The sequence below is a fragment of the Schistocerca piceifrons genome, chromosome 3, assembly GCF_021461385.2.
Source record: "Schistocerca piceifrons isolate TAMUIC-IGC-003096 chromosome 3, iqSchPice1.1, whole genome shotgun sequence".
Taxonomy (NCBI): domain Eukaryota; kingdom Metazoa; phylum Arthropoda; class Insecta; order Orthoptera; family Acrididae; genus Schistocerca; species Schistocerca piceifrons.
Window position 1 is genome coordinate 126,510,489 of NC_060140.1, and position 72,089 is coordinate 126,582,577.

Sequence of the window (72,089 nt, forward strand, 5' to 3'; positions counted from 1 at the left end):
ACGTAATTTGCCTATTTCTTCAGATTTCTTGATGATACTCTTTAGCCCATTTACTGATATGGGTCCTCTCCGCTACTGTTTCTGTTGGCGGTATTGTTGCACTGCAGCGTTGCAGTTGGTGCAGTTCTTATAAACCAACTTTTCGAGCAGTCTTTCTCCCCAGTAGTCATAGGTTTCCATATGGAAAATTTCAACCTTCTTAATTCATTACACCAACAGACACTTCACAAATAAATCCTCACGTGTCGCCAAATGAGCATACTGACGTCAAAACAAGGGATATTTCGCGCCCTGATGCGTACAGAGCCATATTTTCTCCTGCGCAGCGGAACTACCATTTTTTCTCAGTAAGTCTATGAGCGCACTGATTAATGAATATACCTATGACGTGTCAGCATTCTGTAATGAATACGGCCCACACTGCAGCACTTGGTACATTGTCAGTTAATTTACCCCGTCCATAAACTATACGACGGATGGGGTGAACATCAATGTGCTATCATTTGCCGATGGCTCTGTACTGTATGGGAAAGTGTCCCCGCCGGCCGAAGTGGCCGAGCGGTTCTAGGCACTACAGTCTGGAAGCGTGCGACCGCTAGGTCGCAGGTTCGAATCCTGCCTCGGACATGGATGTGTGTGATATCCTTAGGTTAGCTAGGCTTAAGTAGTTCTACATTCTAGGGGACTGATGACCTCAGATGTTAAGTCCCATAGTGCTCAGAGCCATTTAAAACATTTGAAAGTGTCCCCCTTTAGTTACCGCTAGGGGCTATAAGATGACTTAGACAGAATCTCTACTTGGTGCGATGAATGGCAAGTTATTGCAAATGTAAGTTAATGCAGATGAATAGGAAAAACAATCCTGTAATGTTCGAATACGGTACTAATAGTCCATTGGTTTGGTTGACATACATAGATTATTTATCGTTGCAAAGCGATGAGAAACGGAACGGATAAGTAAGTTCGACAGTAGGGCAGGTGAATGATCAACTTTGGTTTATTGGAAGATTTATAGGAAAGTGTATTTCATGTATAAGGGAGATCGCATAAAGGTACTTGTGCAAACCGTTCTTGAATACTGCTGGAGTGTTTGGGAAGCTCCCAGGTAGTAGTAGAAGATGACATCGAAGTAATTCAGAGACATACTGCTGAATTTGTTAGCGGTAGGTTCGATTAACATGGAAATGCTCCGTGAACTGGCAATCCCTGCAAGTAAGACGAAATCCTTCTAGCGAAACACTATTGGGAAAGTTTAGAGAAAGAGAATTAGTAGTTCAGTATAGAACGATTCTGCAATATCCAACGCTCATTCAACGTAAGGCTCACGAAGATAAGACTAATTAGGGCTCGTACAGAGGTATAGAGACAGTCGTTTTTCCCTCGCTCCATTTGCGAGTGGAACAGCAAAGGAAATGACTAGTAGTGATACCAGCTGCACCATGCAATTCTCCACATGGTGGCTTGGGGAGTATGTACCTTTACTATATATGTATGTATGTACGTAGACAGGTAGGATTACCTTCATCTACTTCTACTTCTTATTCCCCTTTGGCGTGTCTGTCGTATGAGAGGTACCGTTAGGACGTTGTCCACTTTCCTCTCTCCAGCACATCTTCGTAAAATTCTGGTAACATTTTAATGTCGTCCGACACTTCCACTCTTGGTCCTCCCCCCCTTTCCATTAATCTGTCTTCGTATGACTTTTAGTTGCAGATAATTTCTTCGTAGTGTATGTCACCGCGAAGATGTTTTCCTTATTATTATCTTTTCCACTACATTTCTCTTGCGTTTCATTCTCGGGGCTACATTTTCATTCATTGCTCCAGTATTCTATTTCACATTTTGCACATCCCCCACAACGCATTCCGTAGTTATTTAAATATTTTGCTCTTTCTTTTTCACTGTCCATCAGTCGCATCTATATAATACTACACACCTGCAAACCACTTGTAGATTCTTTTTGTTAATTTCTTTGAATTTCATTTTAATGTTCAGTCTCATAGACATTGTACCTCTGATTTCCTCCACTTGGCTTCCCTTCTCTGTCACTTAAGTCCTACATATGTAAAGGATTTTATTTGTCTGAAGATCTTTCAGTCCAATAATATTTTGGTAGAGATTTTTGTGTTTTCACGTCCTCTCGCTATATTTCGGTGGATATGGTTAAATTAAATATAACTGGATAGTATCTGATTGGGAAGAGGGTGTAGCTATAGATTTATTACAGTACACTGCATATATGGTAGTATTTACATGGTTTCTATCCCACCAGTAAACCCCCGATTCCTTAAAGAATCGAATCTCCATGTAGAATGCATCTTCAAGCGTCTGATTCATTTGCAAATAAGTTTACGTGTTATATATATTTCACGTTAAGCATGTACACTTTAGAAAATGTTTGAAACTATGTTAAAGATTTTATAGAATTCGTAAGTGCTATTATTATCATACACTGGATGACTATATTCCATGTGATTTGCACTCCGTTACAAGAAAAGCCAATTTCTTAAGTACATCAAGGTTTCTGAAGTCATTGATCTTGAATTATGTATCGTACAATGATACAATTTTGCAGGTATGTGTGTTGCGAACAGAATTAAATTAAAATGACATGACTGATGCTGAACCTTTATTGCATAAGCAGCGAAAATGTAACAATTTTGTGTGTGTGTGCGTTTGTGTTTGTGTGTGTGTGTGTGTGTGTGTGTGTGTGTGTGTGTGTGTGTGTGTGTGTGTGGAGGAAGGGAAGAGAAAAAGTTTCGTTAAGATTTGAAATTATATGTAAAGTTCATTAGGAGTCGCTAAGTGACCTCATTCTTAAATACTGAACGAATTCAAGGTGAAAAAAAAGAAAAAATGCTACATGTGATTCCTTTTCCCAGTTGAATACAAAACTGTATCTAGAAAAACCTACTCCCACCAATAGGTTTAAACCGAGGCTCTGATACCATTCTAACTGCGTGCTGTATGGCCAAGAAAGGGTAGCATGAACACTGCGCTGTGCTGGATCTTTCTCATTAGCTAAACAAGACTAGGCCATTTTTCTTCAGTTACAGCATCAAATTTTATCCGATTTACAACTCCACAGTGCGGTATCTTGCGTATGTAATTCTGTTAAAGTCACCTGTATTTAAAGACTAATTCATGACATGAAGTTCATCGAGATGTAAGCGACTACTTTCTTTCGTCCACGACACAAATAAAGAAAACAGACAATAATTACAGTTACATCGTCTGTCTCTAATGACGTACAAAAAACGCAATAGGTAGGCTACACAAGATTGCACATCATGCTATGAGCAATAATTCCACTCTGTACGTTTGACGTCCAGGCTTATGTTCACAGAGCCGGTACATACATGTACGAGAAACGTTGCGAAACAAAGCGATCATCATGCATTTGCCAACACTTCGCCCCTTGCTGGATCATATTTTGTTTGACCCTACCCAAAGCACCTGCGTCCACCATTTCTGAAGTGGCATGCACGTGAGCTGTCAGGTCGTGTACATCCATGGGTGAAGTACTGTAAATCTGTTCCTTTAAGGCTCCTCTAAAATAAAAAATCTAGTCATGAAGAACGTTGGAGACCAGAACAATGGACTTCCACGACCAATCCATTTCCCTGGAAACGCTTCTTTTAAATAGTTACGCACATTCATTCCAAAACTTGGCGCTGCACAATCACGGTGAAACCATAGCTCCCGCCGAAGACAAACTGTAAAGTTTTCTAAAGCGTCAGTCAAAGTATTGCAAAGAAACGTATCATACAGAAGCACATTCAATTTGTTCACCAATAGTTAAAGACCCAGAAGGACTCCTCCCACGATTGCGGCCCACAGCTTTATGCCAAAGCGTGCCAGAAAGCCACGTTCACGGGTGACATGTGAGTTGCGCTCCTACCAAGGATGGCTGTTATGGAGGTTGAAATACCTCCACAAATGAAGCTAGACTCGTCAATTCATATCATGTTATTTATAACATGTACGTTATCGTCCACGTGGTTGCGAAAGTCATTTACAAAACTCTGCTTGTTGATCGCAGTCTTCTGGACGCTGGTGTTAACACGTAGTTATATGGATGCAGTTCTTCGTCGTGCAGCAGTTCAACAACCAGACTTTGAGGCATCTGGAACTGCCTCACAATATCAAGGGTGCATAGCCCAGGTGACTGGTGAACGCTTTCAAGAATCGCGTCTTCTGTTTGTGGAGTATATGTAGTCGTTGGACGACCTCTGTCCACTACTAGCGGACGAAGATTACCAGTTTCTCGAAAGCTTTTCTCCAGAAGACGGTAAACCTTCTTATAGAGATTGTTCCTTTGAGGATACAGTGCAGCATACGCACGAGAAGCAGCAATAAATTGGCTATCGGATGCATCCAAAAACCAAAGCATATCGACATATTCATCGTTATCGGGAAGCCACCCGACATGAACTTGACAGCACTAGTTCTGGCTGCGCACGCCGTGGTTAGTACACACAGGCATGCTGTTTAATGGATTTCACTGTCATTGGCAGGCTATTGTAATGTGACAAACTGGTGTCTTGTTTGTAAACGATGAGGATTAAGGAAATAACGTCTAAAAAGTAAAAAAAAGCAAACACGTCGAGAATCTGGACCATAATTCCATTGTTCATGTGGGTTTGAAGTCCCGACAATTACTCAGTGAGCTATGATGACTGATATATTAGGGCAGGGTGATACACGTTCCTCTGTACATTCCGATGCGCTACACGATCAGACAGTGTTGGCAGTTCCTCGTTTTCACACATGTGTTTTGAAAATAAACCCGATCTGATTTTACTAGATAAACTTTTTTCTTTAATCTGGATGAGGAGTCGCATGCCGACCTGAAAGTGTGGCATTTTTTCTTCACCCTTTGTAATCTGGGTATTTTCGTGAGTACTGAGTTATGCTGCTTGAAGACATATACACGGCTTCTAGCTGTAGTATTTCAGTTATTATGTTAAACCTTTAATATATAATAAATACAGCATGGCAGTGTTTAAAATTTTTAAATTTGCTCAATAATTAAAAGATGATGACCAAACTGTTGTTGCTTCTGGTACCCATTAGATCGATATCTACAACTACATACATACTTCGAAAGCCACCGTATGGTGTATGCGGGGGAAGGTACCTTGTACCACTAATAGTAATTTTCTTTTCTATTCTACTCGCAAACAGAGTGAGGGACAAATGACTGTCTGTATGCCTCCATGCGCTCCCTAATTCTCTTATCTTCGTTGTCCTTACTTGTGTTATACGTTGGCGGTAGTTCTCCACTGAACTTTAAATGACTATTCTATAAATTTTGTTAATAGTGTTTGGTGAAAAGAACGTCGTCTTCCCTTCTGTGATTCCCTTTGAGTTCACGAAGCATCTCTGTAATACTAGCGTGTTTATTGAACCTACCAGTAATAAATTTAGCAGCCCTGCTCTGAATTGCTTTGGTGTTTTCTTTTAATCCGACCTGGTGACGGTCCTAAACAGTGGAGCATTACTCCAGAATGGGTCACATTATTGTTCTGTACGCGGTTGCTTTACAGATGAACCACACTTTTCTAATACTCTCGCAAATACCACAAGTCAACCTATTGTCTTCCCTACTACAATCTTCACTCGCTCGTTCCATTTCATACCGCTTTACAACTTTACTCCGAGATATTTAATCACTGTCACTGTAACACCCGTTAACTTACATTTTTCCACATTTAGAGCAACCTGCCATTCATCAAAACAATTATAAATATTGTCGAAGTCATCCTGTATCCTCCCACAATCACTCACAGACACGTTCCCGAACACTACAGCGTCACCAGCAATGGGCCGCAGATTTCTGCTCATCCGATTGGCCAGATCATTTATGTATACAGAGAATAAGAAAGGTCCTGTAACGGTTCCTATCGGCACTCCTGACGATGTCCATGTCTCTGACGAACACTCGCCGGCGAGGAGAATGTATCTTTTCTTCATTGCTACTTCGTCCCCCCTCACCCCATGCGCGAAATATACAATTTGTCCCTCTTTAACCACATGAGAGTACAATTTTGAAAACATAAAAATTAGACATGGTGGTTGACAAAAATGAAATTTTTGCACTATAAAAAGACACATCCTAAATTGCTTAAATTAAAGTCTAAATTTTTAATTAATTATAGTATAGAAACGTATGAGTAGGAAACAAACTTTGCGAACTAGTATACAAAAACAGATGGACAGTTCCATAAGTTAAAAGGTAAATGCCGATGTACGGGCTGCTTAAAATATATCATAGATGAGTGAAGTGAAGAGTGGGTGTAGACTACTAGGGATAAGGGTATCATGGTAACGTAGTGTTCAAGGGTAGGGCGCAAGAGGGCGATAGTGTGGGTGGAGGGATGCGGCTCCAAACCAAGACTTAAGATGTGGGTGAAGAGGAGTGGAAGGAAAGGAGCTCTGACAAAGGGAGGGTGGGATGGCCTTTCTGGATCTGGCAAGATGTGTGTATTACAGGGAGAATTTCTTTGGGACAAGAAGGTATTAAAGTTTCGTTGGGAGAGGACATGGAGATCGTGGAGGTATGGTGCTGGGGAATGTGATAGTACGGTTTGGGAGGGGGGGGTGGACAGTGTCGAGTTTACATGTAAAGTAGGGTATTCAGAAGAAGTGTTAAAGGTGGAAGAGTAGGGTGGGAAATGTTATAAGTTGGTAGAAGATGCGGATGGGGGAGAGTAAGCGGTTCTGAATGGCTGGATGGAATGCATGGCGTTCGAGGATGTGTAGAGCTCATTTGCATAGCAGAGAATGGGGAGAACAGTGTATTAGATTCCATTACTTAAGAAGTCATTGAACGACTCACATACCTTTGAACCTATTACGCATGCTCGGTCCTTCGTTAAGAAAAAGGAGTTGGGAGCGGGAGACAGTGCCCCGGTTTAACCATCCTGCAATGTACATAATTCTGGGGCACACCACATGTAGTTATAGTCTCTTTTGTGCTGTGTTCACGCCGCAAAGTTTAACTACCGCTTCGCTTAGCACACGGTGCCAAGGCTGGAGGTGTTTGCTCACTGTGGCCAGAGGGCACGCGGACCATCGAAGGAGTCGCAGACAGAACCACCAGCGTTAACAGCGGCAACTGTGAAGTAAGCTTGATAGCGAGGAGCGAAGCATGTAGGACTTGAAGCGAGCATCGAAAAAAGAGGATGGGCGGCTGCTGACTGACACTAAATGGATAGCGGCGTCCAGTGGACGAATTTTGTGCTGGCTAGTGCTATCTTCGTCCCCAAGAAGTGTCTTTCTGGAGTGCATGGACAGTGACTACCACTTGTGCTCTGTGTCCTGTATGCAGAACTAACCAAGGAAACTAACACGCTTCACAGCGAGTAATATCCGCTTTATTTCCCCCACACGACTCCTGTATGACCTCATCCCTTCCCCCACCTCCTCCTTTTCCTCCAACATCTCTGCATACTTTACACTGTCCGCAGGCTCGATCCCCGCCATCCCCTGGTTTCCTCCTTTTTCTCCATCCCTCGCCGATTGCTGCGCCTGTATCTCTGTATCCCTCTCTCTCCCCACCTACAGACCATCTTCTTCATCAGGGCAATTTCCAGCACCTCCCCCTCCCAGATGTTGAATTTCACTGTTACATCTACCCTTACCCTTCCTTCCAACTGTAACCTGGCCTTGTGCCTCTGCCTCCCCAGGGCCCTCTTTTTCCTCTCCCCTCCTCCCCCCTGAGCGGATTTCCCTCCTTCCCCCAGGTCTCTGCACCCCTTCCTCCACTGTTTCCCTTTCACATCCTTCCCTCTCCAGCCCTCTTCGGCGCGCCCCCCCCCCCATCTCTCCACTCTCCTCCCCTTCCTCCTTTTTTCCCATCTCCCTCGTCTCCATGCCATTGGCAGATCCTCTCAGTTTGCTCATCGTAATCAGTGTGCCACAACAGTGTTATGTTTGGTGCTGTTCTCCCATGTGTGAAGGGCTGTGATTTTTAATTGTGTGCTGGACTTGTACATAGTGTTAGTGTCAGTGATTGTTATGTGCTACGCTGTCCATCTATATGCTCCAGTCATACTTCGCTTTGTGTTCTTTAATTGGCACAGTGTGTGGTGTCTTTTTTGTGTGCACTACTTTTTTGCGGTTTTTATCTCCATTTTACAGTCGCCCCCCTTTTTGTCTTTTCTCTTCCATACTGTTCCGCATTTTTATATTTATGTACGACATATTTTCTCCTTTCTGTTATTTTAAATGTATTACTTGAATAATTACTATCTTTCAGCTGAAGAGCAGCGCATATGCTGCTGCCAGCCCACCCCGGATGGGGCACTGAAACACAATAACGGAAAAAAGCGACTAATAACAACCCTATACTGCTGTTTAGGCTTTCTTTTGCCGTCTCCCTGCAACCTGGTTAACTTCTGTGAAAGTATAGTTTTGAGTGTGATCATTTTACTGCTGACAGGAAGTAGTGGAGGCGCTAGTCTTGAAAGAGCAACGTAGCTCACATTGAACAGTGCTGTTACAACCTCTGTTTCTGGGGAATTCTGTGGCAATTAAGTCTTTAGTATGTTGGTTTCTATATTTATTGAGCACCTAACGTAATTAAATTGTGAGAATTGATATTAAACTCAAGGAAAATTTGCACAATTTTGGGAATATCTGAAACTGGAGTCAGTTAAAGTTTTTATGATTTCTGTGCTCATTTTAAATAATTTCTTTTGGAACTGATTAACGTTTTGGATTATTGTGTTATAGCTAAAATATATTTGCGTCCCCACAACGTCCATTCACTTCTGCTCGGAGCTTCTGTTCATTCTAGATCCCTCCGATTTCAGTTTATTAGAATAACAACTTCAATATAACAGTACTTATGTTTGCATGTTCGCATGTCACTACTATACAGTACTATTTCAGTCAGGTGAGTGCCATTCAGGAAATTTCTTCATGAAAATTATGGAAGTCTGGATGACACATGGCAGCTGTTAAATGGAAACACTTGATCCACTTACACCCCAATGCAACTTCCTTGCTTGGTTCTTATTACTATACTTCCCTTGCAGTCTTTAATAATATTTTTCTTGTTGTCACACGTTCGTCTGTTATCTCCCGTCGAAATTGTTTCCACTTTTAACGTTCGCTGATATTCCAGACGACAGTTCCCCTCAAAATTGTGTCTACCTCTCCCTTGTAGCGTGAGTCATTGGCTGATACTTCCATAAATCTACTGTAATAAGCCAGAACTTTATGACGACACGCAGTACAGCAACGACTGTACGTGGCATGGATTCGAAAAGTCCTTTGTAGGAGTCCGGATATACGTGGCACGAGATGGCTGAACAAAGTATCCAGATGTGATCCGTCAGCTTCAAATCAGGTATCAACGTGAGTTCAACATCACGCTCCTCAAGCCACTGCAGCACAATCCTCCTTCAATATGACAACGCCGTCGAGATGTCCACAGTTTCCATGGTGACATCTATTACTACCATAGACCTCATGCAATCAGGTCAATGTCTGCCATATCATATTACTACGCTCGTGGTTGACGGCGTATTTGGACCCGACCATCTAGCTGGTACAACAAGAAATGTGATTCATCAGCCCAGGTGACACGTTTCCATTGACCCACGATGCAGTCTCAGTGATCTCGTCCTCTCTGTAGTCGCAACTGACGACGTCACTGATTTAACGTAGGATCAAATAGGGGTCGCCTGCTACGCTGCCCCATGTTCAACAACGCGTGCTGAACGGAGAGCTCCGAAACGTACCTACGCAAGCATTGTACTCTTTCGTCAAGTCTGCCATAGACTTCAGCCTTACCTGCTTTATTGATAAGGGAAAACCCTAGAACTCAACACACTGAGATGAAGTGTGGACGTTAAGACCTCATCGCCTGCTCGTCGTTTCACCGTCCCTCAACCACGAAGTAGCTGGCGAACAGCCGACCAGCTTCGCCGTTTGTGATATGCCCACTCCCAGGCGCCGAGGCACAATATGCTGTCATATGCCAAAGTCGCTTATGCCAATGGATTTCTCTATCTGCCTCCTGTATCGTCGCTGTAATGATTCCTCATTCGTCTCTGCTCCGCTTCTATGCTTTCCTTACAGCGTCACGCGACCACAACGCCACTAGGCAGACTCAATCTCTCGGGGGGCAGCTTTTTCTTTTTTAAACCTTATAACCGTACTTTTACACGCGTACACTGTAAGTCACTGCGAAGTGAATGGCAGAGGACAGTATGAAACGACTTTAGTGTTTCTTCCCTTTCCAGTCGCGTATGGAGCGCGGGAAGAGCGACACATTAAATGATCCTACTTTCTTTCGGGAGAGATACAAAAGAGGCTGCTGAATGTCTCTGTCACCTGTCACAACGCCCTTCCTCACATACGTTAGAGCCGTCTATGTTACGGCTCCCACACACTTGAGGAGCAATTTGGGTAGTGGCGCACGAGTGATATGTAAGCACTCTACTTCGTACACTGATTTCATTTTCTCGCCACCTTGCGAATGAACAAGAGTGTGTGATCTGTCTCACCTAAGCCTGTGCCTGTGTACTTCCATTTCAAATATATAGAAATTGCGAAAGCCAAGTGTGAATTGATGTGATTGATTGGTAATGTACTTTCAGGATAGGTCTACTATGTTTAATCGTTGTACGTAGCACACAGTTTAAATTTTACGACAGGCTCTCAATACGTAATACAACATTCCTTTTCTCGGTCAATTTCGATTAAAGAATTAGGTCTCTTCTTTTTTTGTCATCTGTCTTCTAACTGGTTTGATGAAGTCTGCTACGAATTCCTCTCCATTGCCACCCCCTTCATCTCAGAGTAGCACTTGCTACCAACGTCATCAGTTATTTGCTGGACGTATTTCAATCTGTTTTCCTCTACTGTTTTTACCCTCTACATCTCCCTCCCCCCACCCCCACCCCATAACCACGATGTCTTGTCCCTTCTTCTTGTCAGTGTTTTCCATATACTCCTTTCCTCGTCGATTCTCGAGAAAACCTCTTCTATCCTTACCTTATCAGCCAATGTGATTTTTAACACTCTTCTGAAATGCTTCGATTCTTTTTTTTTCCGGTTTTCCCACAGTCCATGTTTCACTACCATCCAATACTATGCTATACTTTCACGAAGTTCGGATGGTGGTGGCACTATATGTAACTTTCAAAAATGGCATCTGCAAAGCAAAGAGCTGTTATTGAGTTTCTTTTGGCGGAAAACCAGAACTCCGCACGTGTTTGAAGGCGCTTGCAGAATGTCAACGGACACCTGTCAGTGAACAAAACCACGGTGAGTCGTCGGGCGAGGCGTCTGTCATCATCGGCACAAGGACGCGCGGACCTGTCCGATCTTCCGCGCTCCGGCCGGCACAAACAGCTGTCACTCCTGCAATGTTGGTGTGTGCGGACACTCTCATTTGTTTCACAATCAAATACCTCGCTGCACAATTGGACTTATCTGCTAGTAGCGCTAACACACGCGATCTTAAGTTGGTGTACACAAAACTCTGTGTGCCCACTCGGTTCCTCGCCACCTAACAGGAGACCATAATGAACAACGAACGACCATTTGTGTGGAATTGCTTGCACGTTGCGAGGCTAATTGTGACAAATTTTTGTTGGTGGTTCAAATGGCTCTGAGCACTATGGGACTTAACATCTGAGGTCCTCAGTCCCCTAGACTTAGAACTACTTAAACCAAACTAAGGACATCACACACGTCCATGCACGAGGCAGGATTCGAACCTGCGACCGTAGTAGCAGCGCGGTTAGGGACTGAAGCGCCTAGAATCGCTCGGCCACAAAGGCCGGCAAATTCTTGTTGAGCATCATCACATCTGTGTAGACATGATCTCATCACTTCGAAACGGAAATCAAACGGCCATCCGTGGAGTGGTGCCACACCACCCTCCTACGAAGAAAAAGTTCAAAACCACATCCTCAGTCGGCAAAATCAAAGACTCTGAATGTGTTATTCTGTTTCAGGTCCTGCTTCATGGCGCAACGATCTACTCTGAAGTGTAGGGTGCTACCTTCAGAAAACTGAAGAAACGACTTCAGAGTGTACATCGCCAAAGAATTGCAAACAAACTTTTGTTTCTCCATGACAACGCAAGACCTCACCCAAGTCTGCGTACCCGAGAACAACTCACAAAACTTCAGTAGACTGTTCTTCCTCATCCACCGCACAGCCTATTTCTCGCACCTTCCGACTTCCACCTGTTTGGCCGAATGAAGAAAACGACGTCGACCTGTAGAGTGGTACCATACAGATATGCAGGTCCAGCCAGTAAGATGACGTAAGGCCGTCGTAGTGAAAGGAGAAAATGTTGAAAAACGGCCAGAAGAATGGAGAATAACATGGTGAAATAAACCGACCTGCTTCAAGAAAAAAAAATGCGTTGCATACCTTATGGAGGACTCTCCTGTTACCTACATTCTCATTAACACACACAGCAGTCCCAACTCATTCTCCAGAACTGACTTGAAAAGCAAGCAAGCGCTGGGGTCGTAGAACTCGCACTGCGACTACTACAATGTCCAACGAATGTCCCTCTTCGGAAGAACTAGGTCTCCCGGCGGATATGGTGGCCTCACGACCATTTTGGCCAAATATTTTTATCACCTTTATCTTTCCTTCATTTATCGTCAGTCTGTATCCTTTTCCTGCCTAGTAAGGTTATTTACCTTTAACGTTTATTCACTGAAAATTTTCAGATGAATGCCCGCACATTACTTTCGATAAGGCTATGCGGAGTGTCCACCTGCAAATTGTACCTCTACTTCGTCCGACCGCTAACCCCTAACCTTTCCTCCCTGCCACCTTATCAAGGTCAGACCATACCACTAGTGCCGGACCGGCGACCCACAAACAACATTCGCGCCCAGTCGGTTATCGGCTTTCCGCTCGATCAAGGCGGGCGGCCCGTGAAATATTGAGAGCGTTCCTACGTCACCGTGGTCACGTGACCGTATTGGCCAAGCAATCAGACGCCGCACAGAGAGATAACCGGCGCGTAAATTTAGATCGCAGCACTCGTTCATTGATTTTACGGCAAAGAACGAATTCCTCAGCGAAACGAAAGCGAAGAACCACTATCAGATATAATATTGCGTTCATATGTTGTATCTGGGCGCTAGGTGATATAATCTGAACACCTAGCGGACAATATTTCCTATTCGGGAGGAGTTTATCTCCTCTGCAACCGAGAAAACCACGCCAAAGGTGTACCCGAGTGTGCTGAGAAGCAAGCGTAGTGACGTGACTAGCTACCGACACATACAAGTTTGAAGATACGCTCCTTGTTGTCTTGTATTGAGTAACGTCATTTCTGACTTATTATGTAATTTTTATTGAAAAATATTGTAGTCTAACATAATAAATGACAATTACCTATTGTCTCTACACTAAGATGAAACAGTGAATATTTTAAATATTTTGTTTCCAATCTCATGGATAAATAACACGCTTACCATTGGTAGCCATAAAGCCACGAATAAATCAAATTACTTGATCCACGTTTCGTTTATTTATTTTTGGCAGACCCCGAAATCGCCGCACCACAGTACAGCAGTACGCCGGTAGGGGACCCAGGACAAAAATGAAGCAATCCATTGATAAAGTGAGGTATAGTCCGGTATTAGATTTAGACAGCAGAGGATATGATGCAGCTGTGTCAGGCAAATCCATATAACTAAGAATGTCACATGAATTGGCCTGACGCGACCGTGAAAACGTTTTCAGTGCGCGGCGGCATTTTTTCTCGGCTTCTTGCGCTACAGTATTGTGGCTTGGGGATATCAATGTGTACTACAAATGCAGAAATGTGTTCGCGAACAAACGAAAATATTATCTAACCTTCCTTTCGTGACTGACGCCGTGTCGTAGGATCCGTGATTTCAGTTATATTAATAAATAACAGAAAGCCATATGAAACACAGTTTCTTTTACTGACGACTAGTGGTTTCGATCTTCAGGTCCGCCGCTGCAAAGTGGAGTTTGTCAACAGCGGTGCGAATGACCTGATACTGTGCCATTCGTACGATTGCTGACGTAAAACTATGCAATTCGCATCACCGTGTTGACAAACTGCGCACAGCGACTCCAGACCACAAGGAAGATCCAAACTGGTAGTCCTTATTAGAATAGTGATACAGTCGGATTTATTCATAGCTTAAGTTTATTGGAACTGGGAAGAGGTGTAAGACAAGTTTGTTGTTTATCACCAACACTGTTCAATATATATCTGGAGGAAATTATTAGTGAAAGTTTTGATGGAAGGAGAGGTGTTTGTATAAGGGGTCGGAGAGCGGAGTGTGTATGATTTGCAAACGGCAGAGTGTGCAACAGGGAGGGAAAAAATGTTAGATGATCTAAACCCAAAATTAGAAGAATATGGAATGAAGATTAACAAGAAGAAAACGAAAAGCATGGTAACTGGAGGAAAGGCCGTATGAAAATAGGGGGAGAGGAAATAGAGCAAATGAATAACTTCAATTACTTGGGAAGTGTAATAATGGATGATATGTATTGCTCAACAGAAATTAGGAAAAGAATGGCAATGGCAAAAGAAGGATTAAAGAGGAAACAGAAACTACTTTGTGGACCACTAAACAAAGATCTGAGGAAAAGACTTTCCAAATGTTACGTCTGGAGCGTTGCAATGTATGGTGCGGAGACCTGGACATTGAGGAAGGAAGACGAAAGAAGATTGGAGGCACTGGAGATGTTGGTATGGAGAAGAATGGAAAAAGTGAAATGGGAAGACCGAGTAAGGAATGAAGAAGTATTAGGAAGGGTTGGAGAAAAAAGAAACATGCTGAAAGTCATCAGAAAGAGAAAACGGAACTGCATTGGACATTGTTTGAGGTGGGATTGTTTATTGAAGGAAGGATTAGAAGGAATGGTGGAGGGAAAAAGAAGAAGAGGAAAAAAGAAGATATTAAATGCTGGACAATATTAAAGGAGGCAAATATTCAGAAATGAAAAGACTGGCTATGGACAGACAAAAGTGGAAGAGGCTTAACCCATGACAAGACCTGCCGTAAGGCAGAATACTATACTACTACTACAACTACTAATTTTATTTTTTCGAGCTCATTATTAAAACTGTATGACTACCCCGCCTCCAGTATACACTAAGGTTACACAAGTTATGGGTTAGCGATGTCCACAGATACAGACGGTGATAGTATCGCGTACACAAAGTATAAAAGGCCAATGCGTGGGCGGAATAGTCATCTGTACTCAGGTGTTTCATGTGAAAATCACTTAACGACGGAGAGCAGAGGCCTTTACTTACAGTTTTCAGCGCTAGCAGAAAAGCGAGAAAAGCGTGAAATAACCTCGTAAGTCAATGGAGGACGTACGACTCACGTATCCGTTAGGACAGTGCCGCGAAATTTGGCATTAATGGGCTATGTCAACAGACGATTAAAGTGAGTGCTTTTGCTAACAGTACGCAGCGCCTCTTCTGGGGTCGTGACCTTATCGATTAGCCTCTAGACGACTGTAAAACTGTGGCGTTGTCAGATGAGTCCCGATTTCAGCTGATGGTAGGGTTCTAGCGTAGCGCAGACGCCGTGAAGCCATGGGCCCAAGTTGCCTACAAGGCCCCGTACAAGATGGTGGTGGCGCCATAATGGTGTGGACTGGGTCCTTTTGTGAAACTGTAAAGATCACTGATAGGAAATGGTTATGTTCGGCTGCTTGGAGATCATTTCCTGCCATTCATGGATTCCATGTTCACCAATTACGTTAGAAGTTTTATGGATGACAATGCGCCATGTCATCGGGCCACAGTTGTTCGCGATTGGTTTGAAGAGCTAATGATTTGGCCACCCAGATCGCCCGACGTGAATCTCATCGAACATTTATGGGACATAATCGAGAGGTCAGGCTGTGCACAAAATCCTGCACCGGCGACACTTTCGGAATTATGGGCGGCTATAGAGGCAACACTGCTCCGCAGGGAACTTCCACGAGTTCTTGAGTCCATGCCACGTCGAGTTGCTACACTACGCCGAGCTAAAGAAGTCCAACACGATATTAGGAGGTATCCCATGACTTTTGAAATCGTAATGTATGACAGGTACGATAATGTATGTAAAATTCCTGTTATATCTGTATCTATACAGAATGTACCTCTCTTCTTTCTTTTATTCTTGTTTCTTTTCCCACACTCCACATGGGACGGGGTGATCCTTCAGCAGTGCAAACTTCTCGTTCTAAGCATTAATGGTTTTGAATTAAAAGAAAGATGAAATATTTCACCCTTTATTTCAACAACGGCAAATATAATTTTCGTTCATGGCATTAAAATTATACCAATGCTGAATTTGTACCTCGTCTTTAAAAAAAATGACGACACAAAAAGGCGAACATAATCACTGTCCTTTCTCTAGCACTGGAAGCAACTGCACTTGGAGAGGATATAATTAGAAGAGAGAAGAACATAGTTTATGTAGCGTTTACGGTATGAGTGTAAGCGAAATCGTAAGACTGTTTGTAATGAGATGAAGGTTGGTATGGCTGTGGAGGGTGGGATAGAGAAATTGATGTTGAGTGTTGGTGTGTGAAATGGATTACGGTACTTAGAAGAGACAGCAGGGAAAGATAGAGAGGAATGTGGGAAGTGGACAGAATGATTAAATAGACTACTCCATGCGTAACACTGTCACATCATAATTGCTTTGTCTAAACAAAGTAAGTTGGTCACAAATGAACGAAACGTTCAGCAGCGAACCGAGTGAAAACGTCCAGTAAATCTGTAAACACCGTATATCTCACGGGGTTGGCCGGCAATGCTATTTGGCGAATGGTGCTGAGCGAAGGTGGTACACTATTTGTTCACGAACTTCGCGCGCCGGCCGAAGTGGCCGAGCGGTTCTAGGTGCTACAGTCTGGAACCGCGCGACCGCTACGGTCGCAGGTTCGAATCCTGCATTGGGCATGGATGTGTGTGATATCCTTAGGTTAGTTAGGTTTAAGTAGTTCTAAGTTCTAGGGGACTGATGACCTCAGAAGTTAAGTCCCATAGTGCTCAGTGCCATTTGAACCATTTGAACTTCGCGCATTGCTATATTATGGAAAACTCATCCACCGCACGTTGTCAAGACGAACCAGGAAGTCACGCACGCATCTACCCATTCCGAGATCCACGTGCCGTGTGCCGTAGCCTGTTCAAGACAAAAGCGCTTTTCTGTAAACAAAAATACTACGACACTAATACTGACTTTTTATTTATTTAATCGTATGGCTAGGGCCCCCGTCGGACAGGTCGTTCGCCGGGTGCCGGTCTTTCAATTTGACGCCACTCCGGCGACCTGCAGTTGATGAGGATGATAGGATGAGGACAGCACAACACCCAGTCCCTGAGCGGAGAAAATTCCCCGACCCAGGCGGGAATCAAACCTGGGCCCAGGGGATTGATAATCCGTAACACTGACGATTCAGTAACCGGCCGCGGACAATACTGACTAAGTCATTGACAGAAAAGTGGAAGAGGAACTTTCATCTGCAGCTTTTCTGTAGATGACGATTCCGTAAACATCGAAAAGTCATGCTGTAAGTCTTACACCAGATACACCAGTTTCCTCAATTCTACAAATCTATTGTCATCGTGTGGTACTATATTTGACCTCGGTCACACGATGTATTGCCAGCATACGCACTTTTGCTGAATAATAATTTAACTCATGAACCGATTTAGTACTTTTAGGTGCTACATCTTGAATGTGCAACGTCCCCTTTTTAACAAATTATACAAGACTGTGCTTAAACTGACACACAATATTTTTGTTAGCGCAACGCAATCTGACTTTCAAAATTCCCTACAAAAGAATGGCCCTGACTAACATTAAACTATACCTTTCACAAATCACTTACCTCACAAAAATCTTCGCTGCTCAAGCTACTGCAATACAGCGAGCGCCACTACTGCCAGCTAAATAAAAGATTCAAACTATGGAAGGCACTAACTACTGATAGGGATAGTTAGCAAATGAAAGATATTAATAGAGAACGAACAATGTATTTACCTTGATATCATCATATATAAATATAGCAGTTCATGACAAATTACAAACCTCCGCCATCTCTCTGCCCACATCCACCACTGCTGGCGGCTCACCTCCAACTGCGCAACGCTACGCGCTGTTCACAGCCAGCTGCCTAACACTCAATGGCGAGTATTACAACAATGCAAAGCAGCCACAGACTGCACACAGCACAGCCAGTGATTTTCATACAGAGGTGGCGTTACCAATAAAAAAACCTAAACAGCCTACTTACAAATGGTTTTACTTTTGAAATGGTTGTAAATAATTTAAAACAGGAGAACAAAAACGTTATATAAAGTATCGTAACTATGATTTTGTTGCACATTTTTTCATAGTCATAAGTTTTTATAGTATTTTCCTGTTTTTTTTTCGCATTTTCCCTCTTTTGTGACAGTGTTTGTATACTCTATTTTTGAAATCGACGGCTCATTGTTTGTATTTTTGGCATGGAGTACATCTTACCCAGAGTTTGGTTTTTTAGAATACATTAGATTTACTTTCATTTCAATTGATCCGCAGTGAGGAGGTCCTCCAGAATGTAGTACACGTCAGAATAACAATAATATATGACAAATATTTGCAACTGAAACAAATAAGCTAATGTACCTTCCACAGGTCCTCAGTGGAATCAGCGTCAGTTTTTTTAATGAACACTGTATGAAAGAATCGTTTACAAACAGTAATGCACTGCAGAATGAGATTTTCACTCTGCAGCGGAGTGTGCGCTGATATGAAACTTCCTGGCAGATTAAAACTGTGTGCCGGACCGAGACTCGAACTCGGGACCTTTGCCTTTCGTGGGCAAGTGCTCTGCCATCTTAGTTACCCAAGCACGACTCACGCCCCATCCTCACAGGTTTACTTCTGCCAGTACCTCGTCTCCTACCTTCCAAATTTTACAGAAGCTCTCCTGCGAACCTTGCAGAATTTAAAATAAAGAAAAGTTCTTTTTATTTATAAGGTAATAAACATGTAATAGAACTATTATAATACTTATTTACAATGACCACATTAATGCACTGAAATGATGTAGAAGTTAGATTGCACACACACACATACACACACACACACACACACACACACACACACACACACACACACACACACACACACTTATTTACAATGAACACATTAATGCACTGAAATTGAGCAGAAGTTATATCATATATACACAAATCAGTTGGTTCTACTGAGAAATTCATCAATGGAGTAGAAGGAGTTGGCCACCAAAAAATTCCATTTGGCTTCTCTGAAACTGAATTTCATTGGTTGTTAAGCTTTTTATGGCTGCTGGCAAGTTATTGAAAATGTCTGATCCTGAATGATGCACACCTTTTTGTACAAGAATTAGTGACTTTAAATCCTTGTGAAGATTATTCTTATTTCTAGTATTGATTGCATGAATTGAGCTTTTTTTTGAAAAAGTGATATATTTTTAATGACAAATTTCATTAAGGAATTAAAATATTGGGAAGCAGTAATTAGTATCCCTAGTTCCCTAAACAGGCTTCTGTAGGATGTTCTTGAATTCACACCATATATAACTCTTACTGCACGTTTTTGTGCCCGGAAAACTTTAGCTTACCCCAAAAAATAATCCCATATGACATTATGGAATGAAAGTAAGCGTAGTATACCAGCTTTTTCATTTTTATATCCCCTCTGACACAATTAGTACTGCAAATAGACATTTGGTTCAAATGGCTCTGAGCACTATGGGACTTAACATCCTAGGTCATCAGTCCCCTAGAACTTAGAACTACTTAAACCTAACTAACCTAAGGACATCACACACATCCATGCCTGAGGCAGGATTCGATATTGTGACCGTAGCTGTCCCGCGGTTCCGGACTGCAGCGCCTAGAACCGCACTGCCACCGCAGCCGGCAATAGAGATTTGTTAAGACGCTTCAGCGGTTCTGTGGTGTGCTCCTCCCAGTTGAATTTATTATCAAGCTGTAATCCCAAGAATTTAACACTGTCCACTTATTCTATCTGCTTGTCATCATATGCTAGGCATATATTTGTGGGACGCCCCTTACAAGTTCTGAACTGCATGTAGTGTGTTTTTCAAAGTTTAGTGACAAAGAATTGGCTAGGAACCAGTGATTAATGTCCACAAATATTTTATTAGCCGATCTTTCTAAGACTACACTTGATTTGCTATTTACTGCAATGTTTGTATCATTGGCAAACAAAACGAACTTGGTATCTGGTAATGTTACTGATGAAAGGTCATTGATACACAGAAGAAACAGGAAGGGCCCTAAAATGGAACCTTGTGGAACTCCATATGTAATTAGTTCCAAGCTGAATGATGCTTGTTAACTTAATACATGTCTCTTTCGTGATAACACCCTTTCTTTCCTGTCAGAGATACAAAATTTGTACCATTTTGCAGTATTTCCTGTAACACCATAATATTCTAATATACTTAAAAGGAAATTGTGATTTACACAGTCAAATGCCTTTGACAGATCACAAAATATACCATTTGCCTGCAATCTTTTGTTTAATGAGTGAAGCTCATTTTCACTGTAAGTGTAGATAGCCTTCTCAATATCAGAACCGTTAGAAATCCGAACTGCGACTTAGACTGTACGTTATTTGAGATAAGGTGGTTATAAAGTTGATTGTACATTACTTTTTCTAAAATTTTTGAGAATTCTGGCAAAAGTGAAACTGGACGAAAATTTTATGCTATTTCTTTATCTCGCTTCTTAAACAATGGCTTAACTTCACCATATTTCAGCCATTCAGGAAATATTCCACTGATAAACGAGTGGTTACACAGATATCTTAATATGTTACTTAACTCAGAATCACATTCTTTAATTAACTTTGTTGATATGTCACCGTACCCACTAGATGTTTTTGATTTTAAAGATTTTATGATGGACATTATTTCTGCTGGGATAGTGAGGGTCAAATTCATACTATGGAAGTCACTTGAAATGTCTGGTCTGATGTATACTGTAGCAGAATCTACAGAACCTGACAACCCCATTTTTTCAGTGACAGTTATAAAATGTTTGTAACAAAGTTCTGCAACACAATACATGTCTGTCACCAATGTATCATTTACTCTTAATGTTATTTGTCCCTCTTCATGTCTGGGTCTACCGGTCTCCTCCTCCACTATATCTCATACTGTCTTTATTTTGTTATATGATATGACTATCTTTTCCTTGTAATATATTGATGTTCGTATTACCGTCTTTAATAGTTTGCAGTATTTCTTGTAATGTGCTATAGTATGAACATCAGAATTGTTTCGGGTTGACAGATACAGTTTTCTTTCTGTTTTACAAGATACCCATATTCTCTGAGTAATCCATGGCTTCTTTGTAGACTCAGAAGGTAGAAAGTTGTGCCCAGTAGCTCTCAAGCTGAAGAATTATTAAATCTGAGATATCTGATCCAAAATAAATGCTCGCTAATGATCTCTAGTATCAGAGTAGTTTCACTGGTAACCCTTCATGTTTTTCTTTTTGTTTTTTTTTGCGGATTATTGTCATTGTAAGGAGTCTGCATATTGTCTGAGCAATTTCCATTTGAATACGTTCCAAGGTTGTGAGGAGCTGCACAAGGATTCTGAAAATGCTCGTGGCACGCCAGTCAAGTTACGTGATGTCACATTCACCTGCGTGCGCCCCTCGCGGACAGGCAGCTCGGCGGCGCATGCGTGGCGGGTAGCCAACCAATTAGCACAAACCACACGGTGCTCTGTGAGTGGGCGGTGTTTTTGTCTGACTGGCTGCAACAGCATATCAGTTGGCTAACGAATTTGCGTGTGTCACCACTGCAGTCAGAAAACCGCAAAAAATTATCGTTACAACAGAGTACTGGCATGTTAAGTTTTGTAAACTGAATAGACGGTAACCACATTACTGCATCCTACCGTGACATACTAACAAACTGCGCAGTGGGAGTCGCGCAGTATGACGTAACTGATGTGACGTAAATCAAAATACGCGGTCAGAATAAACGCTGACATCACCCACGTACACCAGTCTTATAATGACATGTCTAGTTGCGGAGTGGAAAGTAATTATCCCACTATGAAATACCATAGCAAGCGAGGAGTTTGCAGTGATAAGGTACCAGGTCATAAAATATGTTACACTTCAACAAGAAAGTATAAAACTTATTTTTAAAAAATATACTCCAAGGAGTTATATATTATAACTTTAGCACGTAAGCTCCGAGTTCAAGCAAACCAAAAATACAGATGTCCCTTGGTAATAAATCTAATATCAGTTAGTTAGCAGGTCACAAGACGCAATGCGATACTATGAAAAACAGGTCGAAATAAATGGGCAACAGTAAAGAATGTGCTCAGATAAATGCACGGAATTGTCGGTAAACGTTTATTACAAGAAAATTAAGTTAAAAATAGAAGCGGCGAAATTATATAAACCTTAAACTCCTACGGTTGGCTGCGGCAGTACATACATCCAGTTAAGCATAGTGTAACTTCAGTTACTGCCAGAACACAAGAACACGTTTTAACTCACACATGTTTCCAATATATACAAAAGGTTTAGTTGAAATTTATTTAACCTCTGCAAACACAACAAATCAGAAGAGGCAAGGGACGATCATTAACAGTGTGAAATACACTCCTGGAAATGGAAAAAAGAACACATTGACACCGGTGTGTCAGACCCACCATACTTGCTCCGGACACTGCGAGAGGGCTGTACAAGCAATGATCACACGCACGGCACAGCGGACACACCAGGAACCGCGGTGTTGGCCGTCGAATGGCGCTAGCTGCGCAGCATTTTTGCACCGCCGCCGTCAGTGTCGGCCAGTTTGCCGTGGCATACGGAGCTCCATCGCAGTCTTTAACACTGGTAGCATGCCGCGACAGCGTGGACGTGAACCGTATGTGCAGTTGACGGACTTTGAGCGAGGGCGTATAGTGGGCATGCGGGAGGCCGGGTGGACGTACCGCCGAATTGCTCAACACGTGGGGCGTGAGGTCTCCACAGTACATCGATGTTGTCGCCAGTGGTCGGCGGATGGTGCACGTGCCCGTCGACCTGGGACCGGACCGCAGCGACGCACGGATGCACGCCAAGACCGTAGGATCCTACGCAGTGCCGTAGGGGACCGCACCGCCACTTCCCAGCAAATTAGGGACACTGTTGCTCCTGGGGTATCGGCGAGGACCATTCGCAACCGTCTCCATGAAGCTGGGCTACGGTCCCGCACACCGTTTGGCCGTCTTCCGCTCACGCCCCAACATCGTGCAGCCCGCCTCCAGTGGTGTCGCGACAGGCGTGAATGGAGGGACGAATGGAGACGTGTCGTCTTCAGCGATGAGAGTCGCTTCTGCCTTGGTGCCAATGATGGTCGTATGCGTGTTTGGCGCCGTGCAGGTGAGCGCCACAATCAGGACTGCATACGACCGAGGCACACAGGGCCAACACCCGGCATCATGGTGTGGGGAGCGATCTCCTACACTGGCTGTACACCACTGGTGATCGTCGAGGGGACACTGAATAGTGCACGGTACATCCAAACCGTCAACGAACCCATCGTTCTACCATTCCTAGACAGGCAAGGGAACTTGCTGTTCCAACAGGACAATGCACGTCCGCATGTACCCCGTGCCACCCAACGTGCTCTAGAAGGTGTAAGTCAACTACCCTGGCCAGCAAGATCTCCGGATCTGTCCCCCATGGAGCATGTTTGGGACTGGATGAAGCGTCGTCTCACGCGGTCTGCACGTCCAGCACGAACGCTGGACCAACTGAGGCGCCAGGTGGAAATGGCATGGCAAGCCGTTCCACAGGACTACATCCAGCATCTCTACGATCGTCTCCATGGGAGAATAGCAGCCTGCATTGCTGCGAAAGGTGGATATACACTGTACTAGTGCCGACATTGTGCATGCTCTGTTGCCTGTGGCTATGTGCCTGTGGTTCTGTCAGTGTGATCATGTGATGTATCTGACCCCAGGAATGTGTCAATAAAGTTTCCCCTTCCTGGGACAATGAATTCACGGTGTTCTTATTTCAATTTCCAGGAGTGTATATTATTTCTTTGGTGGTAAATAATCAAGTAAAATGCAAACCTCAACCAAAAAGAAAGGTAGAATTGTGGTTCGCTCGATCTTTAAATTGTGTTATTCATGTTAGTCCCCTAAACGAATGTATAAATAAAACTTTAACAAAACGTCCTCAAGGTTTAACTGAAAACAAAAACCCGTAAAATTAATTCAGAGCACCAAGCCAAGGCATATATATATATATATATATATATATATATATATATATATATATATATATTATAATTCACGAACCGGATAGTCAGACGTAGCAGTGACGTGAACAATTTTACCAATGTAAACCAGACGACTCCTAGCTCATTTAGATAACACCGGGTTTATCTCAACCGTAAAATACAGAATATAAACAAACCTAGGGCACAGTGGATAGCTCCTTTGTTCGTACTGTTTACACACTACTGTGTTAACCAAGCAAGTCTTTCCCCATGGTTTCTAAAGATATTCAACAGCAGACCAGATCCGAGTGACGTGTTTCTCAGGAACGTAAGCTGAAGGATTAGCAACACCCCTGTCGCCAAAGTGGTAATCACTTCCCGGAACTGCCTATAGCGTCCAAGTCCGCCGTTAGTCCCAGAACTTGCCCTCGAATGGCCATCTTCCAGCTACCGGTGGTAAGCGGCTGAGGGTGAGCTCGCGAGTACTGCCGTTCAGTCGGCTCGGTAGAGACAGCACGTAACCCTGGGGGGATGGGAAGAAGGCGGTTGCTTGGGTACGGAGGTAGATGACTCTTTTGATACATACCGAAACGCCGCACGGCTCACACTGCTTAACATATTGCTTATTTAACTGCGTATGATTATTTCAGAAAATACCGTAACTAGTGATGCATATCCCACTAAGCATTACAATTTCAAACAAGTCTATTGTATTCACTACTTTTATTTATTTCCTACTTTCGTATGCTATATATTCTTGTACAAGCAACAATAACACAAGAATTCCGTTTCACATTATCTTCTGACGACGATGTACATATTTTTAAAGTACAGCGTGATCCGGAAAGTCAGTTCACATTTATAAATGAGCTAATTCACAGAATAATGTAGGAAGAGATGTAAAGCTTAACACACATGCATGAAGTAATATGCAGTTTTATTGAAACTACAATCGAATGCAATAACCGCTCAACAGACGGCGCTGAGCAGCAACATGTCAGTGATGTCGCATGAGAAAATTCACAACTGCAGAATCTGTGCTACCGAAAATCCTAGAACTGTCATGGAAAATCAACTACATGACGGGAAAATCACGGTGTAGTGGGGATTTACCATATCAGTCGTGATTGGGCCCACTTTCTTCGAGGAAATACGGGGATGCTGCTTTTGAAATGGACCATTTGACGGGTGAGAAATACGCCGATAAATTACAGAATCGCATCATCCCTAGTCTGCCTAATAAACAGCTGCTGGAAGGTACGACTTTTCTTCAAGATGGCGTTCCATCAGCCCATATTGCTACACGTGTTAGAGGTCTCTTGCGTACATTGTCCGGTGAAGATCGCTTGCTGACCCGCCACTTTTGTCACGCTTGGCCTCCCAGGTCTCCACATCTCAGCCTCTGTGGTTATTGGTTTGGGGTTACATGAAGTCGTAAATCTACCGCGACCGTCGGAACTCATTAGGTATGCTAAAAGACATCAGACGGCAGTTACTCACCATACCTACTGATATACTGTACGGTGATGTTCAGTACATTGTCCCTCGACTACAGGTATTGTTGATGAATGACGGCTGGTAATCGAGAATGTCTTACAAAGAACATCGTCTTTGCTAAATATCAATTGTTATGCTAATTATTGCTTTTTTATGACATGAAGCGCCATCTACCGATTATTTTGTGCACTTTTTTGGCTTCAATAGAACATCATTTCATTTTAAGCATGAGTGTCAATTTTTACCTCTCTGCCTACGTTATTCCGCGAAGTATTAAATTTTCAAATGTTAACGGACTTCTGGGTAGCTCTGTATTTGTGGTAATACTCCTCTGTTTGTGTATTTATCGTTTTAGAATATTTGTATTACTTATGATACACTTTTTATGTGTTTTGCGAAACATGTAGGTATATTGACGGCTGTTATTAGATCGAATAGAATTAGGCAATCAGAGCGTAGTAGATTCGGTTCCATTGATAGAAAGCTTAAACAGGGCAGAAGAGCGTTTACGTTTTAGGGTCTGTTGTGCCTGTTCAGTGATTACTAGTGGTTATTTTGGTTCAAAAGTGAATAATTAATATAAATTCTAGCTGTTTTTATTTTCTATTTACATTTCGTTTTAATTAATTCATGACAATGTATAAGTGGTTTTACAGGAGTTCAGATTTCTCTTTATTTTTTGACGTTGTCGAATTTTCCTCATCTTTGTATGAAACATCGAGGAGGGTTCCTTTATCATTACAATTTCCACGCCGGCCGAAGTGGTCGGGCGGTTCTAGGCGGTACATTCTGGAACCGCTCGACCGCTACGGTCGCAGGTTAGAATTCTGCCTCGGGCATCGATGTCTGTGATACCCTTAGGTTAGTTAGGTTTAAGTAGTTCTAAGTTCTAGGGGACTGATGACCTCAGAAGTTAAGTCCCAAACTGCTCAGAGCCATTTGAACCAACAATTTCCAGATATTACATGTTATGAACATTACGTCAAGTATTAGCGAAATTACAGCAGTGTACTCGGAGAAAAATTGAAGTGATCAGCGTGGCAGGTAAAATCCCGAAGTCAACGAACTGTATTCTCTCCGATCTGAAAAATACTTTTTCTTCTCGTTTTTATATTCACGTATAGTCTAGGGAATTTACAAGTAATGTAACAGAGGACGCTGCATGGGGCTGAAGCAAGTAGCATGTGCAGTCATCTTAGGGGAGAGTCTGAGTCATTTGCTAATATCAATCTCAATCTTAATTTTCAATTACACATTCAGTACCTAAAATTGTTAGTTGCACGTATCAGGTTGCATCGCGTGAGACATAAAACGTTTTAAATGACTGCATGAAATGATGCCTTACTTGGTGAATTGTAGTAGAAACTGCCGGCCGAAGTGGCCGTGCGGTTAAAGGCGCTGCAGTCTGGAACCACAAGACCGCTACGGTCGCAGGTTCGAATCCTGCCTCGGGCATGGATGTTTGTGATGTCCTTAGGTTAGTTAGGTTTAACTAGTTCTAAGTTCTAGGGGACTAATGACCTCAGCAGTTGAGTCCCATAGTGCTCAGAGCCATTTGAACCATTTTTTTGTAGTAGAAACTGTTTTGAGTGAGAGTTCAAATCAGTTAGGAAAGTCACAGGAAGAAACCACTGGCTATAAAACTGCACCAATTGTAGGTGAATGTTATAATAATCCGCTGAAAGTTTTGCAAGAGGGTGAGTAAGCTGTAAGGTTTCTGCGATGATGATGTCTTATCCATTGTTTCATGGAACACAGGAATAGGTAATTGCCTCAAATAATTATCCGTAAAAGAAAAACAAATTGCTAGGGCCCTGGTTGGTACAGATACACTACTGGCCATTAAAATTCTTACACAATGAAGAAATGCAGATGATAAATGGGTATTCATTGGACAAATATATTGTACTAGAACTGACATGTGATTACATTTTCACGCAATTTGGGTGCATAGATCCTGAAAGGTCAGTACCCAGAACAACAACCTCTGGTGGTAATAACGGTCTTGATACGCCTGGGCAAGGACTCAAGCAGAGCTTGGATGGCGTGTACAGATACAGCTCCCCATGCAGCTTCAACACGATACCACAGTTCATCAAGAGTAGTGATTGGCGTATTGTGACGAGCCAGTTGCTCGGCCACCATTGACCAGACGTTTTCAATTGGTGAGAGATCGGGAGAATGTGCTGGCTAGGGCAGCAGTCGAACATTTTCTGTATTCAGAAAGGCCCGTACAGGACCTGCAACATGCGGTGTAGGGCAGCAGTCGAACATTTTCTGTATTCAGAAAGGCCCGTACAGGACCTGCAACATGCGGTCTAGGGCAGCAGTCGAACATTTTCTGTATTCAGAAAGGCCCGTACAGGACCTGCAACATGCGGTCATACATTATCCTGCTGAAATGTAGGGTTTCGCAGGGATCGAATGAAGGGTAGAGCCACGGGTCGCAACACATTGAAATGTAACGTCCACTGTTCAAAGTGCCGTCAATGTGATCAAGAGGTGACCGAGACGTGTAACCAATGGCACCCCATACCATCACGCCGGGTGATACGCCAGTATGGCGATGACGAATACACGCTTCCAATGTGCGTTCACCGTGATGGAGCCAAACACGGATGTGACCATCATGATGCTGTAAACAGAACCTGGATTCAATCGAAAAAATGACGTTTTGCCTATCGTGCTCCCAAGTTCGTCGTTGAGTACACCATTGCAGGCGGTCCTGTCTGTGATGCCGTGTCGAGGGTAACTGCAGCCATGGTCTCCGAGCTGATAGTCTATGCTGCTGCAAACGTTGTCGAACTGTTCGTGCAGATGGTTGTTGTCTTGCAAACGTCCCCATCTGTTGACTCAGGGATCGAGACGTCGATGCAAGATCCGTTACAGCCATGTTGATAAAATGCCTGTCTTCTCGACTGCTAGTGATACGAGGCCGTTGGAATCCAGCACGGCATTCCGTATTACCTTCCTGAACTCACCGATTCCATATTCTGCTAACAGTCATTGGATCCCGACCAACGCGAGCAGCAATGTCGCGATACGGTAAACCGCAATCGCGATAGGCTACAATCCGACCTTCATCAAAGTCGGAAACGTGATGGTACACCTTTCTCCTCCTTACATGAGGCATCACAACAACGTTTCGCCAGACAACGCCGGTCAACTGTTGTTTGTGTATGAGAAATCGCTTTGAAAATTTCCTTATGTCAGCACGTTGTAGGCGTCACCACCGGCGTCAACCTAGTGTGAATACTCTTAAAAGATAATTTTTTGCAGATCACAGCATCTTCTACCTGTCGGTTGAATCTCGTGTCTGTAACACGTTATATTCGTGGTGTAGCAATTTTAATGGCCAGTAGTGTACAACGGCTGCGGGGGGTGCTCCAGCTATCCAAATGCCCTCTTAACAACGTTGTTAACAGGACAGCCGTTAATATTTCCCCATAAAATAAACATCAAAACATAAAATCATAGTCCACAAACGTTCTTCTATATTTGACAAATAGGATGACTTTTTTAACCGAAGGACGATCGAAAACAACTACAACCTTCTTTATCTTTTTGCAGTTGCTTCTAGTGTGAGCAGATATGAGGTATCCTACAAAATCCTGATATGAAACTTTAATGGTCGATTAAGACTGTGTGCCGGACCGAGGCACGAACTCTTGATCTTTGCCTCTTGCGGGCAAGTGCTCTACCAACTGAGCTACCGACGCACGACTCACAGCCCGCCCTCAGAGCTTTACTTCCGCCAGTACCTCGTCTCCTACCTTCCAAACTTTACCGAATCTCTCCTGCGAACCTTGCAGGACTAGCACTCGTGAAAGAAACGATATTGCGGAGAAATGGCTTAGCCACAGCCTAAGGGATGTTTCCAAAATGAAATTTTCACTCTGCAGTGGAGGGTGCGCCGATATCAAACTTTCCTGGCAGATTAAAGCTGTGTGCCGGACCGAGACTCGAACTCGGAAACTTTGCCTTTTGCAGGCAAGTGCTCTACCAGCTGAGCTACCGAAGCAAGACTCACGCCCCCTCCTCACAGCTTTACTTCCGCCAGTACCTCGTCACCTACCTCCCAAACTTTACGAAAGCCCTCCTGCGATCATTGCAGCACTAGCACTCCTGAAAGAAAGGATAATGCGGAGACATGGCAATATTCTTTCTTTCAGGAGTGCTAGTCCTGCAATGATCGCAGGAGGGCTTTCGTAAAGTTTGGGAGGTAGGTGACGAGGTACTGGCGGAAGTAAAGCTGTGAGGAGGGTGCGTAAGTCTTGCTTGGGTAGCTCAGCTGGTAGAGCACTTGCCTGCAAAAGGCAAAGTTTCCGAGTTCGAGGCTCGGTCCGTCATACAGTTTTAATCTTGCCATGAAAATTTCATATCAGCGCACACTCCGCGGCAGAGTGAAAATCTCATTCTGGAACAATCGCTGAGCGGTTCGTTGGATTCTATTCAGTTACTTGTTGAGTAATAGAGAACGGCAAAAGGAAAGCTGAAAGTAAAAATGATAAAATTTCAGATCTGGATGGAATCTAAGTCCGATTTTACGTAGTGTACCCTCCGGCACTGATCTCTTACTTAGCTTATATATATCGCGAACCTCTCGCTCGCCGCAAAGTTCTAATCAAGTGTAAAAGAGCGCAGGTGATTCCTATATAAAGAAGTCAATAATTAAAGTTACAGTTTCGAAACGCTGTAGAAAAATCTCTCAGAAGACGCCAAATTGGAATAGCGTACTTTTGACGTCGGGGGAACAAAACCAACGAAAATCTCACGAACAGATGCCGTTGTAAGCGTTAACGTAAACGGGGAATCGCAATACGACGGCCGTGGTTTGAGTTGCACATGACACCATTCATATTGCTCAATGTGCGTGACTGCACAAGTTTGGCAGTCGACAGTTGTGGCACTGTTATTTAGGTAGGCCCATCCGTGATGGTAAAGTCATACACATCAGATGGGAAAAGTCGGTTTTTAACCGTCCTGAGGACAGGAAACGCATAAAACTCAAAAAGAAATCGGGTTTTAACTGTGATGAGGCCGAAAACTACATATAAAGCAAAATGACATCAGTTTTTAATCGTCCTGGGGCAAAAAACCGCATAAGAATGAAGATAACATCGGCTTCTGTTTTGAGACCCGTGTAAGATAGGTTCAGTATACTGTCCATCTTTTTCTGCCACGAGTTAAAATCGAGAAACAGCACGTTCCACAAGAGTCAGAAGTGTCTCCGAGATCACATTAAGAATACGTTGCACAATGCGTGCCTTAAATTCAGCTACGTTCGTAACTGGAGCACTGAACACATCTTTCAGATAACCCCACAGCCAGAAGTCACAAGAAATAAGATCAGGTGACCTGGATGGCCAGGGTGTTGGGAAATGACAGCAGATAATTCTAGCATTTCAGAAATGCCACTGCAGCACCCGCTTCATTGGCTGTGCAATGCTCGGGGGAGCACTATCTTGCATAAAAATGATCCTACCCACACATCCACGCTGTTGATTCGTTGGATTGACGTTGATGCGCAACGACTATCATTCCGTTTATCAGCGACGGTAAAGGTAACAGGACCCACAGCACTCACCTCTCGAAAAAATACTGCTCTACGGCAAACGCAGCACACAGTCACCTATGCAGAACGAAGTGGTACCGGATGACGTGCATGAGGATTTTCCATTTCCCAAATTCTGCAATTCTGCGTATCCACGTGTCCTTGGAGATGGAAATGGACTTCGTCCGTCCACAAAGTGTTCCAAGGCCATTCGTCGTCCACTTACACGCGAGCAAGAAATTCCAGAAAGAACGTTGTTTCACTGGCAGGTCAGTAGGAAGCAATTTCTGAACTTTGATGATTATGCATGGATAGCAATGGCAGATGTTTCGTAGATTCTATGCGCCGTGCTCCAGGCATGTCCAGCCTTTGCGCAATTACCCATGCACTGCCTGTTTTTACACCACGGCTCGACACCTCCTGCAATGCTGTGGCTACTTCTTCGACAGACATCTGATCATCTGGTTTCTTCCCTCTTCGACATCGCACGTCAAAAGAACCTATCTTTTCGAATTTTGTGATCATTTTCTCCCGGCTCTCAAACGCCATCGGAGGAATGCCTTTTCTTGATATACTTGAGTGTCCGGAACTTATGCCTGGCTCCTAGTTTACAGTCAGCGTTCTTGTAAAAGACCTTTACAAGCAGCTCACGATCCTACGTGAACACAGTTATATCTGTTCTATTGGACGCAACCTAAGTCTCCAGTTGGTTGTGCATGTTCTGACTCTTGCGGCGCCAGCTATTGATCCAATTTTCGTTATGTGTTTTTTTTTTTCATGATGTTTCCGCTGCTTCAATAGTATGCACTTTCTACAGTGTTTTGACAGTGGAACTTTGATTCTGGAAAACCTGTAGAAGGGTAACATGATGGATCTGCAAAGTGACAGACAGATATCCTTGGCATCGGCTTGCTTCAGAATTCTCGAGCATATTGTAAGTTCAATTATAATAAATTTTCTTGAGACAGAATAGTTTCAGTCCACAATCATCACTGCCGGACGAAGTGGCCGAGCGGTTCTAGGCACTAAGTCTGGAACCGCGAGAGTGCTACAGTCACAGGTTCGAATCATGCCTCGGGCATGGATGTGTGTGATGTCCTTAGGTTAGTTGGGTTTAAGTAGTTCTAAGTTCTAGGGGACTAATGACCTCAGAAGTTAAGTACCATAGTGCTCAGAGCCATTTGAACCACAATCAGCACGGAATTAGAAAGCGTCGGTCGTGCGAAACTGAGCTTGCCATTTCTTATCGTATGATATCCTGCAATCAGCGGCAGGAAATTGTATAACGGGAGTAGGATACATTAAGAATAGGAAGGTAGGGCAGGAAGGTAGGGTATTAAAGTAGGGCAGGAAGGTAGGGTAAAGAGTGTGTTACTGTGAGCAGTTCAGTGATGGGTTTATTCTTATCAGAATCGACAGCAAATCAAAACTGACAACGATAGTTAAGGTTTACATGCCGAAGTTGCAATCTGAAGAGATAGAGAAAGGCCGGCCGGAGTGACCGAGCTGCTCTAGGCGCTACAGTCTGGAACCGCGCGACCGCTACGGTAGCAGGTTAGAATCCCGCCTCGGGCATGGATGTGTGTGATGTCCTTAGGTTAGTTAGGTCTACGTAGTTCTAAGTTCTAGGACACTGATGACCTCAGAGGTTAAGTCCCATAGTGCTCAGAGCCATTTGAACCATTTAGCCATTTTGATAGAGAAAGTATACGAGGATACTGAAAGGGTCATACAGTACGCAAAGGGAGATAAAAATCAGGTTGTAATGGGCGACTGGAATGCAGTTGTAGAGGAACGAGTAGAAGAAAAGGTTAAAGGAGAATTTGGGCTTGGGACAAGGAATAAGAGAGAGGAGAAAGGCTAATTCACTTGTGTAATAAATTTCAGCTAATAATAGTGAATACTCTGCACAAGAATACTTGGAAGAGACAGGGTGATACGTGAAGATTTCGGTTTGATTACATCATGGTCAGACAGAAATTCCTAAATCAGCTTCTGGAATGTAAGACGTACCCAGGAGTAGATATAGACTCAGATCACAATGTAATAGTCATGAAGAATAGGCCGAAGTTTAAGAGATAAGTCAGCAAGAATCAATATGCAAATAGTGTGGGATACGAAAGTACTAAGAAATGACGAGATACACTTAAGGTTTATAAGGCTGTAGATGCAGCAACAAAGAATACTCCAGTAGGCAGTACAGTTGAAGAGGAATAGACATCTCTAAAAAGGGCATTTACAGATGCTTGTAAGAAAAATATATGGACAAAGAAGGTAGCTGCAAAGAAACCGTGGGTAACCGAAGAAATACTTAAGCTGATCAATGAAAGAAAGAAGTACAAAAATGTTCAGGGAACTTCAGGAATACAGCATTACAAGTCGCTCAGAAGTAAAATAAATAAGAAGTGCAGGGAAGCTAAGACGAAATTACTGCATGAAAAATGTGAAGAAATAGAAAAAGAAGAGATTGTCGGAAGCACTGACTCAGCATATAGGAAAGTTGAAACAACCTTCAGTGAAAATAAAGGCAAGGGTGATAACATTAAGATTGCAACGGGAATTCCATTGTTGAATGGAGAGAGCGGGTAGGTGAAAAGAGTACATTGAAAGCCTCTATGAGGGGTAAGCTTTATCCGATGTGATAGAAGAAGAAACTAAATGGTTCAGTTGGCTCTAAGCACTATTGGACTTCACATCTGAGGTCATCAGTCCCCTTGACTTAGAACTACTTAAACCTAACTAACCTAAGGACATCACACACATCCATGCCGGAGGCAGGATTCGAACCTGCGACCGTAGCAGCAACGTGGTTCCGGACTGAAGCGCCTAGAACCGCTCTGCCTCAGATGCCGGCGAAGAAAAAGGCAGAAGAGATAGATAAACTGGCATTAGAATTTCTAAAAACATTAGCAGAAGTGGCAACAAAACGCCTATTCACGATGGTGTGTAGAATGTATGAGTCTGGCAGTATACCATATGACTTTCGGAAAATTCTGAAGACTGAAAGAGATGACAAGTGCGAGAATTATCGCACAATCGGCTTAACAACTCATGCAGCCAATTTGCTAACAAGAATAACATACATAAGAATGAAAAAGAAGATTGTGGATGTAATAAATGACAATCACTTTGCGTTTAGGAAACGTAAAGGCACCAGAATGGAAATTCTGACGTTGCGGTGAAAAATGGAAGCAAGACTAAAGAAAAATCAAGATACGTTCATAGCATTTGTCGACTTAGGAAAACCGTTCGACAAAGTAAAATGGTGCAAGATGTTCGAAATTCTGAGAAAAATAGGGGTAGGATACAAAGACAGACGCATTATACAATATGTACAAGAACCAAGAGTGGACGTCCAAGAACGAAATGCTCGGACTAAAAATGGTGTAAGACAGGGATGTAATCTTTCGCCTCTACTGTTCAATCTGTATATCGAAGAAGCAATGACGGGAATAAAAGAAAAGTTCAACAGTGGATTTAAAATTAAGGGTTAAAGCGTATAAACGATACGATTTGCTGATGACATTGCTATACTTAGTGAAAGTGAAGAAGAATTACATGATCTGCTGAATGGAATGGAAAGTCTAATAAGTACAGATTATGGACTGAGAGTAAATCGAGTCCGCAGCTCGTGGTCTCGCGGTAGCGTTCTCGCTTCCCGAGCAAGGCGTCCCGGGTTCGATTCCCGGCGGGGTCAGGGATTTTCTCTGCCTCGTGATGACTGGGTGTTGTGTGACGTCCTTCGGTTAGTTAGGTTTAAGTAGTTCTAAGTTCTAGGGGACTGATGACCATAGATGTTAAGTCCCATAGTGCTCAGAGCCATTTTTAGTAAATCGAGGAAAGAGGAAAGTAATGAAAAGTAGCGGAAATGAGAACAGCATGAAACTTGATATCAGGGTTGGTGGTTACGAAGTAGGTGAAGTGAAGGAATTCTACTACCTAGTTAGCAAAATGACCAATGACTGACGGAGCAAGAAGGACATAAAAAGCAGACTAGCATTGGAAAAAGGCCGATTCTGGTCAAGAGGAGTCTGCTAGTGTCAAATATAGGTCTTAATTGAGGAAGGAATTTCTGAGAATCTGCGTTTGTAGCACAGCCTTGTATAATAGTGAAACATGGGCTGTGGGAAAAGCGTTACAGAAGAGAATCGAAGCATTTAAGAAGTGGTGCTATAGGCGAATGTTGAAAATTAGGTGGACTGATAAGGAATGAGGAGTTTCTGCACAGAATCGCAGAGGAAAGGTATATGTGGAAAACACTGACAAGGAGAAGGGACAGGATGACAGGAAATCAGTTGAGACATCAGGGACTGTCTTCCATGGTACTAGAGGGAGCTGTAGAGGGCAAAAACTGTAGAGAAAGAGAGAGATTGGAATACATCCTGCAGATAATTGAGGATATAGGTGACAAGGGCTACTCTGAGATGAATAGGCTGGCACAGGAGATATATTAGTGGCGGGCCGCATCAAACCAGTTAGAAGACTGATGACTCAAAAAATCTTGCGAATCATGGATGAAGGGCAACAATAATATTTCTTATTGCTATTTTTTTGCGCTGTTATGTACGAAAAATAATCGTCGTTGAAGGACTGCGGGATGATGTAAGATTATTGGGACAGAATTTTTGTTCGGTGGTATGAATCATATTATTTTGGAATTTCGTGTGAGTGAGGGGCGACTTGACACAGTCCCGTCAGTTAGGTATCTAGGTGTAATGAAGCAAAGGAACACGAAGTGGATCGAGCATATAAGAATGACTGTAGGAAAGGATTATATTCTACTTTGGTTTATTGGAATAATGTACGCTACCTATAAATGAGATCGCGTACCAACCGATTTTTGTGTATTCCTCGATCCCCACTAAGTCATACCTGCTATTAATTAAGTCACTCAATTAGTATTTCTCCTCTCTCGTTCCTACTGACAAGCCGAATACTCTCCCGTAACCCCTTCTTCTACTGCCTCCTCTACAACAGCATTTCATTCCCCATGATTATTAGATTTTCATCTCTATTTACATAATGAATTACTTTTTCATTTGCACATATACTTCAGTCTCTTCATTTGCTGCAACCTTCGTTGGAATGCATGTTTTTCGGCTTTGGTTTGTTGTCGAAACTGAGGAGAACAACCCTATAGCTGAACTGTTCAGTCATTCACTCTCTGTCTTATCTCCCTAGTCATTTGCAATTCCTACTTAGTTATGCCATTTTCTACTGCTTGTGATACTAACGTATACTTGTCTGAAAAGAGCTCTTTGTCTTATTTCCATTTCATTTTAGTCCACACGCTTCGCCACTTCATTGGTACATTCCTCCTGGGAATTTGAGTGAGGCACTATTCCGGAATATTTTGCCTATGGAGAGACCATTATGACACTTTTTTAATTACAGGCCACATGTTCCGTGGATACCCATTATGTGACTTTAATGCAATGCTTCCTATTGCCTTTTGCATCGTCATGCCGTCGATTATTGCTGATTCTTCCATTTATTAGTAGAATTTCCCACCCGAAGGGCAATTGAATCCCCTAAACCTCTGTCCGCTCGTCCGCCAACTTTGACAAGGCCGTTTGGTAGATTGAGTGTGACTTCTTATGCTGGAAGTCTTTTTTCGCCATTGCTGATTAAGTAGTGGTTGGGTTTGAACACGAGACATTTTATTAGTAGTCATAGACGTAACCTCATAACATCGGGCGAACTTTAAATTATAATACTGTAATTGAAAATAAAACTCACTGCTATTCACAAGATAAATACACAATGCTATGCATATGCAAAAGAGATTAAAAACCCACGTTTGCTTGTGAGAGGTTTGAAAAAAAAAATTAGTAATTTGAACACGTACGCAGTGAATTTACCTTGTGAACGGCAATGAATAGTTGCCGTCCCTAATTTTATATTTAATGTTTTACTTTTTCTGTAGGATTAATATTTCTTGCTAAGAGATTATTTTTAATCACCAACTTCGCTGTCAGAGTGTTCTTCTTCTTCTTTTAGTGTATTACCAGCGAGTCTTCAGATACGTAATACGCCTTACGCGTATAGCATTACGAGTTCCAAGTATTAAGAGCTATTTAATTCGGTACTAACTTTCAGGCTCTTCCACCTCGGTATCCGCTGCGCCTGCAGATTAGCTCCCAACGCACTCCTCTCTTCAGAGCTGAGATATTTGCGACAAGAGGTTGGAACTGGATGGTGCCCGCCCAATAGGCAGCCATGAATAATGGACCGAGTTGGTCGGTGCAACAGGAGAGGGACGAAGCCATGGCAGGGCTCCCACCGGAGTGTATGGGCGCCGGTGGTGATTACCTCAGTGCGAGCCACAGCGGCTGATACATCAAAGGCTGAGCTGTGTCACCGAGCAGTGGTCCCGTGGCGGGGGTCCCTTCCCATGTCCGACCTCCACGCTGTAATCGTGGCACAGGGATCTCTGATCTCTGATGCCGGCTCCCCGCAAACTTCTCTGTTCAGCTACATAACCTGTAAGTTTGACATAGACGTCAACAAACTGTAGCACATAAAGTTCACAGCTCTACTAAGTGCTGACTCTATAAAAATGACTTTTTTTGATATTAGTAATATCAGTATTTATGTATGTGTTTGGAGAGAGAGAGATTGATTTTTGATTGACATTTTTACTTTAAGTCGTAACTGATACCTGAATATTGGTTGCCGCCTCCTTGAATGATCAACTTCTGCGCCAGTTGTTGACGTATTGCAATTTGGAAGAAGTTATTGATCTTTAAGGTTTAAAATAAGACTCTCTTAGTTACTTGGCCGCATTGCGGATAGCTTTGAGCGCAAGGTTTTCGTAGCTTTTCATACCTAAGGGACGACTGTTGTAAGTAAGTAAGTAAGTAAGATCAAACAGCAATCTGCTTTTCGTGAGAAAAGGAGATTGCTTGGCACACAAACTTTCCTCAAACTACACGTCCTGCTACATCAAAATTGGTCAGTGGAGTTCAGCACCATACTATTCTATAAGAACATAATCCAGTTACTGTAATTAAGAAATTATGAGAGGTTGTTACTTATTGAATGAAAACTATAGAGAATGCATTTATTTACCTGTATTTTAGTGAACTTTGTACACTTACAATTCTGTCGATTGATAGACGGCAACGGCAATGAAGTTCACCTCCTTTTCCAAAAACAAGATCTTTCTATTCTTCACTTCCAGAAAATTTTGTATACATAAATGTCTGGCAACTCTTGCACATACTTCACTCGGTTTTATCGCTAAAATATCAATGTTCATTAAATCTAACAATACGTTCTGAGCAACGGCCTAGCAACACGTCCTCTTTCCACAAGATACAGATTTACAGTCTCTTTTTAATAAAATCAGTTGTCTTTTTTTTTTTAGAGTCCATGCTCAAAGATTCTCTAATACTATCGTTGCGGGGACTGCGCGCTATATAGTTTCTTGCTGTCCAGCTGCGCTTCACTTCACTTCAAGTACTTTTTGAATCACATTTACATTTACGGTATTTACATACATTACTGAGCTTCTCAGAATAAAATCAGGCACAAATTAGTTACAGAAAAAAAAAGCAGTGAGGCACACATAACTTTATAACTCTAAAGTCACAGTAAAGTTAATCATTATTTTCTACAGTAGTATACCAGGGCCGTTATGGTTTGCAGACCACAGTACGTTGTCTATTTATTTATCTAGTTTCATAGGACGGTGTGAGTCATAGTTACTTGGCCGAGGATCAAGTCAGTGCATAGCGTACAGAATGCTGATGGTTCAAATGGTTTCAAATGGCTCTGAGCACTATGCGACTTAACTTCTGAAGTCATCAGTCGCCTATAACTTAGAACTAGTTAAACCTAACTAACCTAAGGACATCACACACATCCATGCCCAAGGCAGGATTCGAACCTGCGACTGTAGCGGTCGCCCGGTTCCAGACTGTAGCGCCTAGACCCGCACGGCCACTCCGGCCGGCACAGAATGCTGTTAAGAAAATATATAAACAAGAGAATTAAACAATTAATAAACATGGAAAAACGTGGAGGACAAAAATAAATGACACCTTACAGAGAAAGTTTCTCAACCACAGCAAGTAACTCCCGTACGGTACACAAAGCGCGTGCCGGAAGGAAATCTACGATCTGAAAATTTGGTGTTAATCAGTCAATTTCTTTTCCAAATCTCTGGTTGTTGTTATTGTGGTCTTCACTCTGAAAACTGGCCTGAGGCAGCTCTCCATGCACTCTATCCTGTGCAACGCTCTTCATTTCCGAGTAACTACTGCAACCTCCATCTTCCTGAATGTGCTTACCGTCTTCCTCCCTTGGTGTCCCTCTAAGGTTTTTACCTCACCCCCCCCCCTCCCCTTGTCATACACTTCGATAAAGTACTAAATTGATAATCCACTGATGCCTCCTTTTTCTAGCCAGGTTTCCTTTTCTCCTCAATTCTGGTCAATACCTCCTCATTACTCACAGGAGCTACCCACATGATCTTCAGCATTCTTCTGTAGCACAACATTTCAAAATCTTCGTTCTCTTCTTTTCTAATTACTTCAGTCTCCATGTTTCACTTCTCCACATGGCTACATTCCAAACAAGTACTTCCAGAAAAGAATTCCCAACAATTAAGTCTATATTCTATGTTAACAAATTTCTCTCCTTCAGGGACGCTTTTCCTTCCATTGCCAGTCTTCATTTGATACCTTAGGACTGGATTTGCATCTGAGCTCTTGATACACATACAGCGGCTTCTCTTTCTCCAAATGCGTCTTCAATTTTCCTGTTGGCGGTATCTACCTTTTCTCTAAGAAAATATGCTTCTAAATCCTTGCACTTGTCCTCTAGTCATTTCGACTTAGCCATTTTTTACTACCGGTCAGTATTTCTAGACGTTGCATTCCCTTTCGCGTGCTTCATTTGCTACATTTCTATATTTTCTCCTTTGGAAAATTAAATCCAGTATCTCCTGTGACACCCACATTCCTATTTTCTTCTTCATTGTTAAACCTATTCCTGCATCACCGCTATTTGATTTTGTATTTGTAAACCGATATTCACCTGACCGAAAGTCCTGTTCCTCCTGCCACCAAACTACACGGTATTTAACTTCAACTTCATTTCCCTTTTAAATTTTGTAACCTACTTCCCCAATTAAGGGATGTGACATTGTACGCAAATTTTGTTCTCTCCTAGAAGTGCACTGAAAATGAAAGCTGATAAATAGCGAAAACCCTCTGGAACATTGCTTAAGGCAATCTTATCGAAGTATGTATCGTTTTTCAGTCTAGTGTTTACTGACTGAATGTTGCAGTTTCTTCTGGAAGAGTCAATATTGCCACAACAAATACCATGATGGAATATTTATGTACAGGAACGGGAGACTTAGAACTTCAAAGCACCTGAGCAAAGACCTACACGAAGTTCGCGGACTGACGCAGAAGAATACTCTCAACTCCATTTTCTATTCAGAGAATACTCTTTGCGAGAGCGCAAACTGATAATGTAACAAATGATTCAAATGGTTCTGAGCACTATGGGACTTAACTTCTGAGGTCATCAGTCCCCTAGAACTACTTAAACCTAACTAACCTAAGGACATGTCCGAGGCAGGATTGGAACCTGCGACCGTAGCGGTCGCGCGGCTCCAGACTGTAGTGCCTAGAACCGCTCGGCCATCCCGGCCGGTTCATAATGTAACCCCATACGACGAAATAAAGTGAAAATAAGCTAACCAACCTTCGCGTTCCAGTGAGACAGACAATGGAGATCTTTCTTGTACTGAATGCAGCAGCATTCAGCTTCAGAACAATATCTTGAAGGCGATACTTTGAAGAAAGCCGTACTTTGTCCCTGAGATCTAGGAATTTAACAGTGTCTCATTCGCTGACTGGTTACAACGGGAAAATAAAATTGCCCTGATCACTGATATACAATGACGGAAAGAAAACCACAACAGCAAAATTTAATTAAAGTAGACTAATGGAATCTCGGGAACAACATATTTAAGAGATTCACAGTGCAACATCACAGAAAGCTCGAGATAACCCATTGAAAATGTGAAACGCTAGTTCATAGTAACCAGCGTAACCACCAGAATATCGAATGCAAGCATGCAAACATGCTTGCATCTTTTGTCAGTTTGTGGGGTGGAGTTCCTTATCTGTTGCACCTAGTTGGTCAATACGCGAATGGTTAAGGGGAGGTTTCTACCTTTGGTCCGAAAAAAGCGTGTCCTTTGGGAATTTTTTTCTCGGGATGTGTTATAGATATCAACGTCAAATTTGATCAAAATGTTTATTGATATTTCCTCTCCAAAGAGGAATTTTTTCGACCGGAAATGCCTAAGAGCAAAGGTGGAAGTGCCGTCGGAACGAAACAAAATTTCAATGGAGACGCCCACGTGCGGTATCTCACAGGTCAGCCGGCTCGTCTGAAATCAAAATGTAGTTGACGTTAGCGAAGAATACAAGATTCTTTAGGAGTTGTACCTCGCTTAAGTTATTTGGACCATAGGGAACAAAATGGCATCCATTAGAAATAAAATAGGGTTTTTTTCATCGATTTTTCGACTTCGTCGGCCAAGTAAAAATATTTATAGTTGATGGATCGGAATAAAAGTGGTACAGCTTCTAGACAACCTAGTTAGCTTCGTCGGAAACAAAGAATCATGCCAATCGGTTCAGTAGCTTTGAAAAAATAAGTCATTTTGGGAAAAACGCATTTGAAGTTTTGACTACATATAAATGCAATATTATGCAACTTACGTTCAATCTGCTGTTCCGGGTCCATAAACTAGTCTATCCTCTTCCTCATAGAGGGCGTTCTGCTCGATCTGGGCCATCCTGCGCTGCTCCAGAGCCGCTCGTACGGCCAGTGACGAGAGGTTTTCGGCCGGTTGAATCCGGTAGTCGATTGAATGCTTGGCGAACTGCGTCGAATAGAGTCGAATAGAGTCCCAGGGTGACGTCCATCGTTGTCATGGTCTTCAGAATTACTGAATACCCTTCGTTGAAGCTGCACACTGCCACGAAAGTCCAATCTCCACAGTCTTCGCACCAGAATGCAAATGCTTGGGGGCTAACTTCGAAACACACGCGTTCAAACTTTCATTTGAATATTGTGTGTTTCCTCCCAAGAACCTGTACAATAACTCGTCCTCCGAAAGGGCTGGTTCAAAAATGGCTCTGAGCACTATGGGACTCAACTGCTGAGGTCATTAGGCCCCTAGAACTTAGAACTAGTTAAACCTAACTAACCTAAGGACATCACAAACATCCATGCCCGAGGCAGGATTCGAACCTGCGACCGTAGCGGTCTTGCTGTTCCAGACTGCAGCGCCTTTAACCGCACGGCCACTTCGGCCGGCTCCGAAAGGGCCTCGTAGATCCGATAAATCACTTTTTGAACATCTTTGGAGAGCAGATGGTCGTGTTGATATTCGTCCAGGTATCCGATAGCCTCTGCAATGCGCTACTTGCACCAACTAGTTTCCTCAGCCGGACAATGTTTTGGTGTTGTGGCTGGTCGTCCGTCGGACACTTGTGGAAATATATTGCCCAAATTTCCTTCTTCATCTGTTCCACCGCCGGATTGCCAATCCGTTGTACAAAGTAAGCTCCTTGATCATTTGACCCTTGGGAAAGCACATAGAATAATTTTTCGCGGCTACAAAGTCGAAATTCCCGAAAAAAACTGGTGCGTGAAAAAGGCCGATTTCAGGCAGGTGCATTTGTTTTGTTCAACTGTGAATAACAAACATTTCTCTTACGTATTCGGAAAAACCGTTTCAGGTGTGGATTCTAAACATTTTCATGGATCCAAAAATGCAATTTTTAAAAAAATCGATTTTTTGAACCAAAAAACCGTTTCAGGGGTTGATTCTAAACACTTTTATGGTTCCAAAAATGCAATTTAAAAATATCGATTTTTTGAACCTCTCCTTAAAACTGTTTCTGGGTGACGCTGGAGTTTTCGTCCGATAATGCTCGATCGGAGACAGATACGTTGACCGAGCAGACCAAAGCAACATGTCAATGATCTGTAGAACACGTTGGGTTAGAACAGCAGTATGTGGGCGAGCGTTATCCTGTTGGAAAATAGTCCGTCGAATATTGTTCATAAATGGCAACACAAAAGGTCTAATTATCTTACTTACGAACAAATTTGCCGTCAGTATGCTTGGGTTTCGAGAACTAAATCGCACCCCAGTCCGTGGGAATGTGTAGGTGCAATGTGTCTAGCATGTAGATAGGCTGGTTCCAGGCCCCTGACTGACCTCCTTCTGACTAACACATGGACATCTCTGACACCGAGGTAGAGAGTTCTGCCCTCCAATCAGCTCTCTCTTGACGCAACTGAAGTCGGAACGGTGGTGATTTGGTGTCAGTGGAGTGTACGCTACAGGGCGTCTGGCTCGGAGCTGTCCATGAAGTAAACAATTTGTAAGAGTTCGTCGTTTTACTATGGAGCCTTCTGCTGCTAAATTGCTGCTGCAGATGCAGTACGATTGGGCAGAACCACACGTCCAACCGGATGGTCATCCCTCCCATTAGTGCCACGTGGCCGTCCAGACCCAAGACTTCTTGTATCCCTTCATTCTCGTGACCACCGCTGCCAGTGATCACGTTCAGTGGCTACATTCCTGCTAAGTCGTTCTGCATTGCTGCAGAAGGAACACCCAGCTTCTCGTAGCCGTATTACGCGACTACTTTCAAACTCAGTGAGTTGATCGTCGGTAAAGCAGATTCACTGGAAGAATCCTAAGGCAATGCAATCCGAAAACAAAGGAAGTAGCTTACAGTACGCTTGATCGCTCACTGCTTGAATACTGCTCAGTAGCGTGGGATCCGTACCAGATAGGGTTGATAGAAGAGATAGAGAGGATCCAACGGAGAGCGGCGCGCTTTGTTACAGGGTCATTCAGTAATCGCGAAAGCGTTACGGAGATGATAGATAAACTCCAGTGGAAGACTCTGCAGGAGAGACGCTCAGTAGCTCGGTACGGGCTTTTGTTGAAGTTTCGAGAACATATCTTCACCGAGGAGTCAAGCAGTATATTGCTCCCTCCTACGTATATCTCGCGAAGAGACCATGAGGATAAAATCAGAGAGACTAGAGCCCACACAGAGACATACCGACAATCCTTCTTTCCACATACAATACGAGACTGGAATAGAAGGGAGAACCGATAGAGGTACTCAAGGTACCCTCCGCCACACACCGTCAGGTGGCTTGCGGAGTATGGATGTGTATGTAGATGTAGATGTGTTGCGAATGGCGTCTTTGTCGCCTTAAAGGCGTTCTTGACTAAAAGCAACTGACAACGTCCACTCTCAATGGTAACTGACGCGCACGATCGTTACAGTATGTATTTAAAGCGACCCTGATCCGCATCCTCATAGTAGCGCTACCAGCGCCACCCTTATGCGACTGGCGCGAAATCTGAACAGAGATCATCTTTCAGATGTAGAAACACGCCTAGCAACTTTCGCTTATGTCGAACAACTCCTTGTTGGTGTGCCATTTTTTTCCGTCATTGTATATCGAGAAAAGCAACAAACCGGAACATAAATATGTGGCACCCACCCTACTTTACACAAACCCAAGCACATTCAAACCTCTTCCCTGTTTGCTGACATTGGAAAAGAAATTACTGCTTTATACTTTCCATATGAACCATTCGAGTTCAGTATTTGCTGTGATTACGTGGCTGTACAACGCGATCACCTCTGGTCCGCATAACTGGTAATTTCCACAACAGATATTACATTTCTAACGCTTTAAAGCCGCTGGACGTGCCTTGTTCAAAAATGGTTCAATGGCTCTGAGCACTATGGGACTTAACATTCGAGGTCATCAGTCCCCTAGAACTTAGAACTACTTAAACCTAACTAACCTAAGGACATCACACACATCCATGCCCGAGGCAGGATTAGAACCTGCGACCGTAGCGGTCTCGCGGTTCCAGACTGTAGCGCCTACAACCGCTCGGCCACTCCGGCTGGCGGACGTGCCTTGTCTTCAAGATCTCAGTCGAGTAGTATTTCAACAAGATAATTGAACTTAACATAACTGGTGGTTTCATTGGCGTTCGTTCACATTCTAGGAAGAATTGTCTCGGAAAAATATATTTGCGTTAAGTTTTCAACCTCTTGACGCAGGGTCCGTCATTTAGACAGAACAGTCAGTTTTTATTGTACTGATAGTCCAGAATTACTGACCACTATGGAAAATTTTACCTACCCACAGCATAACAGATAGGAAATCATAAAGATAATGTTAGACAATTTTCCTGAATGCATTACGTGTTCCCACCTGTCACCGGATGAGCATGTGTTCAGATCTACTACTCAAAGCGAGTCCACCGTTATCAGAGAAGAGCGCGAGACCCAGTCATCGTCCAGGAATGTCGATGCTGTAGTCAGTTATTTGTAATGAAACATAAGCAAGTTGCAAACGCATAGCATACGCTATGTTCAGTATTGGTGGTCAGCCTTAGCAGGATCTATGAAAACCATGTGAAGTGGTAATTTATGCTCAGTGGTCTGTTGGAAATGATTCATTGTGTTATATAACCTTTTAAACAGAGCTGCTTTCTGGGTCTCACTATTTGCTTTTTATGGAGTCAGCTATACTGATAGTACACTGACAAGTCAACAGATTTCACATCACATCTGTTCCTTTTATTATGAAGTCGAACGGTTAAGGCATTGTTAGAAGGAAGGGGTATTATCGTCTTCGTCGGTCGCTGTGACCGAGCGGTTCTTGGCGCTTCAGTCAGGAACCGCGCTGCTGCTACGGTCGCAGGTTTCGAATCCTGCCTCGGGAATGGATGCGTGTGATATCCTTAAGTTAGTTAGGTTCAACTAGTTCTAAGTCCTAGGGGACTGATGACCTCAGATATTACGTCCTATAGTGCTCAGAGCCATTTGAACCATTTTTGTTGCTTTCCGAAAAACATTTTGTATACTGATGCATCGATAATCATATGACTTCCTACTTTTAAAACTTAAAAATAGCGGCAAATGTAATCGAACTTTCCTCTCCAAGACACCTGTGGGATGGCAGCGGGCACGTATGTGTTAAAACAGTCTAAACCGACCAATTTTCATTATCCTTAGTTCGTGGCGTCTCTAGACTGATTCGTGACTGTCGTGTTAACTTATAAGTCCACGTTTACAATGTACTCCATACAACCTACATTGGTTGCAGTCCATTAAATACAGCAGTGTTGTATTAGAAATCAACGTGTCTCTTTGTGGGACAATTTTAAATTTCTTGCTCAAGGATGAGTTGACACAACAATTTAGGGATCCTGGAACAATCGTTGGAAAAAAAAAGAATTTGATTGAGATTTCAATGCATTCTTAGTAGATTATTTTATAAATTTTGTAGTGGATCTCAGTACTAAACATAAGATACTAAATAGATACTAGGTAACGTCGACGTTGCCATTGGACAATCAAGCATCAAGTTTGTTTTCGGAACTAGTGGACCAGATAATTGGGCTTAAAGGAATTGGAACACAACCATAGCAAAGATAAGAACGCAGCGGCGACCATCACAGACAGCAACAAAGCTTAAGAGTGCGTGGACAGGAATACGTTAGTGAATATTTTTCGTGTGATTCTGACGGAAAGCTTTAAAATATGGACGGCGTTTCTTAAAGTGTGAGTTTCTTAAGGTGTGAGTTTTGACCGATTCTGGTCTTTGCCTATAATATAACATTGCTGTATAGAAATGAAAATGTAAAAATAGTCCGCAAAACCTTCGTAAAAATGCATTGAAAGGTGGCTTTAGGTAGCGTACAGTAATATTAAGGTTCTGATTGTAAAGATAGACAGTAAATATGAAGATCAAGTGGCGGAGAATCTATCCTATTTCCAGAATCTGTGGGAGAAGATAATAGGCAAGCTACAGACGAAACAGCAGTATGTTATGATGCAAAGTTAGGTTATGGGAAGGAGTCCAATAGCTACATTATATATCCACAACATTTTATTCTGCAGTGAGTACTAATTTGGGTAAGAGAGCCTGCACTTGGATCGAGAAGGAGAAACCATTGAGTTTCAGACACACCTGGGATACAGAAATGTATTAAGAAAGGAGTTATATGGAGTTTAGGTTGCAAGCAAGATACGGAATAGAAGATTAAGGTTTTCCAGGCCCATCATGAAAATAGGTGTCATGTTGAACAAGAAGATTTGGTACGCAACATACTTAATAGGGAATAATTGGATGAAGTGTGTGGTGTCACCGCCAGACACCACACTTGCTAGGTGGTAGCCTTTAAATCGGCCGCTGTCCGTTAGTATACGTCGGACCCGTGTGTCGCCACTATCAGTGATTGCAGACCGAGCGCCGCCACACGGAAGGTCTAGTCTAGAGAGACTCCATAGCACTCGCCCTAGTTGTACAGCCGACTTTGCTAGCGATGGTTCATTGACTACAGACGCTCTCATTTGCAGAGACGACAGTTTAGCATAGCCTTCAGCTACGTCATTTGCTACAACTTAGCAAGGCGCCATTTTCAGTTATTATGTCTTCTGAACAGATAATATTGTGACTCATGTACCTTCAAGAGCGACGTTCATCATTAATGGATTAAAGTTAAGTATCAAACTAATTACGTCCGCTTTCTGAATTCTAATTCCTTGTCATGTTCCAGACCTCACGTCAATATAGTCCTTGGCCGGCCGGTGTGGCCGTGCGGTTAAAGGCGCTTCAGTCTGGAACCGCGTGACCGCTACGGTCGCAGGTTCGAATCCTGCCTCGGGCATGGATGTGTGTGATGTCCTTAGGTTAGTTAGGTTTAATTAGTTCTAAGTTCTAGGCGACTGATGACCTCAGAAGTTGAGTCGCATAGTGCTCAGAGCCCATATAGTCCTTCCCTCCTCACGCCAGCCTGCGTGAGCTAAACGCGTGCATTTCGGCCTCCAATAGTAACACGGTGGTGGCTCTTCAGCCAACACAAAAAAATGTGTCAGGGATGGCAGAAAAGTAATTAGGATAATGGATAAAAAATCCACACGAAGCGGTGCCAGATAGGTCCCGCTGAAAAATTTTTTTCTGTCACTTACGTCTTTCCCCTCATTATAGTGTTGAATGTCATAAGTGTACTGATACCACGGTAAAAATTAAGAATATTCTAGGCACGTGAAGTAGTTATTAAGCAGAACTTCAGAAAAAGTGATGATTAAAGAAAGGAAAAATGGCCTGACGGCGAGAATTGAAGTTTGTGTTAGGGTGGGAATTTGATCGGGGTAGTCCTTGTAACTGTGTCAGACCTACTGCTATGGCATGGTAGTGGTTAGCACATATGCCTAGTAAACAGCTTCTATCATTATGTAAGTAAAAGATGAGACTCATATGTATCAAGAAAATTGTAATTCCATCATATCAATTATTAATTAACATGAAAAGTAATGAGTTCCGTGGTAGATTGGCAGAAGATAAAGTGTAGGCCAGCTTATAAGTGGCTTGGTGAATTCAACGGTTAGAAGATTCAAAATGGTTCAAATGGCTCTAACATCCGAGATCATCACACATCCATGCCTGAGGCAGAATTCGAACCTGCGACCGTAGCAGCAGGGTGGTTCCGGACTGCAGTGCCTAGACTCGTTCGGCCACAGCGGCCGGCAAAAGGTCAGAAGAAGGTGAAGGACACAGCCTACATCAACACCATGTCTACCACGGTTTTCATGCCAGTATTTGGTCTGAGAACAACTTTACCTATAACAAAACTCTTCGACTTCCTTATAATTGTATAAACCCTTAGCGTCCCTGAGCAAGCATCTAGTTCTGTCCCAAACTCTATTCTCAATGATCTATGATTTCCGAAAACTACAACCAGTTTCTCCCCAATCGATTCATTTTGTCTCAGTAAATCAATTGCAAGTAATGTGCTATCTTGTAGGAGAACCTCTGAGAGTAGAGCTGGGAGATCATTAGTGGAAGCATCACTCAAAATGAAAACTTTAGTCAGAAGAAGGTGGTGAGGTAGCACAGTTGTTAAACTGATAGTTCGTGGTAAGCAGAAGATCTGTGTTCGAAACCAGATATTGATTCTCAGCAGTCAGTCCTGTCATTGATGCAGTATTAAAAGAGCTGATTTATTTTAGTATTTTAACTATCTATTGTTGCCATATCACTGTGCGGCTAATGGCAGTCATGTGTATGTTAATTATCTCAGCTGTTGAGTGGTATTTACAGGGTGTTTCAAAAATGACCGGTATATTTGAAACGGCAATAAAAACTAAACGAGCAGCGATAGAAATACACCGTTTGTTGCAATATGCTTGGGACAACAGTACATTTTCAGGCGGACAAACTTTTGAGATTACAGTAGTTACAATTTTCAACAACAGATGGCACTGCAAGTGATGTGAACGATATAGAAGACAACGTAGTCTGTGGGTGCGCCATTCTGTACGTCGTCTTTCTGCTGTAAGCGTGTGCTGTTCACAACGTGCAAGTGTGCAAGTAGACAACATGGTTTATTCCTTAGAACAGAGGATTTTTCTGGTGTTGGAATTCCACCGCCTAGAACACAGTGTTGTTGCAACAAGACGAAGTTTTCAACGGAGGTTTAATGTAACCAAAGGACCGAAAAGCGATACAATAAAGGATCTGTTTGAAAAATTTCAACGGACTGGGAACGTGGCGGATGAAAGTGCTGGAAAGGTAGGGCGACCGCGTACGGCGACCACAGAGGGCAACGCGCAGCTAGTGCAGCAGGTGATCCAACAGCGGCCTCGGGTTTCCGTTCACCGTATTGCAGCTGCGGTCCAAATGATGCCAACGTCCACGTATCCTCTCATGCGCCAGAGCTTACACCTCTATCCATACAAAATTCAAACGCGGCAACCCCTCAGCGCCGCTACCATTGCTGCACGAGAGACATTCGCTAACGATATAGTGCACAGGATTGATGACGGCGATATGCATGTGGGCAGCATTTGGTTTACTGCCGAAGCTTATTTTTACCTGGACGGATTCGTCAATAAACAGAACTGGCGCATATGGGGAACCGAAAAGCCCCATGTTGCAGTCCCATAGTCCTGCATCCTCAAAAAGTACTGGTCTGGGCCGCCATTTCTTCCAAAGGAATCATTGGCCCATTTTTCAGATCCGAAACGATTACTGCATCACGCTATCTGGACATTCTTCGTGAATTTGTGGCGGTACAAACTGCCTTAGACGACACTGCGAACACCTCGTGGTTTATGCAAGATGGTGCCCGGCCACATCGCACGGCCGACGTCTTTAATTTCCTGAATGAATATTTCGATGATCGTGTGATTGCTTTGGGCTATCCGAAACATACAGGAGGCAGCGCGGATTGGCCTCCCTATTCGCCAGACATGAACCCCTGTGACTTCTTTCTGTGGGGACACTTGAAAGACCAGGTGTACCGCCAGAATCCAGAAACAATTGAACAGCTGAAGCAGTACATCTCATCTACATGTGAAGCCATTCCGCCAGACACGTTGTCAAAGGTTTCGGGTAATTTCATTCAGAGACTACGCCATATTATTGCTACGCATGGTGGATATGTGGAAAATATCGTACTATAGAGTTTCTCAGACCGCAGCGCCATCTGTTGTTGAAAATTGTAACTACTGTAATTTCGAAAGTTTGTCTGCCTGAAAATGTACTGTTGTCCCAAGCATATTGCAACAAACGGTGTATTTCTATCGCTGCTCGTTTAGTTTTTATTGCCGTTTCAAATATACCGGTCATTTTTGAAACACCCTGTAAGATAGGTAAATAAATTAGTGAAATCAATGTGAAGTGAAGTAGAAATTAGAAAATAAATGAAAAACTTAGTTTAGTTTAGAAGAATTACACACTGGCAAACAGCGGGCAGAGCAGCAGTGACAGAAGAGCCAGTGGCCATGAAGTCACCACGTTCTGGAGAAGCCATCGCCCTCCCCACGTAAGTGGAAGCTGTCGCTTCAGCCGTTGGGGCATCGCCTGACTGGCTCACGTGTTTCTCAATTGTCACATGTGATCAAATACCCTCGCTTACAATCCAAGAGCCAATGACCGACGTTAAGAAGATTCTTCGAGAAGCTTTTCAACGTGACAGAAGAGGCAATGACCGTGAAGCCGTTCACCTCCAGTGAACTGAAGTGAATAAATACGCGAGACGCAGTGGGCCCGACAAGAGTAGTAGTTTTCAGTTCAGTTTCGGTGCTGAAGACCGTCATGCAGGAAGAGACTACATCGTACACAGAAGCACCAAGTCTGCCGCTGTAATGGAATAGCAAGCAGCAGCCTCGCCGCCAGAAGACAGAAGTTAGAAGGTATTTGAAGACTGATTTTTACGTACCCGGGTGACTCGTGAGGACGGGAAGGAGACGGCCTCACATCAGCAGTCACTTGTGAGTTGGGATGAAGATCGGACAGCCGAAGACTGGCAAGCGGGAGTCCGTTGTTCGAGTCCTAGACATTGGCATTTCCCCGCCGCGCCGCGCCGCTCCGCTGGCCGACGCACAACACTGACACACGCAGACGCTTAGAAAAGAGAAACACTGGGACGCCACATCCAAGGTATCACCATCCGACTCACGACTTCGTTATCAATAATTAAACAGGCCACAGCACGTTGTGTGTCTCCAGTCAACTGGGCGAGACGGCGACACGAGATACACACCGCCAGGCGTAATCAGACGCCGCCGCTGCCGCAGCAGAAGGCTTCGCAAACGACACAGCTGCCGCTCTCCCAGCCAGAACATCCAGTAAGGAAAGAGTTGTACAAATCTTCAATAAAAGTTATCTTATGTAAAAATGCTGTTTCATTCTACCTCATACCCGAGCCAAGGAAGAAACCACCCTGCCCACATGTTGTTAAGAGAGAAAAGTAATTTATTTAGTGTTTTTCACCCTGACACAATGCTTTAGTATCAAATGCCCTTTGCACTAATGCTCACCCTGACAATTGACTAGCAACAAAAGAGAAAACCCAGTTTCACAGTATACAAGTGTATTGATCGTTAACAGCTGGCGCCTCCATAAAGGCAAGTAACGCTTTCAGCCACGTCAAGCGGATGGCAGCAAAGTGACGTTCAGTCGGCACGTACCTGCTGCAGTGGGGAAAGAGGTGCTCTCAGCGATGTGTTGCCCTGTGAGTGGGTGGGGGCAGGGCCCCGCCTGTGCAGGGGAAACCTCTTTCGGGCGTTGTCACCGCGCGCCTTATCAGAGACACTACTTAATAACTGGGTCGGGGTACGCACGCAGCGCCGGGCCGAGTGCTGCGATAAGGCCTTCCATCCCAGTCGAGCGTACGGCCGTCAAGGCTGCCTCATCACTGGCCTACCTACATCCTTCTCTTTTCTGGTTGTCTTCGCGGAGTAATCTATTTATTCATCCGCCTGTTTACCCCTGACATATAACGGTCTACGACCTCTCTAACATCGACCAAGGCAACTTGAATGTGAAACGTTCTTGACAAGTGCCGGACAGGACTCGAACCTGGATCAGCGACTTTCGCGAGTGATGCTCTTTCCGGTTGAGCGATCAAAGAACGACTCACGACTAACTCAAAGCTGCAAATCCGTCATTTCCTTTCTCATACTTTGCGAACTACACGTAAGTTCTACTGGGCAAATTGCTACACTCCTGAAAGTTCCAAAACAGTGCACAATCCAGTACAAACTGAATCGTCCATCCTAGAAACGAACTGCTGGGCAGTGAGTCAGTCATTTCTCAAGCTATCCTTCCTTCCAGGAGAGCTACTCCAGCAAGGTACAGAGATTCAGTGTCGCGCTGTAGCGTTGCGGTCACATGACGCGGCAAGGAAAGTATATAAACAGATCAGAGAAAGTGGAATCATTCTAGTGACGATGTGAGGTTACCATCCTATTTTTGGTCATCAATGAAAGTAATGTGAACCTTCTTTTTATTCGATGTATCATACTTCATATTTTCTTATCGATATTTTTCAAGCAGAAGTCTCCAATAGTTGACATGTTGCGCCACAGAGGTTCTGAGTACAAGCCAATGTAATCTTTGGTTGTCAGTAGCATTATTGCCAGTAGTACTCTGTGAGAAGTGAGTGAAGGAGTCGGGTGTTGGTTATCTGCTGAGTGGTCTGGAAGTAGCCAGCTGAGCACAGAGATACAAATGCAGAAGATGTTGAATTTTGGCCGGCCGGTGTGACCGAGCGGTTCTAGGCGCTTCAGTCTGGAACCGCGCGACCGCTACTGTCGCAGGTTTGAATCCTGTCTCGGGCATGGATGTTTGTGATGTCCTTAGGTTAGTTAGGTTTAAGTAGTTCTAAGTTCCTTGGGACTGATGACCTCAGATGTTTTAAGTCCCATAGTACTCAGAGCCATTTGAACCATTTTTGTTGAATTTTGGAACTACGATGTCGTGAAGATTGATTTGAGAAGTGTGACAATTTTTCAGGTAATGTCGCTGCGTTGGTTGCTCATGTGTAATTTACATGGGTCTGAGGAAGACAATACTTAGCAATTTTCTCTTTATTGGTTCCGAATTGTTAGTTTGATTGTCGAGTAAAATGATCTGTTCACATGGCTTGCACTCAGTTGTAGATGTACCACTCTTTACCGTTCCAGTAACTAAATTCATGGCAGAGAAGTATTTTTAATAAGAACCAGTTTTTATAAATATGATTGTAAGTGATATGGAATGGGTTTCACGATATAGTTTCTGAATACTAATTTCGTTTCAGTCATTCAGTAAGTCGAATTTCTATTACCGCCTCCTCACGAAAGTTTAATTTTCTAATTATATGTCGCCGCATTCTACTACGCGGAACACAGTACTTACGAAAGCTGCGCGACCTTGCTTTGCACACGCGCAGCGCTTTCTTGTTTTCAGGTAGTTTGCTGCTGCGCTGTACTTTCAGCTTTAGCACTTTCGAGCAGTGCCGCGTGTCCGTTGCCAAAGGTAAGTCTTGAAAGTTTTTGAGCGTCAGCTTAAGATCAATTTGGGAACAATAGAATTATTTACAGTCATACGTTGCATTTATTGTTATCAGGTTCGGTATAGGTAAAGTTTAGTACAGATCTCATTTACTTTTTCAGACAGTGTTATTCTTACAGTGCAGTCTTAAATTCGTGTATGCATCATTTAACGTTTGGAATTTGATTTATATAGTTGGCGTACATAAAACTATAATGCATTTTTATAGAGGCGTTTTGGACATTTCTTCTTTCAACATTCGAACTGTAATGTTATGTAGAAGTTTTGCAAGTCACGCACTGTGACTTCAAGCTTTGTAGCAAACTTCGCTGCACTGAACAATACAGCATTGCACAGGACAGCTTCTTTAGTACATAGTTTTAGGTGTTCTCTAATTATTTTTGGCAGAAGTTAATTTAAAAAAGTTATACAGTATCAGATTCATTTGGCGATTTCTTTAATCAGATAGCGTTTAACTAATCACAGTACTTGCATTGTGCAGTATCACAACACAAGAAAAGAATAGGAAAGTAGCAGTTCAGAATGCAATCACCACAAGAACAAACACTAGTTACAACTATACGGGCCGAAATCTAGTGACATTAATGAAAGACAAAAGCATCACGTAAACGATTGGCCTGGTCCGCCTTCGCGTACGCTGTCGTGAACGTGTATGGGAAGTTTATATTACATATGAAGAAATTCCTCCAGCTGTATTTAAGGTGTGAGATATGGACGTGCTCCGTGTGGAAGACAGTTAGTAAAAAATGGCTCTGAGCACTATGGGACTTAACTTCTGAGGTCATCGGTCCCCTATAACTTAGAACTACTTAAACCTAACTAACGTAAGGACAGCACACACATCCATGCCCGAGGCAGGATTCGAACCTGCGACCGTAGCGGTCGCGCGTTTCCAGATTGTAGCGCCTAGAACCGAAGGTGGTTAGTAAGCACGTCCATATCTCACCACTGACTTCTAGTATCAGCCGCACGCAGTTGACGTCAGCAAGTGTATGGGCCTGAAGATGACGTTGTTGCAACTAGTTGCCAAGGGAAAAGCGACACCTTAAATACAGCTGGAGGAATTTCTTCATTTTTAATGTAAATTTATACCAGTTGACGTCCCACTGTCCTCCATTTTAACAATGGATGTACGAAGATTGTATGGAAAGCGGTTGAAGGATGCCGAAACCATAGTGTGTCAGAAATCTACGCCTCACCACATAGTCTGGGTCAGAATCTCGTCCGCTTTGTAGAGCAGCGTAGGCTGTGACCTGTGGCAGATCTAAGGACAGACTATAATGTGCGGGCACAAGTGTTCCGGAGCACATCGTTCAGCGCATACTACTGAACATACAGCGCTGCATCAGACAAATGCTGCGTCTTCCCATGTTGACGTTACAGCTTCGTCAGTTAAGACTGCGGTGGACCACTGACCAATGGGAACGTGTCGTCGGCTCTGAAGGATCTCGTATCTTGTTACGCCAGGTCGATGGTGTTGTAGGGATAACCGTTCACCGATGCAAAGTGCTGTTCGAAACATGCATCACGCCAAGCACGCAAGCCGGTTTGTTGGTTGGTTAGTTTGGGGGCAGGGGGCCAAACAGCGAGGTCATCGGTCCCATCGGATTAGGTAAGGATGGGGAAGGAATTCGGCCGTGCCCTTTTCAAAGGAATCATCCCGGCATATGCCTGGCGCGATTTAGGAAAATCACGGAAAACCTAAATCAGGATGGCTGTACGCGGGTTTGAACCGTCGTTCTCCCGAATGCGAGTCCAGTGTGACGCAATCTGGTAGGACCAGTATTAGTAGTATCCACCTGTGCTTACGTAGGACCTGTGACAGTAATCGAAGGCACCATGAACTTTATTGCGGCCAGTTTGCTTTCCTTCATGTCTAATATCTTCCCTGACGAGATCATCTAGCGGGAGAACTGTTAGTGTCAGAAGAAGCTGACGATGGAGTGTTTGGCCACCAAATTTGCCTGATGTGAGCCTTATGTTATAGGACGACAGCTCCGAGCCCACAAATCATTGGCGCATAGCTTACGGGAACTGCGTGAGGTCTGCGAAGATATTTGGTACCGTATATCTCCGGAAGCATACCAAGGACTTGTCGAATGTATGCCATGCAGAATCACTGTTCTGTTGCATTAAAACTGTGGACCTACAGGTTATTAATTAGGTGTTGGTTACGATCTGCATCGCCTTCTATGAAGTTGTAAAGCAATAGTAGAATAGTAGAATAATTGATGCTGTGATGGAGCGTCTTGAGTCGTCCAACAAGGAGTCATGAACTCCCAAGTCAGCGAACTCTATTCAAGAGTGAAGGATTCATTCTGAAAACTCATTTCTCCATTATGTCTAGCAAAGTATACAGAAATATTCTGATAAATCAGGGAAGAATGACACACAAATAGGAAATAGCAAAGTTCAGTCGGAGATTATTGCCCGCGAAGGGTGAGATTACGGTTTGGAGCCACAATTTCGCATACAGTTTTAATCTTTCAGGTAGGCTCAGAACTGTGCACACACCGCCGCAGAGTGAAAGATTTAATCCGTATTTCTTTATTTAATTTGAAGTTTCATTGGGTTCTAAACTTTGATGAGAGGATATTTGATCTCGTTCATGGTCTTCATGTATAATGGTCCTATAAGTGATTGGGAAAATAGCTCTGTTCACTCCGGTTGCCTTGTACTGTTGCTGTATCCGCAACTGTTCCAATCCTTCAGACAGCTCGCTCTGCAAAGTATCGTGGTCGGTACACCGACTGCATGGGCGGATGTCACTCAGAAAAATTGCTCTGAGAGTCTGACACAGATTTTGTCTGGGAGAGCAACTCTGCTGGTAACTGTTGGTTGATTTCATAAGTTGGTAGATTCCTTCGACCTAGACATTTACTATGTTGCGATGTAGTCACTCTTGATCGACTGTCAAAGTCTCACTGTGTCGCGCATTTGACGGAAAGACTTAGAAAACGCACTGTGAGTCGAATTTTACGCTACGGAAATGACGAACAGTGTGTGATGTGCTTGCAGGCGTATGAAGACTTGAACACACCGTCTATGCGATGCCCTTGTGACACTGCTTAGTAAAGTTCACCAAGAGACTACACCAAGACATAACAACGAAAGAGTAAACGTGGCTCTCAATTTTATAATATTTGAATTAAGCGGTTGTTTGGAGCAGTAATCATTTTTTTCTTGTACAGATAGCACAGTTACTGGTCGAAATAAATCTGGTGAGTCATTTGAGGTGATAAAACTTCTTTTTCCATTTTCTATTCTTTCGATATAATGCTTATGGTAAGATGATAGCATAAATATTCCTTTCTTGATTTCGACAGACTTTGTTGTCATCTCCTGGTGTGTCTTCTGAAGATGACAGCAATATCTGTCGATACTGGTTGTTATAAATAAAGAAATATTTAGTTAACCTTGTCTTTGGAAGATTTTTACCACGTAACACATATCGGTCCTTCTGATTTCTCAACATGAGAACGCTCAATAACGCTTAACGTTTTCGCTCAGAGAACAATTTCATTGTGAATCACAGTATCGCTTTCCTTCCGAGTTTAATTTAGATAATGGTCAAAGCTCTAGACGATTTAATCAGAGCTTCGGAAGCCTACTTGTGGTAGGAAGCATAAATCTTAGGCAGCAGTCTGAGGCTTCGTGTTTCTCTTACTTTCCATTGCCACGGTTCCACGAGCGCCGCAATGATTTACGGAACGAGCCAGCTGCACGAAGAGCTGCCTCGCAATGAATTGCAGCCATAAAGACGGCGCCGTAAGACCGCAAGCACGCTCACCTGCTCACCACAGATCAATTCCTACCGCTGAAGCCATCGTTTTTGCGCCTACGTCTTGTATGGGTCTTCGTTCGTTGCATGCGATCCAGCCTTAGAGAACGAAACATTGCATTCGATTAAACAGAATATTTCGTAAGACTCATAACGCAGCAAGGAGGACTGGTCTGTATTTACCAGCTGGTGCTTCCTGTAACTACTAACTTAACAAGTGCAGTATGAGTGGTGTTCAAAATAATTGGTACGAAACAACACTGTTGGTGTACATCAAGTCTTCGTTCAGAAGCACTCACCAGAGGCCTGAGCACAACCATCCCACTATTTCAAGACCGTTGGACTCCCGAAAATTCCTGTGGCTGTGAATGGAGCCGGTCCCCCACCGTGTCTCAGTTCGTCGTCCGAATTGAAGCGTTTTCCTTTGAGGTTTTTTTTTTCCTTTTTTTTCTTTTCTTTTCTTCGCTCTCTCTCTCTCTCTCTCTCTCTTTTTTTTTTTTTTTTTAGCTGACAAAGCACACAGAAGTTACAGGGCAATGCTATAGGGTAAATGTTCAAGCTGCCTCCACTTGAACTTGTCCGTTACACTTTGACACTTTGTTTGACCTTGGAGACATGTGGATATGATCGTTATCGTGGAGCGGAATCGCTTCCTCCTTGGGCAGAGCGGGCTGTTAGCTCTTGGTGGACTTGAGTAGGCTGCGGAGTGTGTCATTCTACGCGCCCCCGTTAGTAATTTTTTGTGCTCGAGCAATTTGACGAGTATCGGACCTCTGATGTCGAAAAAGGCGCAGAGTATCGCCTTGCCTGGTGAGGACACAGCTCTGAATTCTTTAGGGGGTGATGAAACTACATTCGCGTCCCTAGATGTCACACTACATTATTCCACAGTGACATATGTAAATTTCAACTGGTTGGGTTGTTATGACGTTTACTACCTTCTCGTTTGAACACTACTTATATAAAACGATGACAGGTTGAGTTTTCATTTTTGGGTTGTCCGTTTTCTGACTAGCTTGATTTGTTCTGACACGTTAGCCCCTCAATTATAGGTCCCACTTCCGGTACGAACGCGTTGTGTGTCTTCAGTGCACTGGTTTCCATTGTCTTCTGCATCCTTATGCATTAACAATTACCGCATTTTCTGCCTTTAGCAGCAGTTTCCCACTCGGAGGACAGGTGGATGCGGGAACCACTATCCAGTCCAAGCCACAGCCGAAATGAGGATAATCTTTTAAATCATAAGAAATCGGCCACCGTATATCCACAAAAACACAAGTTTTCAAAATAACTCCTAATAATTTGATGCTTTATTTTTTTCTTCAGCTGACGAAGCAACGGGGAGAAACTTAAAACATTTGGTACTATGCATATTATGTATCGGATATTGAGCAAAGTAAGAAAATCTTCTACACGTGGCATCGAAGTCGATCTCTGACATGCAAAGATATTGCCTGAGAAAGTAAAACCTGGAGCAGCCAGAAGCGAAAGACGAAACGAAAGCGAACTTCAAGGGTTGAGAGTGTGTGTCACGTCAGTACAGTGATAGTAAAATCGAGTCAAATTTAGAATGAACTTGGCAGTATGGGGGCATTCATCGGTATGACGATGAACATCGCACAAAAGTTAATGTTCATTATTTCATTATTCGAAACTTCTTCGTCTTCTTCTTCTTCTTCTTCATCGTCTTCCGTCTCTCGCATCTATATCGCCAAACCCCTCAATCTCGCCATCTCCGTTATCCTCTTCAGTTCCTCTTCTCTCCATCGTACGAAACACGCTCTGTATTCATATCGCACCAACGAGGGAGATGACGAGAAAGCTTACTAGCAATCAAAAGTTCACACAGCATTCAAGGATTAGTCACGGGAAAATAATATACTGTACCTCAAACATTATCGAGTCACTGTCTCTGAGCAAGCTCTAAATATACTTCCATGCTGTGTAATTACACGTGGAAAAAAATCCAACTTTCATTTTAGCTAACAATAAGAAAAGTTATTCGAAAAGTATATTACTTATCACGTCCACTTAATACTGCTCTCTGTCACACGGTTCCTTCATAAAATGCATTATTGAACATGTTACCGAAATTTTTAGAATCACTGGAGCCACATTATTACTGTACAACAACTAAGCTTTATCTTTTAGATAATTTAGAAGGCACAATGAAACTTCGGGGTCTACAATGCAGGAGGGCGCTCTTCTCTTATTGGCTGAGACGAATTATGGCCATTGAACGTTTCAGCTGACCTCGTATTAGCTAGTTGACCAATCAGCAGACTATAACGAATTTATTTAATTTTCCGAAACAAATTTATTGAAAGTGCTAGACAAGCTTTATCTAACAATACTTTTTCGCGTCGGAAGGACTGATTTTTTACTTACACGATACAGATACCGCACGACTATACCAGTATGCGTTTTATATAGTGTAGACGACTAACTTTACAGGACCCGTGGTCTAGGGATAGTGTCTTTGATTTATAATAAAAACATTATCGGCCCTGTGATCGAATCCCGCCGCTGCTTAAATTTTGATTCATAATTACTAAGACTTCCGCCACAAGACGTCACCCCTCATTCTGCCAACTCCCTTGTCAAAGAGAGCGGAGCAGCGAACAGAGGTTCAGGGCACTATATTGTCGTCGGGTGGGAAACTGCCCCTAAAAAGGCGGAAGATCCAGCAATGATCAACGGCTTGAGGATGCAGAAGGCAATGAAAGCCACTACATTAAAGACACGTAACCTGTACCCACAGGACATGTGGCCTGTAACTGAAGAAGTCTCATGATGATCTCTCCATTGGCAAAAGATTCCGGAATACTCCCCCAATCGAATCTCCATTAGGAGATCGCCATAGGGGAGGTTACCATGAGAAAAAGAATGAATAATCAACGAGATAACGTTCTACGAGTCGGGGCGTGGAATGTCAGAAACTTGAACGTGGTAGGGAAACTAGAAAATCTGAAAAGGGAAATGCAAAGACTCAATCTAGATATAGTGGGGGTCAGTGAAGTGAAGTGGAAAGAAGACAAGGATTTATGGTCAGATGAGCATAGGGTAATATCAACAGTAGCAGAAAAGATTCATTATGATTAGGAAGGGAGGGCAGAGAATGTGTTACTGTGAAGACTTCAGTGACAGGGTTGTTCTTATCAGAATGGACAGCAAACCAACACCGACAACGGTAGTTCAGGTATACATGCCGAAGTCGCAAGGTGAATATGAAGAGATAGAGAAAGTGTATGAGGAAATTGGAAGGGTAATACAATATGTAAACGGATGTTGCTGTTGTTGTGGTCTTCAGTCCTGAGACTGGTTTGATGCAGCTCTCCATGCTACTCTATCCTGTGCAAGCTTCTTCATCTCCCAGTACCTACTGCAGCCTACATCCTTCTGAATCTGCTTAGCGTATTCATCTCTTGGTCTCCCTCTACGATTTTTACCCTCCACGCTGCCCTCCAATACTAAATTGGTGATCCCTTACGGTCGCAGGTTCGAATCCTGCCTCGGGCATGGAAGGGGGGGGGGGGTTGGTCTTAGGTTAGTTAGGTTTAAGTAGTTCCAAGTTCTAGGGAACTGATGACCTCAGATGTTAAGTCCCATAGTGCTCAGAGGCATTTGAACCAATACCTCCTCATTAGTTATGTGATCTACCCATCTAATCTTCAGCAATCTTCTGTAGCACCACATTTCGAACGCTTCTATTCTCTTCTTGTCCAAACTATTTATCGTCCATGTTTCACTTCCGTACATGGCTACACTCCACACACTTTCAGAAACGACTACCTGACACTTAAATCTAGACTCGATGTTAACAAATTTCTCTTCTTCAGAAACGCTTTCCTTGCCATTGCCAGTCTACATTTTATATCCTTTCTACTTCGGCCATCACAGTTATTTTGCTCCCCAAATAGCAAAACTCCTTTACTACTTTAAGCGTCTCTTTTCCTAATCTAATTCCCTCAGCATCACCCGACTTAATTCGACTACATTCCATTATCGTCGTTTTGCTTTTGTTGATGATCGTTTTATATCTTTCAAGACACTGCCAATTCCGTTCAACTGCTCTTCCAAGTCCTTTGCTGTCTCTGATAGAATTACGATGTCATCGGCAAACCTCAAAGTTTTTATTTCTTTTCCATGGAATTCAATAGCTACTCCAAATATTTCTTTTGTTTCCTTTAATGCTTGCTGAATATACAGATTGAATAACATCGGGGAGAGGCTACAACCCTGTCTCACTCCCTTCCAAACCACTGCTTCCCTTTCATGTCCCTCGACTCTTATAACTGCCGTCTGGTTTCTGTACAAATTGTATATAGCCTTTCGCTCCCTGTATTTTACCCCTGCCACCTTCAGAATTTGAAAGAGAGTATTCCAGTCAACATTGTCGAAAGCTTTCTCCAAATCTACAAATGCTAGAATTGTAGGTTTGCGTTTTCTTAATCTAGCTTCTAACATAAGTCGTAGGGTCAGTATTGCCTCACGTGTTCCCATATTTCTACGGAATCGAAACTGATCTGCCCACGAATTCGGCTTCTACCAGTATTTCCATTCCTCTGTGAAGAATTCGTGTTAGTATTTTCCAGCCGTGACGTATTAAACTGATCGTTCGGTAATTTTCACATCTGTCAACACCTGCTTTCTTTGGGATTGGAATTATTATATCCTTCTTGTAGTCTGAGGCTGTTTCGCCTGTCTCATACATTTTGCTCACCAGATGGTAGAGTTTTGTCAGGACTGGCTCTCCCAAGGCTGTCAGTAGTTCTAATGGAATGTTGTCTATTCCTAGGGCCCTGTTTCGACTTAGCACTTTCAGTGCTCTATCAAACGCTTCACGCAGTATCATAGCTCCCAATTCATCTTCATCTACATCCTCTTCCCTTTCTATAACATTGCCCTCAAGTACATCGCCCTTGTATAGTCCGTCTATATACTCCTTCCACCTTTCTGCTTTCCCTTCTTTGCTTAGAACTGGGTTGCCATCTGATCTCTTGATAATCATACAAGTGGTTCTCTTTTCTCCGAAGGTCTCTTTAATTTTCCTGTTGGCAGTATCTATCTTACCTCTAGTGAGATAAGCCTCTACATCCTTACATTTGTCCTCTAGCCATGCCTGCTTAGCCATCTTGCACTTCCTGTCTATCTCATTTTTGAGACGTTTGTATTCCTTTTTGCCTGCTTCATTTACTGCATTTTTATATTTTCTCCTTTCATCATTTAAATTCAGTATTTCTTCTGTCACGCAAGGATTTCTACTAGCCCTCGTCTTTTTATCTACTTGATCCTCTGCTGCCTTCACTACTTCATCCCGCAAAGCTACCCATTCTTCTTCTATTGTATTTCTTTCCCCCATTCTTGTCAATTGTTCCCTTATGCTCTCCCTGAAACTCTGCACATCCTCTGGTTTAGTCAGTTTATCCAGGTCCTATCTCTTTAAATTCCCACCTTTTTGCAGTTTCTATAGTTTTTATCTACAGTTCATAACCAAACATTTTTATTTCATTGAATCGAATCTGTCAGACCCTTCTCACGTATTTTTCTGCTATTGTAAGTCGCTTCTGTCTTACGTGCAACTTGTCATCTGTTTGTGAAGGGTACTTGCCCCTCGGAAGGATGCGCATCGTCTTTATTCTCAATATTTGTATTGATATTTGTACACCTGTGTCCTTCCCATATCCTTTTCGTATCATTTAATCTACTGTGCGTGATCGGTATGAGTGTGAATTTTCTTAAGAGTAGCCAGCACCTGTTATCCACTCGCACAGTTGTGCTAATAGTGATAGCATCAGCCGGGAATGCAGAGAAGTTCAGCGTTATCGTAGGTCAGCTATCTGAGCAGATAGCAATTAATTTGGCAGTAATCTATTACATGTTCGACAAATGTGAGGATAACTTATACTTACCGCGGTTAACCATCGCTTCCGTTTTGTTGCTTGCTTGTCCTTTTAGCTTTTAGTTGTGTTTTTCTATAAAAGCTTTGAATTATTTGAATAAAACAGTATAACCTTTAATATCCACTGTTTTCCATGATTTACTTCTTATCACACAAACAAAGACATTTTCATAATATTATGTATGGATTTGTAAGATACTTCCTGGGGCAAAAAGGGATATCTACTTTGGTAATGGAAGGAAATGGATGGAATTAAAGTTTTTAGAGACCTAACTACCGTAGCAGAACCAAGTAGATGTATCTCGCAATAGTTACACAGCTATGTGGAGACTTGTTTGTTAAACAATGATTCACTCACTTTTCTGTGCTTATTTTCTTTACTTTGCTCTATTTACCCACTATTTGGGCTCTGTATGATAATCTTCGGACAATCAGATCTTCAACTACAAAAAATGGATATAATGCATTGGAATTCCGTTGACTATCAAGAGCCGTTGATTATGTTGGCATATACAGATGGTTGAAGTAAGACGATATACTTGATATCGTAGAAATTAAAAACAATCAGTTGATGTCGGCCATCAGCGGAATCTAATGATGTCGTATCACCTGTAATCGCAATAGACGAGTCTGTAGTTTATCAGTTACCTTCTTAATGTTACCAGGTATCAGAGGTTGAAAATACCACTACATTTGGTGCTGTGATCCACGAGTGCCGAGGTGGACGTGTACGAGGCGCGGTGAGCTACCTACGAGCGCAAAACTCCCTGTTCTGCGCTCGTATGTCCACTACGACGCTCGGAGGTCACAGCACCAAGTTACGACACCTGAAGATGGGTGTATAAAAGCCCAAAACCGGTCCTGTGATAATAAAGGGACTTTACAACTGTAGCGGTATTTTCAGCCTCTGGTATAATGCTCAGTTACGGACGTTCCTCCTACAGGATTGTTTGTTGCCAGATACCTTCCTATCGCTGCAGTCATCAGTTACTTTAAGTCTGCCGCTGTAATTGTTCCGACATCGTTCGATTCGGCTGACGTGACAGGACTTGAGCAGATGAGATAAATACCCAGGCGCAAAAGGCAAAGAAGAATAAGTAATACGCTTCCTTGCCCCTTTCGTCTCTCTTTCTAAAGATACTAATTTAATCCGATTTTCAACGCACTTTAGTTGTGGTGCGATATAGCCTCACTGGTCGATAACAGACGAATAGGGACGTTGCAACTAAGGCCGGAAAGTTTTCGCTGAGTGAATACAATTTGAAAAAATTTTCCCTTCCTGATTTCGAAGTCAGAGCACGTAAAGACGCTTAATGTGAGGTTCCTGTCTAATTTGCTATGCGAATGGAAGACAAAAACTTGGAGCTGGCCAGTCAGCTCTGCGAATGTTGGAGGAAAGAGTTAGGCTTTCTACGCAAGTTGCTTCGCAGCGCAATTTTCGATGTTGGCGACAGCCACTAGCAACATGAATATTGGATGAAAAATGTTTAATACAACATTCTGGATTGAGAAGCCAACTGAAAATTGCAGAATGATAGTTGCTATACTTTGTACACGTAAATTAACGAGGAAGCAATCACAATTACTGTCGAAAATTGCACTGGAAGCTCATGGACGGTGTCACGAAAAACAAATTATTATGAGATTTTGTAGCATCTGTCGTGACAGTACAGTGAGAGAACGTATTAGTAAATGCAACGAAACGCAGATTGATGATTAAAAGTTGGAGTCCATTTCGTAGATAAAATTTATCTTGGCAATTCGTTACTGTGGATTGTGGAAACGCAGACGTATGTGATTAGTAATGACAATTAAAAGAACCTTGCTCTGCAGTGTAGTTTTGTAACCTCTTTCAAAATTACATGATCGATGTTATGAATTCCATTTCCATCTCCTGATGTACCTTAAGTACACATCTGATGAATGTTAGATATTGTTTTCTCAGTCACACCTAGATGGCAACCAAACGCAACCGTGCAGAACCCACGTCCGTGACACCATAGCAAAATGACACATCACTGATGGGCAAAAGACTATTCATACAACAAATCGAGTGCTAATCGTAAACTAATTTTAAGGTTCCTTTCCAGCAAACTACGTTCACTGAGCAGACATAATGAAGAGTGTCGGTAGTAGATTGAGAGTAGACGTGTCATATATACACATGATTATGGAAGTTATTACAGTGACCCGCGTACGTCTGGAGTAAGTGTTGCGGTAATTTTATCTGTAAATATTCTGATTCCAATACAATACGACAGCAAACAACAGCTTAATGGTGTTACCCAGCCGAGCAACTTACAGTGCTCTTCAACTGACTATGCTCCAGCTATATCCCTATTACGTCATATTGTTTTAAGATGTGTATGAAGCTACTGCGAATCAATCTGCATAGGATATATGAAGCGATAACAAACATTCTGAAATAATTATCCAAAGAAGTTCATCATTTAGTAATTCTTGTTACATGAAAACTGATAAGAGGTGAGCTTATTCGCTTGTTTCGTCCCATACCGACATAGAATTTCTAATGCGTCTGTATACACTCCTGGAAATGGAAAAAAGAATACATTGACAGCGGTGTGTCAGACCCACCATACTTGCTCCGGACACTGCGAGAGGGCTGTACAAGCAATGATCACACGCACGGCACAGCGGACACACCAGGAACCGCGGTGTTGGCCGTCGAATGGCGCTGGCTGCGCAGCATTTGTGCACCGCCGCCGTCAGTGTCAGCCAGTTTGCCGTGGCATACGGAGCTCCATCGCAGTCTTTAACACTGGTAGCATGCCGCGACAGCGTGGACGTGAACCGTATGTGTAGTTGACGGACTTTGAGCGAGGGCGTATAGTGGGCATGCGGGAGGCCGGGTGGACGTACCGCCGAATTGCTCAACACGTGGGGCGTGAGGTCTCCACAGTACATCGATGTTGTCGCCAGTGGTCGGCGGAAAGTGCACGTGCCCGTCGACCTGGGACTGGACCGCAGCGACGCACGGATGCACGCCAAGACCGTAGGATCCTACGCAGTGCCGTAGGGGACCGCACCGCCACTTCCCAGCAAATTAGGGACACTGTTGCTCCTGGGGTATCGGCGAGGACCATTCGCAACCGTCTCCATGAAGCTGGGCTACGGTCCCGCACACCGTTAGGCCGTCTTCCGCTCACGCCCCAACATCGTGCAGCCCGCCTCCAGTGGTGTCGCGACAGGCGTGAATGGAGGGACGAATGGAGACGTGTCGTCTTCAGCGATGAGAGTCGCTTCTGCCTTGGTGCCAATGATGGTCGTATGCGTGTTTGGCGCCGTGCAGGTGAGAACCACAATCAGGACTGCATACGACCGAGGCACACAGGGCCAACACCCGGCATCATGGTGTGGGGAGCGATCTCCTACACTGGCCGTACACCACTGGTGATCATCGAGGGGACACTGAATAGTGCACGGTACATCCAAACCGTCATCGAACCCATAGTTCTACCATTCCTAGACCGGCAAGGGAACTTGCTGTTCCAACAGGACAATGCATGTCCACATGTATCCCGTGCCACCCAACGTGCTCTAGAAGGTGTAAGTCAACTACCCTGGCCAGCAAGATCTCCGGATGTGTCCCTCATTGAGCATGTTTGGGACTGGATGAAGCGTCGTCTCACGCGGTCTGCACGTCCAGCACGAACGCTGGTCCAACTGAGGCGCCAGGTGGAAATGGCATGGCAAGCCGTTCCACAGGACTACACCCAGCATCTCTACGATCGTCTCCATGGGAGAATAGCAGCCTGCATTGCTGCGAAAGGTGGATATACACTGTACTAGTGCCGACATTGTGCATGCTCTGTTGCCTGTGTCTATGTGCCTGTGGTTCTGTCAGTGTGATCATGTGATGTATCTGACCCCAGGAATGTGTCAATAAAGTTTCCCCTTCCTGGGACAATGAATTCACGGTGTTCTTATTTCAATTTCCAGGAGTGTAGATCACAGTTCGATGTTTACTGTATGCAAATGATTAATTGCAGTAAGCCATAGAGATCAGTAAAATTAAATCATCTAAGATGGGAATAGCTTCCTGCTTCTATACGTAAAACTAGCACTCATCATCACACAGTTGTTTGTGTACAACACGGATAAAATAATTCGAAAATAAAACAGGTAGTTTTCATTATCTGGACTCATTTAGAATCTTAATATTTTGTCAATGAGAAGAAACACACACACACAGAGAGAGAGAGAGAGAGAGAGAGAGAGAGAGAGAGAGAAAGGAGCGGTGGCACGGTGGGGGGGGGGGGGGGGAAGAGAGAGAAATTCTTTTATCTCTTTATACCATCCAGCTGCAAAAATTATAGCAGTGAGCTCTAAATAAAACCTGCTTTTAGCGGCAGAGAAATCCGCAAATCAAAAACCCCATATCCATTTAGCTAATGGATATCGACATTTTCTGCGCTGCTAGAAATATGGCAACCAGCGAGTGTAGATAGCTTCAGCCACATATAACACACACGCTCACGTCGAAAATTCTGCAGATGTGAAAGTCTGCACAAGAGTTGTTGAAATAGTCCAACCCTTACGATTCCGCAGGAAATTAAGTTTTCTCCGTAATATGCAGCATGGATTTGTCATTTTTAGGCTAAGGCATAAATCATCTTTGAAGAAAATGGTAGCGTACATTAGTTGTGTGATTTACTGTAATATTCCTATGGTGTTATTTCAATGTTTACAAATATCTTGGCAGTAAGAGCCAGTTTGTCAGTATGACATTGCATCCCGTCTGTCCTGGATACAAGCACTGATTCGGTTGCGAAGGGCGTCATAAAAGCGTTGCATTCTCTTCAGATCAAGCTGGCTCAGAACTGATTGTAACTGACCCTTGGTGTCCTGGATACTGCCGCTGGAACTGAATTGATGTCGATATGGACCCAAACAAGTTCTATCGGGACATATCTGAGGATATTACTGACCATGGCAGCACCTCAGCATTACGTACATAGATCATAGAGACACTTGTCATTTGTGGACAAGTTATATCATCTTGAAAACCAGCACAATGTCCGTGACGTACCGATGTGCTCTCAGAACTCCCTCAATCACTACCAGCCATGACCTTGGCTCTCCACACCATGGCAACATGTGTCACACTGTTGTGCTTCTCCAAAACAATGGAAAAATGGGACCCTTCACTAAGTCGCCGCCATACCTTAGACGATAGTCAACCGAGGCAGTACACAACCGAGATTCATCACTGATCACTGCGTCATTTTCGACAGTCCACGCTTTCCGGGTGCGACACCACGCCAAACGAAGCCATTCGTATCGTGTTATTAACGGCAGTCTACTCACTGAACGGTGGTTCCCTAGTTCAGCAGCTGTTTAGTCTCCGAACGATGGTGAAGGATGACACATAATGTTGGACGGAGTCCGTTAGCTGGTTCTCGGATGGCAGACGCACATGTGAAGGAGTTAAGATTTGCCTGGTGCATAACAATTCGTTCCTTCCTTGCGGTGGTTAGATGTTGTCTGCTGGAACCTTGACGATGAGTTGTCTGCCATTTGGGCTAGTGTCGCGGTCGAATGCTCCACAACACTGGACATTCGACAAGCCAGCCAGTTGAAGACGCACAATGGGGACACTTCAGAGCACTGTCAGGTATTGATAAAGGTGTCTCAGATGAGGACGCGGCGTCTTTATGTCGTTTTCAGTGATTACACCTGGCGCTGTTAATACCACATACAGTATATATCCTTATACCTTATACAAAAACTGCGGTAATGAACCATGGTGACCGTCCTACCAGCCACAGAGCACCGCAGTTCCTATCGTTTACGTAACCACCTATGGTTTATACATGTAAGAACTGGCATTGACATCAGACCATGTCTTATGAGTGCCTCACTTTTTCTGTGTAGCAGTGTAGAATACGATCGTCCATGGAAAGCTAACTGAACTTCCCGACGTCATTGATAAGTTGACATCAGGCGAGATTCAGAGAAACAACTTACATTCTGGAACAATTTTTTCCGATCAGTGAAGAGCTGTCAAACGACTGGCAGAGAAGTAGTATCGGCGTGAGCATATCTTGGACAGTCAGATGTGGTTTTATTGCGTGACAGTTGAAAAGCGTGGTGCTGCAGGACGATACGCATTTAGAGATAGTGGTCAGAAGAAGGTCGTAGGCGAAGACGAACGGGCTTTGGACATATTGCAACCACAGCACGATATGTCCGCCTACGTCTCCTTGTGGCCATTTGTTAACGTCCAGTTTCTTGTGCAGTGTTGAGTTGACACTGGCACACATACAAGTATGTGGGTGAACAGAACGACGCTGTATGTTGTGGGGAGTTTGCACTGTCCAGTAATTACAAACTCTTCTGACTGCAATGGGCATATTAAGGCCGCCACTTGCGTACTAAGTGTAGAAACATAATTTTTACAGACAAGCACAACGCCGACCTATCCTAAAGTGCATACAGGTATGAGTTAACGTTGTGAGATATTTATTAAAACTTTTAGTCTTGGTCGCAATATAATATTACGGCAGCTACACGATAACCTTTTTCAGGCGACAAGTAACCATCCTTAGGTAATTCTTCCACTCTAAATGGAACCCAAGTGAAGTGTTAATTACAAGAACATTGCTATTAAGTGTCATCATCATCATATCAGCCTTTTCCCATGTCATGTGGGGTCGGCGTTGCTTTGCTGGATCGTTCTCTTCCATAAAAGCCTATCCAGTGCTTCTTCTCTGTGCCATTATTAAAAGTCTGGTTGGCTGGTCGATTTAGGGGGAGGGGACCAAAAAGCAAGGTCATCGGTGCCATTGGGTTAGGGGAGGATGGGAATGGAAGTCGGGCGTGCCCTTGAAAATGAACCACCCCGGCATATGCCTGAAGCGATGTAGGGAAATGACAGAAAACCTAAATCAGGATGGTCGGATGCGGTTTTGAACCGTCATCCTTCCGAATGTGAGTGCAGTGTGTTAACAACTGCGCCACGTCGCTCGGTTAAAAGGCTCGTCAAATCGTGAATGTTCACCCATAAAATCAGTTGAAGACTCTCTGCCCCTACTTGTTTTCTACAGCTACATCTACATGAAAACTCTGCAAATCACATTTAAGTGCCTGGTACAGGGTTCATCGAACCACCTTCACAATACTCTATTATTCCAATCTCGTACAGCGCGCGGAAAGAATGAACACCTATATCTTTCCGTATGAGCTCTGATTTCCCTTATTTTATCGTGGTGATCGTTCCTCCCTATGTAGGTCGGTCTCAACAAAATATTTTCGCATTTGGAGGAGAAAGATGGTGATTGGAATTTCGTCAGAAGATTCCACTGCAACGAAAAACGCCTTTCTTTTAATGATGTCCAGCCCAAATCCTGTATCATTTCTGTGACACTATCTCCCATTTTTCGCGGTGATACAAAACGTGCTGCCTTTCTCTGAACTTTTTCGATGTACTCCGTCAGTCGTATCTGATAAGAATCCCACACCACGCAGCAGTATTCTAAAAGAGGACGGATAAGCGTAATGTAGACAGTCTCCTTAGTAGGTCTGTTACGTTTTCTAAGTGTCCTTCCAATAAAACGCAGTCGTTATTTTAGCCTTCCCCACAACATTATCTATGTGTTCCTTCCAATTTAAGTTGTTCGTAATTGTAATACCTAGCTATTTAGTTGAATTTACGGCTTTTAGAATAGACTTATCATGTAACCGAAGTTTAACGAGTTCCATTTTTATATATTAACGGTCGTGCTTTGAGATTTTTTTATATTGTTAATATTTAAGAATCTTCAGAACCGTTTTTCGCTAAGAAGGTCTTAAGAATGAATGGGATTCACTTGAATGTGGAATCCATTTAGCTATTTTGTATTCCATTTATGGACCACTACTGGTTTCGCACCGTTGCAGGTGCATCCTCAGGTGATGCAACCTTAATTAGAATTCAGTTTTCACAATAAGGTTTTGTAGAAGGGAAAAATATTAACAGTTTTGCAACAACACTTGCCAAACATGGGTTAACTGACTTTTTTAATAACCCGTTATTCATATGATAGCCATCAACCAATCGGGAAGCTACGATGTCGCATAGTTCAGTTGTAAATCGACAATGTTAATCCATTACAGGCTGTTGTCAATAGCAAA